This window comes from Lissotriton vulgaris, chromosome 6, assembly GCF_964263255.1.
Source record: "Lissotriton vulgaris chromosome 6, aLisVul1.2, whole genome shotgun sequence".
NCBI lineage: Eukaryota > Metazoa > Chordata > Amphibia > Caudata > Salamandridae > Lissotriton > Lissotriton vulgaris.
Genome location: NC_141694.1, coordinates 484,179,284 through 484,251,372, shown reverse-complemented (window position 1 = coordinate 484,251,372; position 72,089 = coordinate 484,179,284).

Below are 72,089 nucleotides of genomic sequence, written 5' to 3'. Positions count from 1 at the left end.
ATCTACAGATCTAAAGCAATGGGGTAAAGGAATCAATTTTAAAGTCCTCTTAGGGCAAGTCCATGAGCACCGGTAAAAAGGAATTAATGCAAAAATCAATGATTTCAGCAAAGAAGGATTCCAGGTCTACTGCATAAAGGCATCAGCATCAGCAAAGAGGCAGTCCAAGATCGGGAAATTTAGGGCGTTGCGATATAAGGATCAAATCAAAAGCTTGATAAGTTGTGTCCCATTGAAAGGAAAATTAACATTGCATTGCAATCCAGGTGTCCTTGCATTGAGAGGAAAAGAGAAATAATGACCTTGAGTGGATGTGTGTCCCAAAGAAAAATATTAGTTTTGCGTTGCCCCTCCTTTGGGGTTTCTTCTTTTCTAGACCTTATGACACCTTAATGACGTGGTGTCACTCAACTAGTCAGTCCATCGTGTGATTAGTTTATGGATGTAGTCACAAAATAAATTTAGTTACTCCTATATTCTTTCCCAAGTGCTTCATGTGAACAACTTGGCTTTCCGGGTCCCAGAGGTTTGTCAACTTTAAGAAATATACAATGTAACAGACTATGGCATCAGGTTGAAGGTGACTTTCTCACTGAGCCATCCCACAGTGAACTTTGAAACAATGTATTTTGTATGTAAATGAAATATGCACAGAACAAACAATGCAACACTTGCAAAAATGCCAATTAATTATTTTACTTGCTAAGGGAACACAGCAGGCCAAGAAGGAACACATGTGAAGCTTAAAATGCATACATCAGATTTAAATGAGTTAAACTTAATTAGAATCAAATACATTGCATCAAATCATCATTTCATAATAAGAGAATAATAATAAATGTTTGCCAATATAGATGTGATGGGAGCACGGCACCGTCAGCGCGGATATCACATCTCCCCTCCCGATCGCCACCACAATCCCCTGTTGCCCGGACTACCAAAACAACCCGGACTCCACCCCTTTCTCTTTCCCTGCAGGAACCAGTACCAACGCGGGACACAGCGGAAGTGCATCCCCGTGACCCCGGAAGTCCCTCCCCCTTTCCGGAGGCGGACCACAGAAAAGCCGGAAGAACCAACAACACAGCGTTCAAGCAGGAAGACTCGTGGCAGGAGACGGCGTGCGAAGAACCCCCGGAGAAGAGTGACGATCCGGAACCAGGAGACGAGGTCTGGACGGAGGACTGGTGGAGTCCAGAGGAGGACGCTGGAGAGCGGCCGCAACTCAAGGACGGAGTTGCGGCGGGCCAAGTGAGTACCAGTTCCGTGTGTGTGTGTAGATATTAGGCGTTACGAGAGTCTGTAAATAAGTAGGCTGTAAATACCTCCGTGTACAAAAATAGACCCCTCCTCACGATTCACCGTGCACTGTGAATAGACTGTATATACGTGTGAGAGTGGCACCATCACGATTGTAGATAAATACCCCCACACATCCTGACACCAACGTCACCCTATTCCCTGTCCGCGCTATCTCTTCACCTCTCTTACCTTCCCCTACCTTTCCTCACAGTCGTTCTAGCCCCAACACTCCGGTGAAGGCACAGGATCTTATCTTCGGATCCACCGACAGAGCTAACAGCCCTATTTTCTCTCTCCTTTCCCCCCCTCCGAGGAACCACCGTCCGGGAGCTGAGCCTACTGATACCTCAAGGATCGGCCCCGACTACAGTCAAGACCAACAGCTGTCCCTGGAAGATCAACCCCGGAAGACTCCTCACCTCGGACCCGGAACCCGCAATCCTTTGGAACTCTCTATTCCCTTGTATCAAACCATTGAAACATTGTACAGTAATAAACACCGGCTACGAGATAGCCCACTACATACGGCCTCCACGCTTGTTATTCCGGTCTGCTTCCCCCACAAGCCCACAAGTGGTGTCAGAAGTGGGATTAACCGGAAGCATGGAGGCCGCAGTGCAAAAGTTAGCTGATTCCCAAGAACAACTCGGAAAAATGATGGAGCTGTTCTTGAAGGCGGCCGAAGAAGACCGTGGGCAGCTGCACGATGTCTTGAAGGGTCAGGGAACCGCTCAGGACCAGGCTTTGGGGAAGCTCACTGACGTCTTAGGCCAACAGCGACCCACCACATCTCTTCCTTCGGTGGTTCTCCAGAAATATGTACCGGGAGAAGACCCGGATTTCTTTTTTACTAATTTTGAACGGTTGGCCCAAGCCGCTGCCTGGCCTCCCGACCGCTGGGGTCATTATTTGGGTCCTTTACTGACTGGTGAGTTACAGGCAGCCTTTCAACAGGCTAATGTACAGGGACTGACCCCCTATGCGGATATCAAGACCTGTATCCTTGAAAGATTAGGTATCGATGATGAGACCTATCGGGTGCGGCTCCGCCAAGCAAAGGAGGGACCACAGGAGACACCAAGAGCCCTCTCCTTCAGGATTAAAGATCTGGCTGACCGGTGGTTGAAGTCCGCGACCGCCACTAAAGAAGAAATACTTTCTAAAATTTATTTGGAGCAGTTTCTGGCTTCACTCCACCCTGCCACTCAAAAGTGGGTCCGGCAGCACGCACGTCTAACACTAGACAATGCAATTGAAATTGCCAGCGCGTACAGTCGCGCCCAGGACTTGCAGAAGCCCAAGGAAGATCATGGTCACCGAGCACAGGCCCATGGCCAAGCCCGAGGCCCCTGTCCTTTCCTGACCGAGAAACCTGATCCTCCCCCGTTGTTCCCTTACCCGGTGATGTCCAGACCCCCACCGCCTGGTCCCCAGTGCTACCATTGTGGAGGTTACGGGCACATTGCCCGGGTTTGTCCACAAAAAGAAGAGCCGATGGAGGTGGGAATGGCCCGAAACTATGTGTGTCTATCCTCTGGGCCGTCTCCTCCCGCTTTTCATCGCCCTGTACAAATAGATGGACATCGGGTATCGGCCCTTGCAGACACGGGATGTAGACAGAGTGTGCTCAGACCCCAAGAGATACCCCACCCGATAGGACCAATAACCGGTACAGTGGCCATTCAGTGTGTGCACGGAGACACAAAGGTTTACCCGACGGCCGAGGTGCAAGTACAACACTCCCTGGATCCTGGAAGTACCCTGAATGTCGGGCTTGTTCCTTCCCTGCCTGAACAAGTTATCTTGGGCAGCGATTATCCTGGTCTTCCTCGCCTTCTCCAGGACACCACCACCAGCTTAGAGAAGTGGTGGTCTGAAGCTCCTTTTTCCGACAGCTCCCCAGTAGTCGGAACATCCCCCACTCGGATAACCAAGACAAAAACCCAAAAGAAAAAGGAAAAAAGGAACTATACTACAGCCTTCCCAGCAAGAGTAGAAGAACATCCCTGGGAAGTCGACCAGGAATTCCGGGCTGCTCAGCAGGAAGACCCCATTCTGCAGGAAGCCTGGGGAAGGGCCCTGGACCACGAAGATCCATTGCATGTAGGTCCCCACTTTTATAAAAAGAATGGGCTATTGTACAGAAAAGGGGGACCCCAACAACCGTCCCAGTTAATAATCCCCGGACCCTTCCGCGGCAAAGTATTGTTTCTTGCTCACAGCCATCTACTCGGGGGCCACTTCAGTGACGAAAAGACAAGTCAGGCCATCCTAGAAAAATTCTATTGGCCAGGCATCCACCAGCAAGTCAAACAGTACTGTCGGGCCTGCCCCATTTGCCAGAAGAACAGTCGGTATCGACCTCCTAGAGTCCCTCTTCAACCCCTTCCTCTGATAGACATCCCCTTCAGTAGGGTAGGGATGGATATTATAGGTCCCATGCTCCCATCCCGAAGCGGTTGTCGGTACGCGTTAGTTCTAGTGGACTACGCCACCCGCTTCCCTGAAGCCATACCTCTCCGCCAGCCTACCAGTCAGAATATTGCTAAAGCTTTAATATCCATCTTTTCTCGGGTAGGCTTTCCTAGAGAAATACTGACTGACCAGGGAACCCCCTTTGTCTCCTCCCTCATGAAGCAGGTATGCTCCCAATTAGGCGTGAAACAAATCAGAACTTCCGCTTATCACCCCCAAACGGACGGCCTTGTAGAGCGGTATAACGCCACCCTAAAAACCACCTTAAAAAAACTCCTGGCCTTGGAGAGCAAGAGATGGGAGGAAATGCTACCCCTAGCCCTCTTTGCCATCCGCTGCAAGGTCCAAAGCAGCACCGGGTTTTCCCCTTATGAACTTCTGTATGGCAGACCCCCTCGGACCCTACTGGATATGGCCAAAGAGGCCTGGGAGGCGGAACCCGACCGTACCCGACCTCTGCCTGAGTACGTACAAAATCTCAGAACACACCTGGGGCAAATAAGAGACATTGTACGCCAGAACCTGGTAGCAGCCCAAGCCAAACAAAAGCAACAATATGATAAGGGTACGAAACCTCGTTCCTTTCTTCCTGGTCAATTGGTCCTCCTCTTAATGCCCTCTTCCGACCACAAACTGCTAGGGCAGTGGCAAGGTCCCTTTTCGGTCCTGAGACAGGTCACTCCCGTGACCTATGTAATCGAGCTCGACCCTGTCCGTCGAACCACACAAATCTCCCATGTAAATCTACTGAAGGAGTGGGTGGGACCCCGTCCTGTCCTCCTGAACAACTGTCCAGAACAGGAACTCCCCTATGAGGTCTGCATAGACTCAGAACTCGGGGTTCAACAGAAACAGGAACTTCGGTCCACCCTTCACCCCTTGCAGCAGGTATTCTCCTCCTCTCCTGGCCTCACGTCAGTAGTCGAGCATGCCATCATCACGGAACCCGGGAAAACGGTCCGTCAGCGGCCTTATCGGCTCCCTGAGGCTCGAAGACCCATTATCAGGGACGAGGTAGCCCAGATGCTCCACATGGGGATCATCGAGCCTTCCAGTAGCGATTGGAACTCGCCGATTGTATTAGTCCCCAAACCAGACGGATCGGTCCGTTTTTGTATCGATTTCAGAGAAGTCAACAAGATCTCCTCCTTCGATACATACCCTTTACCCCGGGTTGATGAAATGATTGAGCGTATCGGTAGGGCCAAATTCATCAGCACGTTAGACCTTTGTAAAGGTTATTGGCAGATTCCCTTACGACCTGAAGACAAGAAAAAGACGGCCTTCTCCACCCCCGAAGGCCTATATCAATTCACGGTGATGCCCTTTGGGCTTCACGGGGCCCCAGCTACCTTTCAGCGGGCCATGAATTTGGTGTTACGGCCACATGTTTCTTATGCCGGGGCTTATCTGGATGACATAATCATCTATAGTGATGATTGGGACCAGCACTTATGTCACCTGAGAAAAGTAATACACTCCCTGGGGTCCTATGGGTTCACAATCAACCCCTTGAAAACCACCTTGGCTGCACAGACCGTGAAGTATTTGGGTTACCTGTTGGGGGAAGGACTGATCCGCCCTCAAAACAACAAAATCGCCGCTATCCACTCCATCCCTTTTCCCCAGACCCAGAAAGAGCTACGAGCCTTCTTAGGCCTCTTAGGGTATTATAGACGCTTTATTCCCCGGTTTTCCCAGATAGCAGCTCCCCTCACAGATCTGTTAAAGAAAACCATAAAAACCGAAGAGGCCCTGAGACAACCACACCCCTCCCTGTTGGAAGCCTTCCACCAATTGAAAGACATCCTACTGTCCAGTCCCGTTCTCATCAGCCCCGACTACTCACAGCCATTTATACTCCAGACCGACGCTTCCGAGCAGGGGCTAGGAGCTGTCCTCTCTCAGAAAGATCTTAATGGAAACGAACGGCCCATCCTTTTCTTAAGTAGAAAACTGTTTCCCCGGGAGAGAAACTACGCCGTAGTGGAGAAGGAGGCCCTCGCAATCAAATGGGCGGTAGACAGCCTCCGCTACTATCTTGAAGGTAGAGAATTCATACTGTACACTGACCATGCCCCGCTGGAATGGATGGCCCGTAACAAGGGACACAACGAAAGAGTCCTTCGTTGGTTCCTTTCCCTGCAGCCCTTCAGGTTCAAGACTCTCCACAGGAAGGGCGCGGATCAAGCCAATACTGACTATCTTTCTCGATATCCTTGCCAGCCTACCCGATCAAGAAAGACAGCTAGGGGAAGGGGATGTGATGGGAGCACGGCACCGTCAGCACGGATATCACGTCTCCCCTCCCGATCGCCACCACAATCCCCTGTTGCCCGGACTACCAAAACAACCCGGACTCCACCCCTTTCTCTTTCCCTGCAGGAACCAGTACCAACGCGGGACACAGCGGAAGTGCATCCCCGTGACCCCGGAAGTCCCTCCCCCTTTCCGGAGGCGGAACACAGAAAAGCCGGAAGAACCAACAACACAGCGTTCAAGCAGGAAGACTCGTGGCAGGAGACGGCGTGCGAAGAACCCCCGGAGAAGAGAGACGATCCGGAACCAGGAGACGAGGTCTGGACGGAGGACTGGTGGAGTCCAGAGGAGGACGCTGGAGAGCGGCCGCAACTCAAGGACGGAGTTGCGGCGGGCCAAGTGAGTACCAGTTCCGTGTGTGTGTGTAGATATTAGGCGTTACGAGAGTCTGTAAATAAGTAGGCTGTAAATACCTCCGTGTACAAAAATAGACCCCTCCTCACGATTCACCGTGCACTGTGAATAGACTGTATATACGTGTGAGAGTGGCACCATCACGATTGTAGATAAATACCCCCACACGTCCTGACACCAACGTCACCCTATTCCCTGTCCGCGCTATCTCTTCACCTCTCTTACCTTCCCCTACCTTTCCTCACAGTCGTTCTAGCCCCAACACTCCGGTGAAGGCACAGGATCTTATCTTCGGATCCACCGACAGAGCTAACGGCCCTATTTTCTCTCTCCTTTCCCCCCTTCCGAGGAACCACCGTCCGGGAGCTGAGCCTACTGATACCTCAAGGATCGGCCCGACTACAGTCAAGACCAACAGCTGTCCCTGGAAGATCAACCCCGGAAGACTCCTCACCTCGGACCCGGAACCCGCAATCCTTTGGAACTCTCTATTCCCTTGTATCAAACCATTGAAACATTGTACAGTAATAAACACCGGCTACGAGATAGCCCACTACATACGGCCTCCACGCTTGTTATTCCGGTCTGCTTCCCCCACAAGCCCACAATATTATTACACAAAATTGATCAGTGTTAACTATGGCCTATTACCCTAAATTTTCAACATCCATACATGTAAATTATTCTTAAAAACCATTTCACAAACAATGTTTCCAACTTTTTTATAATCATTAAGGTCTCTACTATCACATCTGTAAGTTTCAGTTTCCTCACTAATTTTATCACATACTTACACCGCCATCTATTTATTATGTATTTGCAATGATGCAATGAAAGGCAATAAAGCAGTTAGCCCTCATCATTAGAATATTTAGTTTTCATCAGTACTTGAATTGTAAAACATAATTTTAGGAGAAATCTTATTTAAAAATCCATTAATAAACATTATAACTATTTAGAAATGCATTTCTCCTTTTGTAATCCTTTCAAGCATGCTTTTACGGTGCTGTTACTTAACTTGTCTCTATTGCTGTATCACTTCGTTCATCTTGTGCAATGTGCACAGTCAGGTTTTTGTGTCTAAATCTGTAAAAGTGTTTTTGAAATTTTAGCGCTATGAATACATTAATTAGGCATAACGTGGAATGTCAACTCCCTGGCTTGGCAGTAGCAACATTGTGCAAAAGTTTTAAATCTGACCATAGCTTGATGTGCCTCGGATTCCACTATCATACTTTAAGAGTGATTGAAGTTGGCAGTTTTGATCACTGTAGGGCCTTCACCATCTAAATGTAAGCTCAGGATGTCTGCGAGTGGGCAGATTAATTCAGGTGTTGTTTCCTTGAGAATTGAGGCTGGTCATAGACATTGGCAGGACTGGAGTTCTGAAATACATTACAGAATGTCTGTAACAGAGATGCAATATTGGATATCTGGGAAGATGCAATTTAAGTGAACAACAGAATACAAGAAGACTTTCAACGCTAGATCGGGACATGTGTTTTAGGTTAAAACTCTACACATTCTCTCTGACTCTAAAGTCTTTTTGCCTTCCCATGCAACAGAGACCCTTTCGCTTTTGCCCACTTTTTAAATTCTCTCAAGCACATACCATAGGTAGGATCCTGCATACTCTTCAAATTATCAGTGATCTGTCTCTTGGGTAATATTAGTGCTACACCTATGAAACTGGTAGTTACTTGCTTCATCTTAGGCCCTTGTCCGGTGCCCCTTTCTACTGTGTTTCCCAGACAGAACCTGGCCAGTTCTTGCCTGAGCTGTTAGGTTTGTGTAGAGTAATCAGGCCCATACTTGATGACCAAATACACCTATCACAAATTTAATTTCCACCTTCACAAATCTGCTTTTATAACAAGCATTGGCAAATCCAGGAGGTCCTGCCTATGAGAGCTATTGACTTTGGCAATGTTTTCTAGCCATGATGTACAGCAGCCCTGTTGCTTTGCAGTGTGGCTAAAACAAATTTTAAAAAGTGATATGTGGCAGCTATTGGTAATGCAATTTTGTTTTTAAAATGCATTAGCGCTGATGCATGAATCATAGTGCTTTTTGTCTACATTGTTACATTTTGGCTATTTAGCATGGCCACAATGTATTGACTAAGTTGGCAAAGCCAGCAGTCTCAAGACTTATTGGCTTTGACAATGCTTGTTAGTCTCCACCCTGACACCCTTGTGATTCGGAGCAAATCAGTTAATCTCCCCATACATGACAAAAGAAATAAATACCTTTGGCAAAAAATCCTATCACATAAAGAAAGCTGTTACGTCCATGTCGTATTGAAAATACATTTCGAAGCATATAACATCTCTTGTCATAATACATGTAGATAACATCTGTTGTCACAATAAACATATATGTCAAAGGAGAAAAGGGCTTCTTTGGAATGCGCGTGGCATAGTAAAACATAGCTTCAAATGGCAAGATGTTCAACAAGGACAACAGAAAGACGAAAAATTAAAAGTAGCACCTCAATCACAGAGCGGTCAGCGGACGGACAGCAATCCAGCTGAAGTGATCCATATGTGGTCCATGCTCCAGCCGAAATAAAAGGTAGTGGAGTCAGCATTCACCGGCCAATTAAAAGACGGCAAATAAGAGTGACAATGAAGGCAAAGAATGTTAAGCAATGGGAGGGCTGTAAGCCCCTTGTTGTATACAATATCTCTTGCAAGCGAGAGCGCATGAGGCATATGCGCTGTCGCAGGCGAGACCTAAAAAGGTATTAGCAACAAGCAGAGCTTTACCACCAAGAATACATAATGGGGCCAGTAAAAAAGGTTTTGTGATCTGGTCCCATGTGTTAAATTAGCAATTCCAGTACTGACTTTAAGTGATACACCCCAACAGGCGTTCTTGGTGAGGAACCCATTGGGATGTGTATTGGTCTTGTTCACTTTCCTGGTATATTGAGAGAACTGCGTGCGTGTATCAAGAGGGAGAGAGAGGACCAGATAGCTAGTCCAGATCCCCGGTTTATATGTAAAGTTAATCAAAAAAGGACTAGCTGGGATGGGGCTGGTATGATATTATATTATAATCATAATAGTGACTCAGTATTGTTTTGTCAGAAGGAGATGGCACCTGTTGGGTGTCTCTAGAAAGCCCTCACCCACCAACCTAGTTGGTGGCATGCTTCATCATCGGGCCCACCCAGTGACACCTAGCGTGTCCCGGGTGTGCTACGACGCCTGACTACACCTGAACCGGTTCTGCGAAGGAGGCACAACAGGTCCCACGCCGGCTCTGACCAGAAATCCTGGTCAACCCCATGCCACTTCAATAACCTTGAAGCCATACCTACCTAAAACTAGCGTGATCTTGAGAAGGGAATCCCCCCTCTCACAGTTAGATACACTTTAGGGCATGTAGACACATAGCCTGCACTACACAACCCCTATTTTTACTACACACACTTTTTATCAGTCCTGAAGAAAGCCAGATTACAGATAAGGCACTGGCTGAAACATGTTGACACATCAAAGGACGTAGGAGGTCGTAACCCGCCTCTAACGTCCCACTGCCTTATTTTTAACCGCTGGCGGAGGCCCATTTAACAAAGTGTTCTTACCCTTTGGGTATTGGGACCCCCGCCAAGCCGTTTTAAACTCACTTTCTTAACACCCTTCACCGCACACACAGTGACATACCTGCTCCGCTGTAGTCAGGCGTCGTAGCACACCCGGGACACGCTAGGTGTCACTGGGTGGGCCCGATGATGAAGCATGCTACCAACTAGGTTGGTAGGTGAGGGCTTTCTAAAGACACCCAACAGGTGCCATCTCCTTCTGACAAAACAATACTGAGTCACTATTATGATTATAATATAATATCATACCAGCCCCATCCCAGCTAGTCCATATTGAGAGAACTTCCATAGATGTTAAATCAAGACGGGATTCTAACATGTCTTACAAATTATTGGATTCATGATATTCAGTGTTCTTCTCATCCATGTTTATAAGTAAGTTAGCTTGTTTCAGTAAGTTGCATTTTAAGCCCAACCACTGTAGTCTATGCCACAAAGTTAACAATACCTTCTTGAAGTGTGGGAAGTCTCACAAGGGGTAATCTTTGTGCTCTGTGGTTCTCTCCTTAGTGAGTTGGTCGCTAAACCTGTTGAACATGTCTGTTGATTACAGCATGTGTACTATCCACTGGATTGATCATTCCTGCTTTCTACTCATGATTGGCAAATCAGGGAAGCAAGGAATAAACCCGTATACTGTAAAATACTGCATGATTATTACTGGTCCTCTCTACAACTGCACCCAATAGGCCTCGTCTGTCACTTGAAGTGTGATATTTGAGCGAGTGAGCTGGGACCTTCCATTTATGGATAGATAGATAAACAGTGTTTTATTGCACAATTAATTAAAATCATTGCAATCATGCTTGATTAGGTACAAAATAAAGTGCATGAGTTCCAGCGTTAAAGGTAAAATGTAACAAAGTAACATCCTATTATTTAAAAATTTAGACTTCACATTAGCAAGGGTAAAAAGGATTGAGACAGATTACAGTGGGTTGAGCATTATGATTCAATAGATTTGTCAGAAGTCAAAATGACCTTATCAGCCATCAGAAATTTTATAAAACGTGCCGCCAGCTGTGCTGAATCGCCCTTCAAACATTCTACCATGGCATCCTGACATGTCAGAATATTTAAAATACCCTAAATGGGGCGAAGCCATTAAGTTCTCAAGGGGCGTATTGTCTCACAGATGCATAATACGTGAATTAGCGATTCCTCTTCCCCCCAACAAGCTCGGCACTGTGTAACTACCATTGCTTTGGCTGTACTTGTGTACCAATAGTGGGATCATGCTGAATCGTAGCCTCATTAGTTGACGCTTCCTTGTTGGCTTTAAGGGGGAGGACAGGTAGTGTGGTAAGCCCCTGCTGTTATATAATTTTGATGGTCCGCTTCCATGCTTTAACTTTTTCAAGCTTGTTATGTCATTGTCCTCTGACATTATTTTTGCTTCTTTTGTTAAACGTTTTGCTGCCGCCGGTATGGGTATAGGGGCAGACCATATTTCACAAGCTTCCAGTATTTCAGCAGAGTGAGTAAGAAAGTTATGCCAAGATGACCCAGGTTTATTTATCATTAGCCAGATGTACTTCTTTAACTAAATGGCCTGTGCTTGTTTGGCTTTTAGACAGTATGCTATAAATCTTGCTTTGAGTATCCACTTTTGAGATGCCAAGTTGAATTCCATGCAAATTTGCGCGTGGGAAGTGGAGGTTGGTAAGAAGAAAACTTTGCGAAAGCAGGCGGATTGAGCTCTGTAAAGCCATAGTGACATCTTGTCTTTAAAGGCTATTGTGCCATGGGACACTGACGGTAAGAATTTTGCCCCCATTGCTTGAATTATAGGAGTAAGATCGGTGGAACACATGTCTTTACTTGCCCCCAGATTCATCAAACCCAAATTCTGCGAATTCTAAATTGCGAGAATTACCGAATCGCAATTTAGAATTCGCAGAATGGGATTCATGAACAAATGCGATAAAAAAAAGCGAATCGCAATCGGCCGCAATTGCCAATTGCGATTTTACCAAATTCGCATAAAATTCGCAGAATCGGACGTTTTCCATGTTGAAATTGCGATCTCGCAATTACCGAAATCGCAAATTGCGATCTCGCTAATTGCGAGCTCGCAAAAACGGGAAGTCGTATTTTGAGCACAGTGATGACATCACAACCAGGAAGCAGGCAGTTGCCTCCCTCATTCTGCATACTGAGCCTGAAGTGGAAGCAGCACTGTCCAGAGCTCCACTCCAGACCACCTCCAGCTCAAATTCAGGAAACACCCCACAGCAGAAAATGTCCCAGGGAGCAGTTCCTCAGGAAGGAAACGAAAAATCAAAATCTCAGAGCAAGAATTGGAATACCTAATTGAGGGAGTGAGCAAAGACCATGACCGGCTCTTTGGGAAGGACTCCAGGAGGGTGCCTGAGGCGGACAAAAGACGCATTTGGATGCGCATCCGTGCCAAAGTAAATTCCGTGGGAGTGACCCAGCGCTCCATAGATGAATTGAAGAAGAGGTGGTATGACCTCAGAGGGCGTGCCAAGGAGAGGATTTCAGAGAGGCTGGGGGAGCGTGTCGCAACAGGAGGACGAGAGCCCACTCTACCACCCAACACCCCACTGGAGGACCTTGTGGAGGACACCCTGAATCCCGAGGCATGCGTGGGGGTAACCCGGCTGGACTCCTCCCGACCCACCCAAGAATCCCAAGGTAAGTGCCATGCGACTGCGACCCTGTTCCCTAACAATGGCCATGACCCCAGAGCTACCCATTAGAAACCCCAGTCATGCAGCCCATGCACACCAGAAAAGCCCTATTGCATTGAGGGACATGTAGTCTGACCATAATTTCCATCTAGCCCCATACAGCCACACCTGTCCAGTGAGAGTCAATCCTACAGCCAGTCAGGGAATGCTAGCCTGCATGCATGTAGCAACCTTCCATGTGCAAGATACATGTCATTAATCAACGTCCACTTTACATCACAGGTGGCGCTGAAGAACCCAGCACTGATAGTGAGGCCCTGCAAATAGATGACAATCCTGAGGACACCGAGGGAGACGTCCATCCTTACCCTCAACCAGGAGTGTCAAGGCAAGCACCAGCAGTAGTACCTCCACCTGGCCCTGTGGACAGGGCCACCTCAGCAACAACAGGCGTACCACAAACGCACCGTGTGACACCCATGCCAGTGGCACTGGCAACAACAGCTGCACTACGGAAACAAACACGGCGCACAGCCACAGTGAGAACACAGTCCAGCGGACTGGTGAGGGAGCCGCGCGACACAACAACACGCGCGGGCAGGGGGGTGAATATGCGGGTACCTGGCCTGTCAATTGAGCGCCGTATGCTCCGCATACACCAGAAGCAGGCACGTCATCTTGCAGCCATTCACCTGCAGCTGCACAAGACTGCAAGGAATATGGGACAGCTCTCTGACAGAATGGAGAGAATGACCGCTGCAGTGGAGGAAAACACCCAGGCCATGTTGACCCAGCGGGACGTCAACCGGCGCTGCCACCGCCAGCTGCTGACGCGCCTGTCTGCGTACACACGCTCGAACCACATCATAGGGAATGCCACCGCCCAACTCTCACGACGCTCGTTGGCCATGCAAATACAAGTGGTGCAATGCAGCCAGGATGTCGCTAGGGCACTGGAGCAAGTCACCACTGCAGTGCAGGGTCTGCAGGCGACTGGCCATGGCCAGGCAGGTGGGGGGGATGACGCAAGTGAGGGCAATTCAAGCCACAGCAGCCAATCGTTGCCACTGGTGACAGTACCCCGCCGCAGCACCAGGCCCACTGCTGCCTCATGGGCAAATGCTGAGGAACAGGTGGAAAGGCGACTGGGAGCGTCCACCCGGAGGCGCCATTGACAATTTATTTCGTACCATGCAGGGCCACGCTGATGAGACAAGCATGCCCTCCTCAAATACATGGGGATGTATGACTCAATACAGCTCTCATGTAACTGTAAGAAAAAATGCCACATTATTGTGAAAAAACAATAAGATATATTCAGTACCAGTTAATCTGACTCATGTCATTATTTCAATTGTCATGCATGAGTGAAGTGTTGGGTGGGGGGAGTGGGTGCACTAGAAACAGGTAATTGTGATTTGGTTGCAGCACCTGTGTCCTTCAGCAGGATTCTCCCCGCGTGCATGACGCCCATGTGCAGGTTGGCGGTTGTCCCCTTGCGACTCACTGCCAGAGATCTCTACAGGTATCCTGCGCTTGGTAGCAATGTTGTGGAGTATTGCACACACGGCCACGATGCGGCAGCAGACCTCAGGCTCGTATTTGAGGGCCCCACCAGTCTTGTGAAGTATGCGGAATCGGCTCTTCAGAAGGCCAAATGTCCTCTCAATGCAATTTCTTGTGCGTATGTGTGCAGCATTGTAACGCTGTTGCTGTGGTGTGGCAGGGTTGAGGTATGGGGTGAGGAGGTACTCACGGAGACCGTAGGCGCTGTCACCTGAATGAAAGGAGCAGAGGGTGAGTGCCTGTTATGCGCAGCTACATGGTCACAATGTACTATTTGGTGGCATGTGTACTTACCTAGTAGGTGTCCTTCGCCAAAGTCTCCCTTGGCCAGTCGTGTGTGCATGCCGCTGTGCCGAAATATGAAGGAGTCATGTGTGCTCCCCGGGTATTGTGCCACTATGTCCGTGATGATGGTCTTAGCGATGCACACCATCTGGATATTAAGGGAGTGGTAGGACTTGCGGTTCCGGTACATGTATTCTGTTTGTGCAGGTGGGCAGATGCGGATGTGGGTACAATCAATGCATCCTATTACATGTGGGAATTGCGCAATGTTGTAAAAATCAAGCTTGGTTTGATTCAAGTCCTGTTGGGTGGTCGGGAATGTGATGTAATGGTGTAGCTGGGTCAGCATTGCCTCTAGGAAACTCCTTAGGCAGCGGGACATGGTGCTCTGGGAGATCCCCCCTGCAACGGCAACTACCCCTGGAAGCTTCTGGAGGCCAGGAGGTGCAGGCTGCACAAGACCTGGACATGGGTGGGCACGGCATTGGTCCTCCTTGTTGGGTGCTGCATCACGGGGTCTAGGTCCCGGATCAGCTTAGTGATCATTGCCCCATTCAGGCGGTACTTGGAGTAGATTTGCTCCGCAGTTTGGCCCAGAAGGGTGATCCGCTGGCGGAATATTCGCTCCTGGATCCTGCATCTGTTCCTTGCTTAAACCTGGAGCCTTCGCCGCCTGACCACCATGTAGAGTCCTGGCATTGTGAGAGTCCTCATGCTCCTACTGTGTCTCTGTAAGTGTGTTTGGTCAGGCCTGCACCTGTGGCTAGTTTATTTTTTTTTCTTTTTTTTTCTTCATGGTTACCACCTGGTTTGGGTTCTCCCTAAATTGCCCGTCGCAAAAAAACGATTTTCTGATTTTTCGCAATTTGCGAGTTTTCCTCTATTGCGTGATCATTTAGCAAGTTCGCAAAATATTTTGCATAATCCATGGATTCTATCTAAATCCAATTTGCTATAGGGGTTCCTCCTAAATTCTGCGTATTATTTTGCGATTTCGCAAATCTTTTTGCGAATTCGCAATTTTGAACTTTTTCTAATCATGAATTGCTTTTCTTTTGATTGTGATCCCAATAGCTAATTCGCAGCTATTGCGATCGCAATTTTGGTTGATGAATCTGGCTGTTGGTCTGTAAAAGGCCCCCACCAAGGATTGGGCCAAGCTTTGCATTACTGTGATATGGGTGGACTGCCTTCCTTTATGATCGATCCATTTTCTAAGATACTTGTAAGCTGTAACTGTCTCAATGGGTTTACCATCAACTTGCCATAAGCCTCTTCTCTTTGTTTGTCTAGAGATTATCATCACCTTTGTTTTTGTCGTGTTTATTTTCAGGTTATTTGCTTTGTAATATAACAACAATACAGGTACGAGCCGTTGTAGACCGACCGGAGTTTGATCGAGGAAAATCATCTGCATATTCGAGTGATTGGATTTTAGTTCCAGCGAGTTTGGGAGGGAAGGCTCGGGCCTCTGCCAAAAAGTCTGGTTGCTCAGCCAAGAACAGGTCGAAAAGCATTGGGGGCCAGTATGCATCCTTGCTTTAATCCTTTATTAGTTTTTATTTTAGATGTTGTCAACCAGTCAGCAGACACTCTGATCTTGACCCAGGTTTCAGAGTATAGGGCTACTAGAGCATTTAATAGTGAGATATCAATGCCCCAGTTTTTTTATTTTGTCCACAGTATCGAACGTGCAACACTATCAAAGGCTGTTTGGAAATCAATATATGCTAGATAGTATGCCCTCCCTTTCCTATCAAGTGTTGTTTCTATCAGGTGGGACATAGAGATCAAGTTGTCTTTGATGTTAGATCCATTTCGGAAGCCAGTTTGCGTATACGGGATCAAGTTAAGTGCTTCAGCCCAAGCTGTCAGTTCTTTTAGTAGCAAACTGGCGTGGCACTTCCCATCTACATCTAAAAGGGTGATCAAACAGTATTTTCTGGGTTCGATTGCCCTGCCTTTTTTGTGTATTTGGACTAAAAGGGAGACCCTCCATGATACAGGGATATGTCTTCCTGACCTGTACTCTCTAAATAGCGTCACCACGATTGTAGCCCATTTGCGAGCCATCCCTTTATATACTATAGGCAGAATGCCATTTGAGCCGGGTGCTCCTCCGGGTCGCATTTGTCTATGATGCGCAGAACCATATCAGATGTTTCTTTTGGGTTGCGTGATCTGGACTGAGGCTTGATTCAACATGGTATATTGATGATGGCCTTCAATTTGGGGTTTATGTTGTTATCATTAGGTGACTCCACATAGAGAGCTTCTATGTGGGTTTCCCATGCTTGGGGCGAGATGTTTATGGTAGTGGGTTGCCGATTTGATTTAAAACTGTTGTTTATCCACTTCCAGAATCTTTTCTGATCTTGTGACTTTAATATTTCATGGGCTTTGTTCCAGTGCATTTCTTCAATCATTCTCCTGTGGGAGAATCATGCTTTCCTGTATCTCTGACGAATCAGTGCACCCTTTTCCTGGCTAATCTATGCTCTTGTTTAATTTGCGTTTTATTGCTTGTAGTAATTCTATTTGTTTTGTGAGACAATCTTCTTTTAAGTGTTTTACATGATCTTAACTTCGTCCCTGTGAGTTTTTCCCTTCCCTGTGAGTTTTTCCCTTATCTCCTTCAAAAGATGTTCACAAGATTTTATCAAGATTAGATTATCATTGTCTTGAGTTTCTCTGATCAGGATTGATTCTACTTCTTCCTCGATTTTTTCTTTGTGTTCTTCTCGACAACTTTTAATTTCTTATTGGTTCCAGAGTTTCCTCCTCACCGATTAGTTTGATTTTGCACTGATGGCATTGCGATGATAGTATGTGACAAGTGATAATTGCATGGTCACTTGCCACTGAGGGAATTACAACAAAGTTTTGTGCGGCATGGAAATGAGGGATTGAGATTATAGGACTTGGTCTTTATGGCTAAAGTTCCTTAAAACTTTTTGCTTTCCCCCTAGACCATTTTCCTGACATAGAGTTGCCAATTTAGATGCTTTGGGTGCTTTGCCACTGCTGATCAGTGTCAAAGTACAAGTGTTCCCTGTGTAAAGTGTAATGGTGATTGGTTGGCCATGATTGGTATGTTTGCCTTACTAGTAAAGTCCCTAGTGACGTGCACTGTGGGTGCAGGGGCTAGAAATACAAAGGTGCGTGGAGAAGGGAACTCAGGCCTACAGTGTAGGGCCTGCACACAGTTTGCTAAGTTAGCATGTTGTCCTGTCAAGTGCAACCACTTGTCAGGCCTTACTTTCCCTTTTAAGTACACAGTGGGCACCCCTGTGGTAGGTTCCCGGTAACCCCTGGGTGGGGTGCAGTGTAAGTAAAAGGCAGGACATCTACTAAGGTGTGTGTTATGTCCTGACAGTGAAACACAGTCCATTTCATTTTTCACTGCTGAAAGGCCATCCTGCCAATAGGACAGAATGCGGGAGGCTGGGTGTTGTGTTTGTTAGCCTAGTTTCCTATACTATTCCTGACTCAATACAGCTCTCATGTAACTGTAAGAAAAAATGCCACATTATTGTGAAAAAAACCAATAAGATATATTCAGTACCAGTTAATCTGACTCATGTCATTATTTCAATTGTCATGCATGAGTGAAGTGTTGGGTGAGGGGAGTGGGTGCACTAGAAACAGGTAATTGTGATTTGGTTGCGGCACCTGTGTCCTTCAGCAGGATTCTCCCCGCGTGCATGACGCCCATGTGCAGGTTGGCGGTTGTCCCCTTGCGACTCACTGCCAGAGATCTCTACAGGTATCCTGCGCTTGGTAGCAATGTTGTGGAGTATTGCACACACGGCCACGATGCGGCAGCAGACCTCAGGCTCGTATTTGAGGGCCCCACCAGTCTTGTGAAGTATGCGGAATCGGCTCTTCAAAAGCCCAAATGTCCTCTCAATGCAATTTCTTGTGCGTATGTGTGCAGCATTGTAACGCTGTTGCTGTGGTGTGGCAGGGTTGAGGTATGGGGTGAGGAGGTACTCACGGAGACCGTAGGCGCTGTCACCTGAATGAAAGGAGCAGAGGGTGAGTGCCTGTTATGCGCAGCTACATGGTCACAATGTACTATTTGGTGGCATGTGTACTTACCTAGTAGGTGTCCTTCGCCAAAGTCTCCCCTGGCCAGTCCTGTGTGCATGCCGCTGTGCCGGAATATGAAGGAGTCATGTGTGCTCCCCGGGTATTGTGCCACTATGTCCGTGATGATGGTCTTAGCGATGCACACCATCTGGATATTAAGGGAGTGGTAGGACTTGCGGTTCCGGTACATGTATTCTGTTTGTGCAGGTGGGCAGATGTGGATGTGGGTACAATCAATGCATCCTATTACATGTGGGAATTGCGCAATGTTGTAAAAATCAAGCTTGGTTTGATTCAAGTCCTGTTGGGTGGTCGGGAATGTGATGTAATGGTGTAGCTGGGTCAGCATTGCCTCTAGGAAACTCCTTAGGCAGCGGGACATGGTGCTCTGGGAGATCCCCCCTGCAACGGCAACTACCCCTGGAAGCTTCTGGAGGCCAGGAGGTGCAGGCTGCACAAGACCTGGACATGGGTGGGCACTGCATTGGTCCTCCTTGTTGGGTGCTGCATCACGGGGTCTAGGTCCCGGATCAGCTTAGTGATCATTGCCCCATTCAGGCGGTACTTGGAGTAGATTTGCTCCGCAGTTTGGCCCAGAAGGGTGATCCGCTGGCGGAATATTCGCTCCTGGATCCTGCGTCTGTTCCTTGCTTAAACCTGGAGCCTTCGCCGCCTGACCACCATGTAGAGTCCTGGCATTGTGAGAGTCCTCATGCTCCTACTGTGTCTCTGTAAGTGTGTTTGGTCAGGCCTGCACCTGTGGCTAGTTTATTTATTTTTATTTTTTTTTCTTCATGGTTACCACCTGGTTTGGGTTCTCCCTAAATTGCCCGTCGCAAAAAAACGATTTTCTGATTTTTCGCAATTTGCGAGTTTTCCTCTATTGCGTGATCATTTAGCAAGTTCGCAAAATATTTTGCATAATCCATGGATTCTATCTAAATCCAATTTGCTATAGGGGTTCCTCCTAAATTCTGCGTATTATTTTGCGATTTCGCAAATCTTTTTGCGAATTCGCAATTTTGAACTTTTTCTAATCATGAATTGCTTTTCTTTTGATTGTGATCCCAATAGCTAATTCGCAGCTATTGCGATCGCAATTTTGGTTGATGAATCTGGCTGTTGGTCTGTAAAAGGCCCCCACCAAGGATTGGGCCAAGCTTTGCATTACTGTGATATGGGTGGACTGCCTTCCTTTATGATCGATCCATTTTCTAAGATACTTGTAAGCTGTAACTGTCTCAATGGGTTTACCATCAACTTGCCATAAGCCTCTTCTCTTTGTTTGTCTAGAGATTATCATCACCTTTGTTTTTGTCGTGTTTATTTTCAGGTTATTTGCTTTGTAATATAACAACAATACAGGTACGAGCCGTTGTAGACCGACCGGAGTTTGATCGAGGAAAATCATCTGCATATTCGAGTGATTGGATTTTAGTTCCAGCGAGTTTGGGAGGGAAGGCTCGGGCCTCTGCCAAAAAGTCTGGTTGCTCAGCCAAGAACAGGTCGAAAAGCATTGGGGGCCAGTATGCATCCTTGCTTTAATCCTTTATTAGTTTTTATTTTAGATGTTGTCAACCAGTCAGCAGACACTCTGATCTTGACCCAGGTTTCAGAGTATAGGGCTACTAGAGCATTTAATAGTGAGATATCAATGCCCCAGTTTTTTTATTTTGTCCACAGTATCGAACGTGCAACACTATCAAAGGCTGTTTGGAAATCAATATATGCTAGATAGTATGCCCTCCCTTTCCTATCAAGTGTTATTTCTATCAGGTGGGACATAGAGATCAAGTTGTCTTTGATGTTAGATCCATTTCGGAAGGCAGTTTGCGTATACGGGATCAAGTTAAGTGCTTCAGCCCAAGCTGTCAGTTCTTTTAGTAGCAAACTGGCGTGGCACTTCCCATCTACATCTAAAAGGGTGATCAAACAGTATTTTCTGGGTTCGATTGCCCTGCCTTTTTTGTGTATTTGGACTAAAAGGGAGACCCTCCATGATACAGGGATATGTCTTCCTGACCTGTACTCTCTAAATAGCGTCACCACGATTGTAGCCCATTTGCGAGCCATCCCTTTATATACTATAGGCAGAATGCCATTTGAGCCAGGTGCCCCTCCGGGTCGCATTTGTCTATGATGCGCAGAACCATATCAGATGTTTCTTTTGGGTTGCGTGATCTGGACTGAGGCTTGATGCAACATGGTATATTGATGATGGCCTTCAATTTGGGGTTTATGCTGTTATCATTAGGGGACTCCACATAGAGAGCTTCTATGTGGGTATCCCATGCTTGGGGCGAGATGTTTATGGTAGTGGGTTGCAGATTTGATTTAAAACTGTTGTTTATCCACTTCCAGAATCTTTTCTGATCTTGTGACTTTATTATTTCATGGGCTTTGTTCCAGTGCATTTCTTCAATCATTCTCCTGTGGGAGAATCACGCTTTCCTGTATCTCCGACGAATCAGTGCACCCTTTTCCTGGCTAATCTATGCTCTTGTTTAATTTGCGTTTTATTGCTTGTAGTAATTCTATTTGTTTTGTGAGACAATCTTCTTTTAAGTGTTTTACATGATCTTAACTTCGTCCTTGTGAGTTTTTCCCTTATCTCTTTCAAAAGATGTTCACAAGATTTTATTAAGATTAGATTATCATTGTCTTGAGTTTCTCTGATCAGGATTGATTCTACTTCTTCCTCGATTTTTTCTTTGTGTTCTTCTCGACAACTTTTAATTTCTTTATTGGTTCCAGAGTTTCTTCCTCACCGATTAGTTTGATTTTTGACTGATGGCATTGCGATGATAGTATGTGACAAGTGATAATTGCATGGTCACTTGCCACTGAGGGAATTACAACAAAGTTTTGTGCGGCATGGAAATGAGCGATTGAGATTATAGGACTTGGTCTTTATGGCTAAAGTTCCCTAAAACTTTTTGCTTTCCCCCTAGACCATTTTCCTGACATAGAGTTGCCAATTTAGATGCTTTGGGTGCTTTGCCACTGCTGGTCAGTGTCAAAGTACAAGTGTTCCCTGTGTAAAGTGTAATGGTGATTGGTTGGCCATGATTGGTATGTTTGCCTTACTAGTAAAGTCCCTAGTGACGTGCACTGTGGGTGCAGGGGCTAGTAATACAAAGGTGCGTGGAGAAGGGAACTCAGGCCTACAGTGTAGGGCCTGCACACAGTTTGCTAAGTTAGCATGTTGTCCTGCCAAGGGCAACCACTTGTCAGGCCTTACTTTCCCTTTTAAGTACACAGTGGGCACCCCTGTGGTAGGTTCCCGGTAACCCCTGGGTGGGGTGCAGTGTAAGTAAAAGGCAGGACATCTACTAAGGTGTGTGTTATGTCCTGACAGTGAAACACACTCCATTTCATTTTTCACTGCTGAAAGGCCATCCTGCCAATAGGACAGAATGGGGGAGGCTTGGTGTTGTGTTTGTTAGCCTAGTTTCCTATAAGTTTAAAATGGAGAGGTGACGTTTAGTATGTATGAACTCGCAGTGTCATAACACATCTTTCTATGAAAGTGGTTTTGTCACTCTGTGTTCAGAAACCACTCTTTTGGAAAATGGCTGAGTTTTGTGCTTTAAGCATTTCTGTGTGTCTCTGCTGAATGTGGATTGACTGTCTGGATCTGAGAGGTGAGAGGATCTTGGGAGAGGTCTTGACCCAGGGAGGGGTTGAGATGGCACCAGGCTGCCCTGCATCTGGAGAGTAGGGGGAGGAGAAGCCCGGGAGGTGAAAAGACCTGGGCTGTTGCCATAAACCAATTGACCCATCTCCTGCTGAGTGATTAAGGATCCAGAACCCCAGTATCAAAGGAAGAAAGGTGACGCTGGGAGGGAGACACCCAGAACTGATTTAGACAGGGGTCAGGGACCCCTGAGCACCACAAACTTCAAAGACATTTAGGGGTATAACTATGAGAGCTGAGGCCCCTGAACGTTGGAATAGAAATGGATTGAGACTGAAAAGGCTTAGACCCATTTTGTGGGCAAGAGGAACCTCCGCTAAGGAAGGAACAACTGAAAAGACTGCTGGGAAGGACCAACCCTTGCTTCGTGATCTGGGGCTGGTCGGCAGTTTGCTGTTTTAACCAAGGAACAGGCGGTTGGGACTGAGCTGTGTGCGCTAGGTCCTCTTGCTTGAAGAAGACTGTGCTTTGTGCTGTGTCTTGTAACTAAGCATGGGCGAATTTTGCGAATCTGGCGTGCACGAATTTTGCGGATTTGCGAACCCGCAATCCGCAAAATCCGCGAATTCTCACGAATTTGCGGATTTTCTTTTGTGTTTGCAAGGATTTTTGCCAGTTCGCGAGGATTTTGTACCAGTTCGCAATTGCGAACTTACATGTCGGCTCGCAACGGTCGCGATTATGTTATTTCTACATCTGGTTCATCATCACAGGTTCCCAGCACCCTCTGTTTCACCCCTGCCACCCGCTGTTTCACCCATGCCACCCTCTGGTACATCAATGCCACCCTCTGGTTCATCATCACTGTAGATTATGGGGGGGGGGGAAAGCAAGCACACCTGCCCTGCTTCAACTGACATGAATAGATTTGGGGTTGATTTATTAATGTGTCACTGTTTTAAAATTCCAGTCTGGCACCTGCTTCCTTCTCTGTAATTTGCTTTCTGTTGCAGTGCAATTTTTTTCCCCAGGACCTTTGTGGCCTACTTGTAGCTATTCTGTGAGCCTGCTGTGAGGGTCAGAACAGGGTCATACAATTGTTGCAACTAGCAACTGAACTGGGAATTTGCGGATTTTTTTTGTGTGTTCGCAAGGATTTCTGCCAGTTCGCGAGGGTTTTGTACCCGTTCGCAATTGCGAACTTACATGTCGGCTCGCAACGGTCGCGATTATGTTGTTTCTACATCTGGTTCATCATCACAGGTTCCCAGCACCCTCTGTTTCACCCCTGCCACCCTCTGTTTCACCCATGCCACCCTCTAGTACATCAATGCCACCCTCTGGTTCATCATCACTGTAGATTATGGGGGGAAAAAGCAAGCACACCTGCCCTGCTTCAACTGACATGAATTAATTTGGGGTTGATTTATTAATGTGTCACTGTTTTAAAATTCCAGTCTGGCACCTGCTTCCTTATCTGTAATTTGCTTTCTGTTGCAGTGCAATTTTTTTTTCCAGGACCGTTGTGGCCTACTTGTAGCAATTCTATGAGCCTGCTGTGAGGGTCAGAGCAGGGTGATACAATTGTTGCAACTAGCAACTGAACTCTGGAGGGGCCCCAATCAGGAAGCACTACAGGGAATGGTTACTAATGATGAGTTTGAACTTTTGCACCTGCTGAATGCTTTCACTTTTGTAAAACTCGTTTTTCTGCAGAACAGCATTACAGCAACTGTAATGCCCCAAACAAGCTTACTTGTGAAAGTTGATTTCTAATCCAAAAGTGATCCAAAGAAAGTCAAAAGGCCTCAAATCCAAAAAAGTGCAGGCAAATGTCAACCTGAGGAGTTATTCTGATAAAAATCATCATTTTCAGAAGGTCTATGCTGCTTGCTAGTGGATTTCTTGTGCAGAATTGCAATTTTTGTAATTTCGCGAGTGCGAGATTGTTGCTGCCCGCCGCACCTACATGTTCGCAATTGCGAACTTACACCGCACGCCGCAAAATTGTATCACCAAGAAAAAGAAATCCGCTGCGTGCGAATTTGCGGATTTTCGGTAAATTCGCGAGCGTTCGCAAATTGCGAATTTACTGAAAATCCGCGAGCGTAACGGATTTTCCGCCCATGCTTCCTTGTAACCCCAAGGGCCCGAGGTGAGCTGGCGGCCTGTTTGGAAACACAAGAGCATAAAAGTTTCCGGAGAAGTTTCAAGCGGACGCGCAGGGTGCGTATCGTGGTGCACCGCAGGCGTTGGTGAGGAGCACCTGGTCGGCGTGTGCATCATAGGTGAAGTGAGACTCGGACGCACAGGGTGCGTGTCGTGGTGCACCACAGGCGAGGTGAGGAGCGTCTGTTTGGCGTGTGCATCAGAGGTGAAGTGAGACTCGGACGCGCAGGGTGCGTGCCGTGGTGCATGGGAGACGTTGGTGAGGAACGCCTGGTCAACGTGTACATCGAAGGTGAAGCGAGACTCGGAGGTGCGGTATACGTGTCGTGGGGCACCGGAGGTGCTGGTGAAGAGTGCCTGGTTGTCGAGTGCACCGGAGAAGTGAGGCTCGGACACAGTGAGCGTGTCAAGGTGCTGCCGAAGGTGTTGATGGAGAGCGCCGGAATATCGGAGCACAGGAGTTGGAGTAAGTCTTAGTGAAGCAGTGTGCGTGCTTTGGTTTAACCTGGGACTGTGGAGTTGATTGGCTGATCATCATGTGCACTGGAAGAAAGTGAGTCTCTGCAGTGCAGTTTGCATGTCTTTGTGCCAACTGAGACTGCAGGAAGGAGTGCTGTGAACGTGCACTCCGAGTCGGCGTAAAGACTCATCATCGTTGTGTGTGTGGCTTCGTGCCAGAAGAGACCCTGAGGGTGCTGTGGTGAACGAGCACCCGGAGTAACGTAATCTTAGGGGCATGGTGTATGTGTGCCCTGCGGCCGCCTGAGAGCTTCCCAACAGTCGCAGCCCGGACTGGCAGCCCCGGAGGAGCTGAGCAGCCAGGCCGAGCCACTGAGGCCCATTGAGGAAGTTCTGCACGGAAGGCTCAGTCCATTGAAGGAGGAGAAGAGAGTGGGGTCGCACCCCCAGGTATCTTGGACTACTGCCTGGGCGGGTGCGGGTTCAGAGGGACACTCTCTCGGCCTCTCAGTCCTTCTGGCAATGTGAGCCTTTGCTTCGGCTCAGAGTGAGGCCTGTACTGACCAAAGGAGTGACAGTACTGGGGCCAGAGTGAGAAGCTGTGTTTTATGACATTGTTGATCCGTGGGGGGGCAAATGTTATCGAAGAGTCTGGCTGTCGTAATACACATTGCCAATATTGCTGCTAACAAACTGCCGGACTGTATTATGATGCCTGACAGTATTTCTGCATAACAAAGTACACGATTGTAGAGCTATGCATTGCATTATTTCTACCTTGCACAGTACAGGATTGAAGCGGCCCGCATTGCATTATTTCTCCATTGCAAAGAACATGATTATAGCTATGCATTGCATTATTCCTTATTTGCAAAGTACATGATTGTAGGGTGCGCATTGCATTACTTCTCCCTTGCAAAGTACATGATTGGGGTGTGACATATTGCCTTATTCCTTCATTGTGCAGTACATGATTGTAGCGGTACGCATTTTATGATTTCTCCCATTGCAAGGTACTGGGGTGTATCGCTATGCATTGTATTATTTCTCCTTTGCCCAGCACAGGCTTGTATCGCTTCGCAACGCACTATTGTTTGTTCATTGCAACGTGGGGGATTCTAGCATTGCAACCAGCATAGCATTGTGAAAGCGGTGGCTGGGATTTGAACCTACCAGCTAGCCGTAACGAATATTACCCTTTATTATATGTTGGCTTTTGTATCGTGTGGTCTGATCGTATATCTTTTGATATAAATGTTATACTTGTTTTATCAAACTCGTGTGGAGTCCATTTGTGTTGTCACCAGTGGGTTGCTGTGGGTGTGGTTGCACATACTGTACACTCGTGCCTTGGAGATAGGCCTGGCTGCTCGTGCCAAGCTACCAAGGGGGTGAGCAGGGCTATCTCAAACGGTGTCCTTACTTGGCCTAATGTTGAGTGACAGTAGTTCGGGACTGGGACTCCGGCTTCCAAAAAAGATCCAAATGTAGTCCACTGTAGCCAGCCTGGAGAGAGAGAAGTGGGTGTTAGCTGCTGGTGAGTCTGTGGTTGATCCTTTGTTTAGGATTCAGAGGCCCAGGTGGTTAAAGTAGGCTGACAATTTAAAACCAAGGTTGTCTTTTCGTTGATACTGGGTGCTTATTTCTGGGATGGACCAGGTAGAGTTGTCAAAACCTACCAGGGAGGAGTTTAGGTCTGATTCCATTAGTTTTATATTGAAGTCTCCTATTATTATCCATAGGTTTGCTAGGGTGTTCAGCATGAAAATCACTAATTATCAGTAACATTCTACTGAACGTTTTTTCTCCTTAGGCTTAGATGGATGAAGGTAAATGCAGACTAGGATCATGGAATGCTGATCCTGGCTGAGTATATCAGAATTTTAGAGCCTTGTCTTAAGAAGTATATAATCACCGATTCCCTCTCATAGCAGGGATGCGTGGACTGTCAAGTTATTCTTGATATAAATTGCCACTCCTCCCAAAGCATGGCCCCTGGATTGTGAAGGTATTGTGAATGATTCATAGGCAGTATAGTCCAGCCCTGGGATTGAGCTCAGAGCCCAGGTTTCTTGCACTGCTATGATATCATATTGATTCAGTAATTGTAGTGTGTCAGTTTTCTCTTCGTTATCAGTTAGACTCTGAGTGTTCCAGTGGCAGTTTTTAACTTGGAGGCAGGATTGTTCTTGTTAAAAGTGGGCCTCAGTTTTTTATGAGCAAGAGTTTAAGGCACGCGGTACCCAGGACCAGTCTTTGGAGTTCTACCCCTTACCCAAACATGTACGTTTTCCCTCATCTGGATCCATTGTAGTTTGTATTTGGCTTTCGCTCCGTATTCTAGTTCTCAAACTGACTTTGATGCTATGCAAAATGGAGCCAGTTATAGGATTTATCACATTCTTACTATTCCCCCTGCTTTGTGATTTTCGTTCTTGTTTTGAGAGCTGTGCTCCTTTTTTCATGATCGCCGGGTATTTCGTTTTTACTGGGTTTCTGACCTGGTTCCCCAGTCACCCAGACGATTTTTATTTTCCCTAAGGGCTCTTACTCTTAGTTAATCTCTATTGCCTCATGTATATTGATGGAGCGAGGGGGCAAACGCAAAATTTTGTGTACCCCTCTTGAAGTCAATGTCCCATAACAATAATGTTTACTAATTGCACGTTTTGTGAAAATAATCACCCATAGAGTAAGATGCACACATTATTTTATTTTTACACACGGGAATACTAATTTTGCTTGCATGTTGCAATAAACCTAGCTAATATGTAATGTTATTGTGTGGTGAACTAATGTGCTGTTTAGTTATAAACAAAACTCTATTTAAATGTGCTTTTTGTACTCGTATTGTGAAAAGAGAAGGTCGATTATGGAAGTATAAAACGCATTTGTGTGGCTTATTTGCTAGGTAACAACTAATGGGAAACATTAGTATGGTGGAGGTAAACATAATGGGTTTCAATTCAATAACTAACATGAATTTGTGTTTGTTTCTATTATAGTTCCAAAAAGTGGCCTCTGAGGCCTAAACAAAATGGACGTGTGGGTAAACTGTGAGCAAGAGCTGAAAAGCGCACGCGCACCAAAATCTGCAAGTCAGAGTGAACTGCTTGTGTCCGAGAAAGTTCAAGGCTAATGTGGCCCGGAACCTAGGATGGGTGCCAAGCATGGACAATGTAATGCTCAAGAGCCTGGGAAAGATGCAGCCTGGGAAAGATGATCGATTTAACTACTCGAGGAAGCGCCCAGGCCGCAAACTGACTTTAACAAAGACCCTTTATTTTTCTGCTGACACGTTGTGAAAATGATGTTGTAATGGTGAGATGATGCTCACCCACCCCAAAACTGTCCAATGAGAACTTGAATGAGGACTGACAAGTTACTTTTAGATAGATTAAGTTAGGAGAATTAAGCTATAAAAACCCCTGGATTTGACTAGTCGCGTTTTCAATTTCTATCGGAGATGCTGCCTGTTTGCTGACCGATTCCTGGATGTAAGACTCTAACTATTTTACCTTGTTTTCTTTGCAGGACTTAAGGATAAGATGAGGGTGTTAGACAGGGATGTTAGGAGAGAATGAAGTTGGAACTATCTGTCTCTTGTTAAACTTTACTGAAATCTAAACTAAAGCGATTTTTCTTGAGCTCTGAATAAAATGATCATTATTGAAATAAAGTTTAAGATTTTACTAAATAAAGATTTGACTAATGCATAAATGTCAGACATAATAAAGTTTTACTTTTAATAAAATTGGGAAATGGAATCTTAAAAGCTGGTCTTGTGATTTTCCTATGCCTAATTTTCTTTCTAGCAGATCCATTGCCATTATGGTGGTGTGTCTGAATAATCAAATGTTCAATAAACTGTGGTAAATTGTTTTTAAAAATTGCAGATGTAAATAATAAATAGTTAAATAGGTTTGGACGCTCCACCAAATGTTACAGCATTTCTCCATTGCGATTCACCAAAAGCCTTGAAGCCGAGTGTCAGTGAGCAGAGTAAATGCGCAGTGTTATGGGCCCCACTGGTGCATGTTTTGTGTGTTTAAAGGTTTCAGGGAAATGTTGAGTGATGATTAGAAATAATTTCTGGAGCCGCGCTTTAGCAGTTATATCTTGGTAGCAGAGTAGTGGTTGCTAAGGAAATTAGCTAGAGTTATGTATAAAGTACTATATACAATTTGATGCATAGATTTATGACTAACATCTGTTGAGTTTGTATTATGTTATATGTAGTTTGAAAAAGGCTTCCAAGTGTTGCACGAAGCCAGTGCCGCTGTCAGCAGACGGAGGAAGTGTGGCAAGGTAAAGTCGCAGAGTGAATTAGTCTGTTTAAAAAACGGAGTATTGTCATAAACTGCGGTGGTATTGTCGTATATCGCTGTTTAGGGACCTTAGGTGTGAATGGATAAATGTATAGTGAGGACAGTCTATGAAATTTCAGCCTTCAAGCACAGGGATCATTGCGTATCCTGATTAAAACTTACTGCTGGTAGAGTAGTAGGACTCAACCCGAGCTTGAAAGAAGGGTAAAAGGAGTGACGTCTCTTTTTGCTAATATGAGAGGAATTCTGTGGTGGGTTAGATGGAAGCGCTGCCTACTGGTAAAACAGAGTTCATGTATATATGAATAGGGTTTTCCGTATGGATGTGCGTACATGATATTGCAATACGCGTTCAAGTGAAACTCTGGGATTGTCTCTAAGGAGATGAAAAAGATCTCTGTATGTGCTTTCCTAGAGAAACGAGATCGTTATTGCCTGACAGAAGGGTAAAGTCAGTAGTGTTGCTTTATCAACGAGTCTAAAAATTCTAAGGAGATAAGCGTCGTCTACTCCGGTTACAGAATACTTGTGTAGTTGAAAAATCTATCCCTTTATTAGCGAAACAGATTAGTAGAATTGTTTTATGTAAGTTACTAACTGGTTTTGAAAATATCTTGTAAATACAGCTTTCTGAAAAAGCTGCAGAAGCCGGAGCGCTGGTGATGTCAAAAGTGTCGCACTGGGATTGGTCCGCGTGACCAAGACAGAGTAGGAGCTGATTGGTTCATCACAGAAAGCAGCAGAAGTTATTGGTTAAGCACGATAGTTACGCATCGTGTTCTTACTGGTGCATTAGTGCGAACCGCGCTGTGATAGGTTGGTGTTACGGAATCAGCAACAGAATAGTACGCGATCTTTTGAGAGAAGGGAACGTTTACCGAAAATGTCATATTACTATTATGATGATGACAAGAAGAAACCTTCATGGTTTAAAAGACTGAAAAACATGTTTGTGAAAGATAAGGAGGTAGTTACAAGAGAGAGAAAAATACTTCCTTCGCCGAAAACACCTGCTTCTTACATGTTGACGAAATATGGTTATCATACGTGTGTTTGGTTGGATAATTGGATACAGTATACCAAAGATGTTGGTGTGTTAGCCTTTCCAGAAGGAGGATCATTTGATGTGGCAATTTTGAGAAATTTGAGAGACAAAATGATGAAACTTGAACCGAGACCTAGACCAACTCAGTTTGAAGCACTGGTTGAATGGGAAGATGAAATGCATCAAATGGAAAGTGAGAGGTTGAGCAGGCATCTTAGACCAAGAGGAAGAGGTAGAGATGTGTGGGGAGAGACACATGAGACTAGAATGCGAAGATGGAGAAATAGTAGCATGTGCGATGGCATGTATCCGGTCAGATTGGTAGAAGAATATGAGGGACGGAAAAGTACAGAGAAGAAGAATATTGAATTAGGAAATCAAAGCTATGGTGAAAGTAAATCAGAGGATGCTGTGTTAGAAGAAATATTAAATAGAAGACCGCCACCATATCAACCAAGTTCTTTATGGACTACCCCGAATGCCCCAACGACAGAAGAAAAAGTTAATGAAACGTCAGGACAGCCATCAAATTTCAGAGATTTCCCTGAAAGAATAGAAACAAGATATGCCCCGAGTACACCAATAGGAGAAGCTAGAATTACGGGTACTCCTGTACAAAGTAATGATTTACACAGGATTGTTTTAAGCCCGAAAAGACGAAACAATGAGCAGCCAAGTATGTCTGAATATGAGCGTTCTGCACATGATTTGATTCAGAATCTTACTAAAAATATGGAAGCTGTAACTGTCCCAGTAAAGATAGGACCTATAATACCAGTATTTGATGATCAGAAAATAATAGAGCCGAGATTAACAATTCCATTACAACAAAGCCTGCAGAGAGCAAGAGAAAGTACTTATCCAGATTTATCAGAAATAAGGCAGAATACAAGTCTAAATCCACCAGAATTAACTTTTAATAAAACTTTGACATGCAGATTCCCGACAGGAGCAGAATCTGACTCTGCAACTCCAGAGAGAAGTACAGAAAAATCTACTTAACGCAAACGCCTAGGGATCCATCAGATAGGGAATTGAGTGAATGGATTAAAACGCTGAAATTAAAAGAGCAGGAATCAAAAGTGCTGGATGTGGCCAAATTAAAAGTAGATATGGAAGAATTAATAATTGGAACGATTGGGACCGATAGGTTAAAAACTTACCAGGATGATGAGCTCGTGTTTTTGTGTAAAAGCATAACATGGAGAGCTAAGACAATGTATGATCAGTTGGAAGAAGTGGCAAGTGAATATGGAATAGAGTTTGCAAAAATAAAATCATTGCAGAAAACATATCGAGTGGATTTTGCAGAAAGGGACATTGAGAACATGAATACTGCTGGAAGATTACTTCAGATAAAAGATGTAATTGTGTTGTTGCGAAGATGGGGTGATGTAGGTAAATGGCGAGTCAAGTGGGCAAAGAAGAAAGAGGAGAATAGTGATAAATCAACATTAGCTTTTCCAGTTGGAGAAAAAGAAACAGTGGTAACCGAATTCCCTATGAGAGAAGTTCCTGGAGGAGGATATGTACATGTTCCTTGGAGCAGACAAGATATATTGTCATTTACAAATGATTTCCCCAGATTAAGAGAAAAAACAGTAGAATGGTATCAACAAGTTGACAGATTTGTAAAGGTGTCAAAGGTGTTGTGGATTGATTTGGAAGGATTATTTGACATAGTGGTGCCAGCAGATTTATGGACAGAATGTAAAATATCTGTCGATTGGCCAAGGGAAGAGTATCCCAGAGATGCGAAAACAGGAGCTCCATCACCGGATGTGATGAGAAAATATGAACAAGTGATAGTGTGGTTGAAAAACAAAATACCTCCAAAAGAAACTGATTGGGAAAAGATAAATAGGACTACCCAGGAGCCAAAATAAACTGTGCATTCTTTTTATGAAAGGTTGCTGTTAGTTTTCAAACAGTATAGTGGTTATGAGGAATTAAGTGAGAAAGACATGAGCCATTTTGTATATAGATTTATATATGGATTAAGACCAGAAATTTCAGATATGATTAGACATAGCATGATGGATTGGCAATCGAGCTCAGTAGATAAGTTATTGAGATAAGCAAAATATTGTAGTGAGGAAATTGATGCAAAACAAAAGAAATTAAAAGAGAAAGCCATGTGGGCACAAGTGAAAGTTGCAGAACAACAAGTAGCGCAGATGGAGAACAAGAATGTAGGGGATCAAAGTGGGTTTAAAGGTAAACCTAAAATGGTAGGGAACATTGATGAATTGAAAAAGAAAATGCCATGTTTCAATTGCGGCAAGTTAGGGCATTGGAAACGAGAGTGTAAATGTCCGCCTAGAGTTAATGGGGAACATACATCATTGAATCCACAGGTGCAGTTTGAGGTAAATCAGCAGCAGTCACAGCAACAGCAGATAGCAAATCAGCAAAGTCAGGTGCCACAACCGTCACTGCCAAATAGTGGAAATCAGCAGAAATACAGTGCAGAGACTGGATTCAGCGGAGGTGAGCAGATAAAAAGACCGCAAAGAGTAAATACGTGTCCTCAATATTGGTTGCAAGAAGAGAATGGCAGTGAGCCGGATGAAAGTTTCTGACGGTGCCTGAGGGAGGAAGAAGAGTGTATGCTTGGAATCACTCTTGAGGTAGATCAGTCAGGTCCATTTGTGAGCGGAAAGGTGAATGATGTGGAAATAACTTTCCTTGTGGACACTGGTGCTACCCGTTCTACTGTTAGATCAGTGGAAATTCAAAATCTTCCTCTCTCTGGTGAGACAATCCAGGTTGTAGGTGTAGCTAATAGACAAATAAATACTCCTTTGACAAAACCGGTTGAAATAGAGATAGGGAAATACAAAGATATGCATCGGTTTGTGGTGTGCGACAGTAGTCCTGTTAATTTACTAGGCAGGGATATATTGTGTAAGATGAACTGTGCCATATACTGTTCACCAGATGGCATAGAATTGCAGACTCCAGATGAAGATAGCTTGTATAAATTGACAATGCTCATGATTGAGGCAGAACAAGATAAACTGTTTCCTGTTTTTGATAAATAGAAAATTCCTGTTGAACTGAAAGAGGCAGTGAAAGAAAGTGTGTGGGATTTCACTGGAAAAGATATAGGTTTAATGAAAGGGGTTGATCCTGTGAAAGTGACCATAAAAGAAGGTGTAAGTTATCCGAATATACCTCAATATAAAATGACTGCAGAAGTATTTGAAGGAAATACTCCAGTAATTGACAAATTGATTGAGCAAGGAAGTTTAAGAAAAATTGAGAGTAGTCCTTGTAATTCACCAATTATGGGACTGAAAAAAGCCAAACGGAGCATTTAGAATTGTGCAGGATCTGGGAAAAGTTAATAAGAATGTTGTCCCATGTTGTCCGATTGTTCAGAATCCAGCAGTGATTTTGTACCAGATACCTCATGATGCAGAATGGTATACCGTGATTGATCTATGCAATGCGTACTTTACTGTTCCATTGCATCCAGAGAGCAAACCAATTTTTGCGCTCTGTTTCCAAAATCGTATCCTAGGATGGTGTAGAATTCCACAAGGGTACACTGAAAGTCCATCGATTTTTAATCAGCTGCTAAAGAAATCACTAGAAAATTTGAGCATGCCTGGAGAGTCTGTGTTAGTGCAGTATATTGATGACCTACTGTTCGCATCAAATACAAAGGATGCTTGTGTAACTGATACAGTGGCATTGTTGAATCATTTGGCTGAAGAGGGACATAAAGTGTCTCCATCAAATTTAAAGTTCTGTCAGAAAGAAGTACAATATTTAGGTCACAAGATTGCTAAAGGAATCAGACAGGTTACCATTGAAAGAATTAAAATGATACAAGGAATGCAGCCACCTAAAACACAAAGACAGGTAAGAATGTTCCTGGGAATGGTAGGTTATTGCAGGCAGTGGATAAGTGGATTTTCATTGATTGCAAAACCATTGCAGAGATTGACAAAGGCAGATATCAGAGACCCTATTGTTCTGACCAAAACAGAGATGGAAGCATTTGAACAGCTACAAACTAAGTTGTGCGAAGCACCAGCTTTGGGAATGCATGATTATGAAAAGGAATTTGAATTGCACTGCAGTGAGCGAGAAGGATGTGCTTTTTTGGTATTGATCCAAAGACATGGAAAAATGAGAAAACCAATTGCGTATTTCTCCGCTGTTTTGGACCCTGTTGCAAAAGCTTTGCCAGGATGTCTGAAAGCAGTAGCAGCAACAAGTGTAAGTCTGGAACAAAGTGAAGGAATTGTGAAGGGATTTCCTGTGAGGGTGTATGTACCTTATCCAGTGGAGAGTCTCCTCACAAGAGCAAAAACACAGTACATGACTAACAGCAGATTGACCCATTATGAGAAAGTAATTCTGGGAGCTGAAAATGTGACAATTGCGAGATGTGTGAATGTCAACCCATCTACATTGTTACCTGAGACCGTTGAAGCAGAAGTGAAAGGTGAGCTTGACCACAAGTGTTTGGATGTTTTGGAGTATTGTACAAAACCTCGTCCGGACATCAAAGATGAGCCTTTGCTTGAATCAGATTTTGTAATGTTTGTGGATGGATCATGTCTAAGAACAGAGAGTGGTGTTCTAAGTGCTGCATATGCTGTATGTACAGTGGCAGAAGTGTTGGAAGCATCTTGTCTGAAAGGAATTCATTCTGCTCAGATAGCGGAGTTGATTGCTTTGATGCGAGCATGTGAGTTGGGAAAAGAGGTAAAAGTAACCATAGTGACAGATAGATAGTCAATATGGTTATGGAGTTGTTCATGATTATGGACAGCTTTGGTCCCAAAGAGGTTATTTGACCTCTGCAGGAACACCTATTCAGAATGCTAAGTTTGTGAAGACATTGATAGATGTGATACTGTTACCTGAAAAATTGGTTGTGGTAAAATGTTCTGCTCATAAAAAGGGTGAGGATTACATCACTCGAGGTAACAATTATGTGGACTCAATTGGCAAGCATTGTGCAAGGAATCAAATTTCAATCAATCGAGAGAAAACTGAAGAACATGTTCCAAGTCCTTTAATGCTAACCACTGTAGTTGAGACCTGGCAGGAAGTGAAGCAAATGCAGGAAGAGGCAACAACAGAGGAAAAAGATATCTGGTTAAAATCAGGATGCAGGCAAAGGGAGGAAGATGAAATTTGGGTTTACAAAGATGAAAGACCAGTAATGCCGATAGCATGATTTCAGATATGGCCCGAATGTACCATAGTCAAGCCCACATTGGAAGAGACGCTATGATTCATCTCTTTAGACAGACTTGGTATAACCCTAAATTTTGAATGATTGCCGAAAGTCTGTGTCAAAGATGCTTAGTCTGTCAGCAATTCAATCGAAACAGAAGAACTGTTGTAAGCTTGGGAACCATAGGACGGGAGGGTGGCCCATTCACAAGAGTTCAGATGGATTTTATTGAGCTACCTCCATGCAACAGACTTAGATATGTTCTTGTGATAATCTGCTTGTTCTCTCGATGGGTGGAAGCTTTCCCAACGCGAAGAAATGATGGAATAACTGTTGCTAAATTGTTCTTGCGTGAGATAATACCACGCTTCGGGTTTCCGGTGACGATTGAATCGGATAGAGGCCCGCATTTCCAAAATGAACTTCTGCAAATGATCTGCGAAGCTCTGGACATTCGCCAGAAGCTGCACTGTGCATATAGACCTGAGGCTTCAGGGGTAGTTGAGCAGGTAAATGGAACAATTAAAAATAGAATTGCAAAAAATGTGTTTGGCAACAGGTATGAAGTGGGCTGATGTTTTTCCACTTGTTTTGATGACACTGAGAAGCATACCTGACAGAAAAACTGGATCAAGTCCACATGAGATTTTGATGGGCAGGGTGATGAGACAAGCTTATGTACCAGTTGACAAGTTATTAACCATTAATGATGACATCATACTGGATTACTGCAAAAATCTGTCTGATGTGGTAACTTCTGTGCTCCACCAGGTGGAAACTGAATCAAATTCCAACGAGAAAAATCCAGCTCATGATTTAGTCCCTGGGGACTGGGTAAGAGTGAAAGTTCATCGCAGAAGGAATTGTTTGGTGCCAAGGTGGCAAAGACCACGTCAAGTTATCTTGGTTAGTACTACTGCAGTTAAGTGTGCTGGATTGAAAAGGTGTGTTCATGCTAGTCACACCATCCGTGTGCCTGAACCTGAATACCCATACGACAGTGAAAGTACAACTGACTCTGATTCTGAAGGTGAACCAGAGAAGGATTAAGATATTGAAGATCGACGAGAATGTCGACATCTGGAAGTATCAGAAGCCAGTTCTGCGTCTGAAGGTGAAGGTGAAAGGGAGATTGTTGAAATACCAGATTCAGAAGATCAATTTGAAGATCGAGAATCGGTAGAAACAAGCACCAGTAAAGACGCAAAAGAAAGTGAAGGGAAAACTGTTGAAAAGAAGAAAACTGAAACGCAAACTGAAAACTCTGAAAGCAGGAATGAAAATCCTGAAACTAGGGAAGAGGAAGTGACTCATGATAAGGATGAGATTCCAAGTACCAGTTATGAAGGTGTTCCTAACAGAGTAACAGTAGAGAAAACTAAATCTGATGAAGACAAAGATATTGTGAAGATCATAATCAATGATACAGCAGAAGACACTGAAAGTGAAACTGATGACAGTGCAGACGAGACTCCATTAAGAAAAAGCACAAGAAAAAGAGCTTGGAGAGTGGAGCATAATACAATAGAGCCGAAGACTAAGAAAGTCTGCAAAGGAGACAACTGGCCTAAAGGAGCTGGAGGATTGAAATTCAAAATAGTGAATACAACAAAAGAACAAGAAGATCAAGTGAACGAGATTACCAGTCAAAAAGAAACACTGGGAAAGAAAATAGAGACTATTCAAAGGCCAAAGAGAATGAGACGTCCAAATCAGAAGTACAAATCACCTGAATGGACATATATTGTTCTACCACCAATTATTGAAGTAAATAGCAGTCAAGAAAATCTGTACGACCCAAAGCCAATTGGGAAAAGTGAGTAAAGAAGTTGATTAAGAAATGAAAAGTTAGGTGCTCAAAGTATATGATATAAAAGTAAAAAGTCTGAAGTCCTGTGAGACGGTTTTTGTAAATATAGAAGAGGTCAGAGTTGACACAAGGACGAAAAAAACTTGTTAGAAAACTTAAACTTAGCATAATTTAGAATAGAAATTGACGCAAGGTCGAAGAAAAATTGTTAGAGTGCTGAGTGGTGTGAAATTTATAGGTAACATAAGGTCGAAGAAACAGTGTTAGGAAAAATGGCAATGAATAACCATAGAACGAAATGCTCTATTTTTTGAAAATGGTGTAGATGCTTTAAAATTTGTATGGGAATATTAGTGGTATTATGGATAATTTTAGCTATTGTGATTCCTTTTCAAACAAATTTAACAAAATTAAAAACGAATATGAGTTCAAGTAAGCAAGTTGAGAAAGAAAAAGTACCTAAAACTCATGTATATAAGCCAGAATTGCATCAAGATAAGCCTATAAGCGATTTTACTAAGAACCCCTTTTCGAAATTACTGCTTGAGTACATTAAAACAATGAATGTTGATGACTGCTATGTTTGTGTAAAATTGCCAGCATCAGTGTCAGAAGGGGTGACTTATCACCATCTTCCTCTTACATATGGAATAACTTGTAGTGTAATTGCAAGTTTGTTTTATAAAACTGGGAAACTGGAAAATCAATATTCTAATGTGGATGAAATATTTGCAAAATTGAAGATTGACAGTACATTGAATAAAGGAAAGCATGCAGAGGTAATGGGAGAATACTTCCTAGAAGTAGATGAATTAACACGCGAATACTCTTTTACTCACAATTTGACATGTAAAATGAGAGTTGAGGAGAAAACCTTTTTAAATATGGTTGAGGAAAGAAGAATTGCTTACAAACAAAAGGAGATAATAAATCATGAAAAGTCAAAATATTACACATTTGATGATGAGAATATTGAGGATAAAAATGTGAATGTGGCAATAAGTATAGATGCACCAATGATGGGAAAATTCTGTATTAGAAAAGACAACACATTGTATGATAATTATTTTGTGGGTGCAAGTCAATGTGAAGATACCTATAGAATCTTAGGGGGTTAGGGATTTATGTTTAAAGTATTTTATTAAGTACAGTGGTACAACAGTGAAGGCATAAGTGTAAAGGCAATAAAAAACAATCATTGGCGAAATGAATCAACTCCTCCTCCAGGGCCTGCCTCTACCTGTAAAGTTCAACAGTCCCAGCTTTGCAAAGCCGCCCCGGGTGGTCTGCTCATGTCATGTGCCCAAGCGTTGGACCGCATGCGAGTAACAACCCCGCTGTACCTCTATTTCAACGAAACAAACCATCCCAACAACCCCCCGCCCACCCGTCTCCCCGTCCCACCCTCCCTCTGTCCGGTGCTGCACCAAGTAGAACGCCGACACTCGCTACTCTCATCCGCCTGCTCTCCCATTTCCGGTGTGCGGTTCTGAACCCTTCCCCCAACCTCTCACTGTATGGGAGGAGTGAGTCTCAGTAGCCTCAGGTATCTCGGGCAGGTAAGCTCCTTGAATTCGGCTGCCAGTAGCGTATGGAAGGGCAGCCACAGCTCTTGGAATTGATCTACGTCCCCAGCCAGTGTAAGTGATATTTTTTCCATTCCAAGAACATGCCACAGCCTATGCAGCCAACCCGTGATAGAGGGGACAGTGGGTGTACGCCAGTGTATCAAAATGTTCTGTATCGCCGAGCCTAGCGCAATAGCAATGTGTCTCCCCCTCCGAGATTTCAGTGGATACATTAAGTCATTGGGGAGACCCAGCAGGATATAAGCCGGGAAACGGGGCAACTCTATACCGAAACACGCATCTATCTCATTGATCACCTCCTTCCAATAATCCTGTAGCAGTGGGCAGTCCCATAATATGTGTGTCAGTGTGCCAACGTGCCCGCAATTACGCCAACATGCAGTGTCTAGGAGTCGGTTCATTTCATGGAGGCGCTCCGGAGTGTGGTACCAATACGTAGAGACCTTGGTGAAGGTTTCCGTGAGCCCTACATGATACGCGGAGTGTCGTGCCCTGTACGAGATTTGCTCCCACTCCTTGTGGCTGAGTGTTCTCCCCAGTTCCCTGTTCCACCTTTCTCTACCGGGGTTATACGAATGAGAAGGCGGTGGTTGCAGCATTTTATACAGATCAGATATCAGTTTGGCGTCCGCCGTGCGCGTCGCTAGCCACCTCTCATAGGGCAACAGGTTCCTGTCTGCTGATTCCCGCACTTGCGGTTGCAAGGCCCAGTGTCGAACTTGCCAGTACCTCATCCTGTCTGCCTCTGTCAGCTGGTAAGTTTCTTTGAGAGCCTCGAAGGGGAGGACCCCGTCTTCACCATATATATGAAAGAGTGCTCTACAACCCTTCCCCCGTCAGTGTGTATAGGCTCCCGGTTCCGTCCCCGGCATAAAGTCCGGGTTGTCTACTATGGGCGTGAATGGAGAAGGGAACGTGGTGAGGCCAAAAGGTGTGTTAGTGGCGTCCCAAATTCGCAGCGGCACTTTCGTGATATAGGAAGCGTAAAGGTTCGGAGGACGGTGCGTCCTGCGCAGGAACGGTATTTCCTGCAGGGGTCGGCCCCCCACCGCCTGATCCTGGAAGAGCCAGTGCTTGTCTGACTCCCATCTGCTCCATTCCACCAGGTATCTTAGCTGTGACGCCTGAAAATATTTTTGAAGATCAGGGACCCCCAGTCCACCCACTTCCGGCGCTAGAGTCGTCAAAGCCCTTCTCATTCGGGGCATGCGGCCCTGCCAAACAAATCGGGACAGGTCAGTCTGCATCTGTCGAATCCAGCCCCGAGGGGGCTGCAGCGGAAGCGCACGAAACAAGTACAGAATCTGGGGTAGGACCGTCATCTTGATCGCCGCTATTCGACCTAGCCAGGAAATCGTCCCCTTGCCCCATCTTCCCAGCTCCTCTTTGACTTTCTTGCCCAGCCCCTCATAATTAGCCACCACCATCGCCTGTAACGTGGGAGCTAGCAGATTACCTAGGTATGGCACGTGGCTCTGCGACCATTGAAGCGGGAAACGCCTCTGCAGGTCCTGTCTCATCTCGGGCGTCAGGGAGATGTCCAATGCTATAGATTTCCCTACATTCATTCGGAACCCAGCTGCTCCCGCGAAGGCATCGAGCTCCCCCATACATGCGGGTAAGGCCCGTCCCGGGTCCTCTAGCGTGAATATGACATCGTCCGCATATAGGCTGACCGTGTGAGTGTACCCTCCCATCCGTACCCCGATCGCGTCTGGGTTCTGCCGTACTCTCTGGGCAAAGGGCTCCATGTAGAGAGCAAAAAGAAGAGGAGATAATGGGCACCCCTGCCTTGTGCCACGTCCAATATTAAAGTGCCGCGAACCGCAGCCATTGACACGTACCATAGCCGATGGGTATTTATAACAGTTAAACACCATGGTCCTGAATTTCTCCCCTATGCCCATCCGTGCCATCACCTGCTCCAGATACGGCCAGTGCACCCGGTCGAACGCCTTTTCGGCGTCAACCGAAAGCAACATCCTCTCCCCCGGGATCCGTGAGGCTTTCTCCAGTACATGCACCAACCTTTTAGTATTATCCACCGTTTGTCTGCCAGGCACAAAGCCGGATTGGTCCGATTCAATCAGCCCAGGTAGATACTGCGCTAATCTCGCTGCCAGGATCCCCGTATATATTTTAAGATCGACATTTAGAAGGGAGATTGGTCTATACGAGCTACATTGAGTCCTATCCTTCCCCGGTTTAGGTATAACTGATACAGTCGCCTGCAGGAGATCCGGCGGGATGGCTCCAGGGCAAGCAAAGGAATTAAACAGCTTAGTCAATACGGGCGCCAGGATCGTGCAGAACGTCTTTTAGAAAAGGGAGGTGTAGCTGTCCGGGCCTGGGGCTTTCCCGAGTTTCAGCCTAGAAATTGCCGTGACAACCTCCTCAATTCGAATCTCCCGTTCCAGGTATTCGGTCTGCACCGGAGCCAGGGACTGAAGAGCCACCGAGTCCAGATACTCATCGGGCTCACCTATGCCCGGGTCATCCCCCGCGTAAAGCTCAGAGTAGAACTCGCGAAAGCGCTCGGCTATGTCGGTGTCTTCGGTGACTGATCGCCCTCCTGCCTCCGCTATTTCCTTTACCCTACGGTTTTGGTGCGCCACTCTGAGCTTAGCTGCCAGTAACCGGCCACAGCGATCTCCCCCTGTATAGTAGGCGTGTTTCAGCCGCAGTGCTGCGTACTCAGCTCTGTCTAAATCCAGAGCTGAAAGGAGTTTCCTCGCCGCTTTCAGTTGCTTCCATATTCTGGGAGCCCCAGTGCGACGATGTACCTGCTCCAGTTCCCTAACCTTCTGCGTGAGCTCTTCTCGCTTGACCCTTCTCTCTTTGTTTTCGGCCGACGAAATTGCTATGAAGTCACCCCGCAAGACCGCCTTGAGAGCTCCCCATTGGGTCGCTAATGCGGTGTCGGGGTTGGAGTTATGCAGTTGAAATTCCCGCACGGACTCCGTTATGCGCTGCACCACAACCTTTTTGTGCAGGAGGGTATCCCGATGTCGCCAGACCCCACGTCGCGCCGAGACCGACGGGGGGAGGAAAGTCCCCGAGACCGGCGCGTGATCCGATAGAGAGATGACCCCCACCTCAGAGGCAGTGGCCATGTCTCGAACCGGGCCAGAAACCAGCAGATAGTCCAACCGAGCGTATGTTTTGTGGGCGTGGGAGTAGTAAGAATAGTCCCTATCGAAAGGATGAAACCCCCGCCAGAGGTCATGTAAATCCGAATCAGCCAATTGTGTTTTCACAGCGTTCGACAATTCCCTCGTCTGTGGGTACCACTGCGCTGACCTATCCAGAGAGGAATCGAACACCAAGTTCAGGTCTCCCCCTAAAATGATGTGCCTGTCAGGTGACGCCGTGATATCAATTAAAGCAGTGTGGAGGAATCGGTCCTGTTGTTCGTTGGGGCTGTAAATTGATCCTATGGTAAACTGCAGGGGGCCCAATTTAAACCTATAAGCCAGCAGCCTCCCCTTCTGTTCTACGAGTTTGTGTATGACTTCCCCTCTAAAGGACTTAGACACTAGGATAGCCACCCCAGCTGTTTTCGTGGTGTTGGAGGAGAAAAACTGCGTGGGGAAGGAGCGGGACCGCAATCTATGGCAGTCACCGGCTAGCAGGTGCGTTTCCTGAAGCAAACAAATGTCAGCCTGAGAGCCCTCTAACAAGGAGAGAATCGCTCTACGTTTCGTGGGGTTGTTCAATCCCTTCACATTCAGGGTCACTACTTTCAATCCCGCCATACCAAATCAGAGTCACCTTGCCCCAGCAGCCGGACTTCAACCGGAAGCATCAAACCATCAATCGAACATGCCTGCGAGCTCTGGCATTGCGGAATGTACTCAACTAAAGCACCGGACAGATCCATCCCCAACTCCCCCCTCCCAGTTCCCCAGTCCCCCAACCCCCAACTCCCCAACACTTCCCCCCCTTTCCCCAACTCGAACCCCAAACTCCCCCCACTCACCCACCTCCCACCGCCCTCCCATGACCTCCAGTCCTGATAGTCCCAGTCCTGCCCTTACCGGACAAGCCTGTGGTGAATTACCTTCGTGGGCGACCTGCCACAAGCATACCTCCTCCGCCCCCACCTCTCCACCCCCCCCGAGCCTGCTCCAACAGTAATGCGTAGTCAATCTCCCCCCGGAGCCAGGTTATGCGGTCAGTGCAACTTCTTCCTCAACCGCCGAGGTCCTGGAGACAGTTTGGATGGCATCCGCCATTTCTGCCCTAATGATGGGCGAGCCAGGTCTCCGTGAAGCGGCCGAGAACCTGCGCCGCGAAACTCTCCGCCAGCCATCGGCGGCAGGATCCCCCCTCCTAGGAGTGGAGGAGTCTTCCTCCTCCGCTGTGATCCCCAGCACTTCACACACATCCAGGAGGGACCGTAGTTGATGCAATTCTCCATTCCATCGGAAGATGAGGCGAAAAGGGTGCCCCCATGAGTAGGGCGTGTCATGTTGCCTCAGGAAATCCGTCGCAATCTTAAACGCCCTCCGCTTCTGGAGAGTGGTCGCAGACAGGTCCTGGTACAACGCCACAGGATGGCCTCGGAAAACAATCGACTGCTTCCTCCTCGCCTCAGCCATGATCCGCTCCTTCAGTGGATAGTCTGGTAGGAAAGCAAGAATGTCCGGGGGGGGGCCCTGTCGCCCGCCGCCGCGGCCCCACTCGATGGGCTCTATCTATCCTGATGGGGAAGTCCTCAGATTCGCCCAGGATGTCACGGAATAACTCCTGCAGGTAGTCCATTATGCCAGTGTTCTCCTCTGTGGATGGCACTCCCCGGACCCTTACGTTGTTCCGCCGGGATCTGTTCTCTAAGTCTTCATTATGCAGCTGTAGGTCTATGTGCTGGTCCCTGAGGCGGAGCACTTCCTGCTGCAAGTGCGTGATCTCCTCATCCTGCCTCTGTGTTGAGCTTTCGACTGTGGCCACCCTCTCACCGAGGCCATCCACCTCCCTACGTATCTCGCGCACCTCGCCAGCCACCTCCTGTTTTAACGCCTGAAAGTCCTCCCTCAACGTCCCAAAAAGGGACTCCAGAAATGATCTGGTGACTGGGGGTTCTCCACCGCCCCCCACTTGTGAACCGCTAGCACCTCCCGGCGGCGTTGAGTTCCTGTCCCCTTTACCTTGGGATTTGCCAAGCATCTCCGGGAGTGTGCGGCTACTCCCTTTGCCGCCCCTCTGTCCGGCCATCTGTCCTGTGTTCTCTCAGCACGCACGTTATGAATCGTGACACCAGTCAAACCAATGCCAGGCCTGGAGTACCAGAGCTCTTCCCCACAAGCCTCCGCTGTCTCTGATCGCTTCAGATGCGTGCAGTAGCAAGGCCCGGGCCTACAAGTCGCCTGGCCGGACAGCGAGGCAGTTGCACCACCGTACCAGCAGCCGCCACTGCCTCACCCCGCTCCGCGAGCGCCTCCACTCCTCAGGTTAGGCGGTCTACCACTGCAGCCGGTGCCGCGAGTCCGCAGCTGCCCAGGACCAGCTCGCTATAGTCCCAATGTCCACTGCGCCATCCGGAGGAACCCACCTCTCCTCCAATGTCCGCCCACTCAAGGGGAGCCTTTCTCCGCACAGTCCTTGCTCCCAGGGGCCACTTCTCCTTCCCGGCTGTGCACCAAGGGCCAGGCGCCGCTGCGTCTTTAAATCTACCCCGGTGCGATGCGCTGCAGACTCTCGCTCTCCACGGGGTTAATCTGCAACACCCCTGGGCGCTCCGCACGTCACACGCTCTCCCAACCCGCTCCTCACCTCCTCTGCCGAAGTCGGGGGGGGGGGGGGGATCCGCGTCCAGGGCCCAGCTCCGTCGCAGTCCGTCCTCGACACTCCGGCCTGCACCACACCAGCCTCTAAGCGCTATCCGCAGGGCGCCAGGGATCCTCCTCTCCGGGACTCACTACGTCTCCAGTGCTGCCTCTCCGGCGTTCTTTGGCCTCAGGTCACCTCCAGTTAGGCCGCAGCCGCGGCCTCAGGTAGTCTCTGGGGCGGGACCGGGGCACCTCTCGCCTCCGGAGGACTGGTCAGTGCTCCCCAGGTCCAGGCTCACCGTTCCGCTGGGTCGCCGACGTGCCACTGCTCCCCTCAGGACCTCTCGCCGGGACCTGCCACTCCGCTAGCTCCGCCTCGCCAGTGCTCTGGGCCTCCGCTCTCTCCCGTCCAGGCCGCAGCCGCGGCCTCGAGTAGTCTCGGGGGCGGGTCCGGGGCTCACCGCGCCGCCAAGTGTCTGGCCAGCCCACCTCGATCTCGGGCAGTCGGCTTCGCTAAGCAGCCGATGTGCAGCTACACCTTGCAGGACCCCTTTCCCTGCTTCCTGGGGCTGCGCCACCTCCATCGGGCTCTCGATACGGCCCGCTCCGCTACTGCTGCCCGGGGCTCCAGCGGCCGGGTTCACCGCTCCGGATGCCGTGGTCGGCGGGGGAACCGGAGCTACACGCAGCCGCGTTTAGAGGCTCTCCCGACCGCGCCCGATCTTCCGGGCTGGCAAGGGGGGAGAAAAGCAATGCTTCAGGGCTCAGGGCCTAGGCGGGTGCGGGAGCTCGGGAGGAACACGTCCGTTCACTCCGCCATCTTGGCCACGCCCCGGGGGTTAGGGATTTAAAGGAGGAAATGATCCTGTTTTTTCTGGAATTTATTTTATTTGTGGGAACAGAGCTTATTATAGATTACCGGACCATTGGTATGGAACATGTTATGTGGCATTGGTCTTTCCTTAAATTTTCGATGTAGCTGGAGTTACGAATGGAAAGCATGAGATAGGAAAAGTTCTAAGTCGAAAAAGAAGAAAAACTGTGTTAGAAATTATAGGTGATGTATTTGGAGCACTGATACCAGCAGTGGGAATTTTGTTCTATGCAAATAGAATTAGAAAATTGTCCACAATTGTTGATCGATTATCAACAGATACAGCAGGAGGATTCCTGATGGTAAATACTGAGATGATTGATATGAGAACTATGGTTATGCAAAATCGACTTGCCCTTGATATAATTTTAGCAAAAGAGGGAGGAGTCTGTGGGATTTTGGAAGTGCAACATTGTTGTACTTATATCCCAGATACAAGTCAGAATATTGAAAAGTACATTATAAACATTACAGATTTGCATGGAGAAATTGAACCACTGGAGGTTGAGGGTGTCCTTGAAAGGCTGGGTAAAAGTTTCTCAGCAATTAAGCATTGGATTCAAGAAAGAGGTTGTTCAATTATAGGTAAAATACTAATTCCAATAACAATTCTAGTAATAGTAGCTTTTATGATAAGATTATGCTGTATATACAAAGGTAGAAGAGATTTTAGAAAGTCAATAAGGAAAAGAAATGAAGCACAGCAGGCAAGAATGAGAGAAAAGAACAAAATAGAAATGGAAGAAATCAAGGAAAATTTTTTCAAAGATTCAAAAGAGAAAGAGACAAAAGTATGGATGAAGTTAACAGAAAGGAAAAAATTGAAACATGTTCTACTAAATTTTCAAATTTTTTTAGAGATATTTGGTGATAAAATCACCAGATGAGGGAACTGATGGAGCGAGGTGGCAAACGCAAAATTTTGTGTACCCCTCTTGAAGTCAATGTCCCATAACAATAATGTTTACTAATTGCATGTTTTGTGAAAACAATCAACCATAGAGTAAGATGCACACATTATTTTATTTTTACACACAGGAATACTAATTTTGCTTGCATGTTGCAATAAACCTAGCTAATATGTTATGTTATTGTGTTGTGAACTAATGTGCTGTTTAGTTATAAACAAAACGCTATTTAAATGTGCTTTTTGTACACGTATTGTGAAAAGAGAAGGTCGATAATGTAAGTATAAAACGCATTTGTGTGGCTTATTTGCTAGGTAACAACTAATGGGAAACATTAGTATGGTGGAGGTAAACAGAATGGGTTTCAATTCAATAACTAACATGAATTTGTGTTTGTTTCTATGATAGTTCCAAAAAGTGGCCTCTGAGGCCTAAACAAAATGGACGTGTGGGTAAACTGTGAGCAAGAGCTGAAAAGCGCACGCACGCCAAAATCTGCAAGTCAGAGTGAACTGCTTGTGTCCGAGAAAGTTCAAGGCTAATGTGGCCCAGAACCTAGGATGGGTGCCAAGCATGGACGATGTAATGCTCAAGAGCCTGGGAAAGATGGTCGATGTAACTACTTGAGGAAGCGCCCAGGCCGCAAACTGACTTTAACAAAGACCCTTTATTTTTCTGCTGACACGTTGTGAAAATTATGTTGTAATGGTGAGATGATGCTCACCCACCCCGAAACTGTCCAATGAGAACTTGAATGAGGACTGACAAGTTACTTTTAGATAGATTAAGTTAGGAGAATTAAGGTATAAAAACCCCTGGATTTGACTAGAAGGGGTCGCTTTTTTAATTTCTATCGGAGATGCTGCCCATTTGCTACCCGATTCCTGGATGTAAGACTCTAACTATTTTACCTTGTTTGCTTTGCAGGACTTAAGGATAAGATGAGGGTGTTAGACAGGGATGTTAGGAGAGAAATAAGTTGGAACTATCTGTCTCTTGTTAAACTTTACTGAAATCTAAACTAAAGCGATTTTTCTTGAGCTCTGAATAAAATGATCATTATTGAAAAAAAGTTTTAGATTTTACTAAATAAAGATTTGACTAATGCATAAATGTCAGACATAATAAAGTTTTGCTTTTAATAAAATTGGGAAATGGAATCTTAAAAGCTGGTCTTGTGATTTTCCTACGCCTAATTTTCTTTCTAGCAGATCCATTGCCATTATGGTGGTGTGTCTCAATAATCAAATGTTCAATAAACTGTGGTAAATTGTTTTTAAAAATTGCAGATGTAAATAAGAAATAGTTAAATAGGTTTGGACGCTCCACCAAATGTTACAGCATTTCTCCATTGCGATTCACCAAAAGCCTTGAAGCCAAGTGTAAGTGAGCAGAGTAAATGCGCGTTAAACAGCTTACCTCATGCGGAGTGCCACAGGGTTCTTCCTTGTCACCTCACCTCTTCAATATATATATACTCCCCCTGATACAAACGTTGAGGGACAAACAGGTGAGAGTTTTTAACTACGCAGATGATCTGCAATTACTCTTCACCATTGATAACTCTGGAAAATCCGTCAGTCACTTCCAGTCAACCATGAGGTTCATTAAATCCTGGATGGACCAAAATCAATTGAAATTGAACCCGGGGAAAACAGAACTGGTATTGACTGGGGACAGCACTAAGCACTGGGGCCCTCAATACTGGCCCTTAGACCTGGGTCAAGCTCCACAACCATCACCATCGGCTAAAACGCTGGGAGTTATCGTGGACAGTGACCTTTCATTAAAGGCACAAGTGGGCCAGGTGGTTTCCAAGTGTTTCTATCAGCTTAAAAAAATCAGGAAGGTTCGGCGACTATTAACGCTAGAGGCCACTACCCAGGTTGTGATCGCCACTGTTATGTCCCATCTGGATTATGCGAACGCCATCTATTTGGATCTCCCAGTCTTTCTACTCAAGCGTCTCCAGATGGTACAGAACTATGCTGCCAGGATGATACTGAAGCAACCAAGGTGGCAAGCAGCGACCCCCCTTCTTACTAAACTGCACTGGCTTCCGATCACACAACGCTGTGCTTTCAAGGCAGGCTGCATGATTTTTAAATCACTGCATGGCAAAAGCCCCAAGTTCATTAATCAAATAATCACCAGATATGTTCCCCCCCGCAACCTTCGCTCACTCCATCTGGGCCTTCTTCAGATCCCCCCGTTCAAGCTCAAACGTTCTGGTGGACGTAGGTTTGCAGCACTTGCCCCCCCCGCCTATGGAATACCTTGCCACTAGAAATTCGGCTCTGTCAAGATCTTCTACCTTTTCGGAAAGCACTGAAGACTTGGCTTTTCAGACAAGCTTTTTAAATCCTATTTTTTTTACCTCTGTTGTGTTACTGTCAAACTCAGCGCCAAGAAACTAATCAGTGTTAGTGCGCTTAATAAATAATTTAATAACATAACATAACATAACAGTGTTATGGGCCCCACTGGTGCATGTATTGTGTGTTTAAAGGTTTCAGGGAAATGGTGAGTGATGATTAGAAATAATTTCTGGAGCCGCGCTGTAGCAATATCACCGGGCTCTAGTGCGAGAAATGCCACACTGTCAATATCTATGGTTTTTATATCCTGTAAGCCTCTCATGGTTGAACAGAGCCTCAGGATACTTCCTGTATTGAGAATATCCCACTTCCCTTGTGAGGTATAGCTAGGAAACAGCCTCAGCTGTAGATTTTGTGGGGAGTCAAGTTGGCCTGTGAGGGCTTACATCCAAGTCGTCCTGGACCACTGTTGCAGTTGGGGTTATGTTCCTCCTGCTGTTCAGTTTGTCCCAAGGTTGGATTTTCTGTGGTACCTGTGCCAGATCATCACTCCTTATTCTGTGATGCGGGGGTGGAGAGACATCACTACTTATTCTGCATGCTTTTGTTTCCTTGTCATCTGAGTTCGAGGCCCTCGGTTGGGACTCTTTGAATTGTTTGGGTAGACATTTCTTTGGCATCTGATTTTGGTTTATAGTTGTATCCTTTTATGGAGCAGAATGTGGTATTTCCTTAGGGGGTGTTGTTGTTGTTTGAATTACCCGCTTAGATCCCTGTTTGCCAGTGATGCGAGTTAGCCAGGTCGCCTTTTAACATTTCAAGACATTTCTAATTTAGGAGTTTTTTCTTCGAATACCCTAATTTGCAGGTGATTGTCTATGTTCGATTCAGGGGGTTCTTTTGTCTTGTGCCATTAACCTCCAACTGATAGTACTTGTATGTGCTCCTGTGTTGTTGGGCGTAACTCTTGTTCATTTGTGTCTTGCTTCGAGGCCGAGTATCTTGAGCTTTGCTTAGGGTTATGCGCACTTATTGTGTCACTTATTGTTCTACCCCTTTGCCCTGTCCCCTGAACTCTATGAATTTGATTTGTGGGGGAAGCAGCATGCCCAATGTTTACCTTAATGTCGCTCTGGAGCCACTGCATTAAAAGCCCCACCTTGGTGAGTTTGTCCTTGTTGGATTTATTTAGTATTCTTTTATTTTTTTCTGGAGAAGTACTAGAATTCTGTTGGGCTGGCTTTCCTTTCTAAGGTTGATGTTTGATGGGGGAAAGTTCCTTGTTCGGACTTTGTATCATTTTTGGAATCTGAAACAGTATTTTTTACTATCAATTTGTCACTCTCCTCATACTGGTCAGTTTCCTTGAGTCTCCCCAGCCCATCTCGGTTACCGTTAACCATTATCACTGGGTTTATATGAGATGTCTGGTTTTCTATTCCTCTAGGACTGTTTATGTATTCTCCTGTTTACCCAAAGGGCTCTGTGTCCCTGTTAAATGAGCTAGACGGTGAAAAAAGATTTGAATTCAGAATTATATCTTTTTTATCTTGCTTGAGAAAAAAATATGTTCTTTGCGGCTGTCTAGCTGCCTCTGTTTTGAGGTCGGTGACTAGGGAACTCATGATTTCGTAGAGCTTTTCCAATTTCTGTAATATGAATTTGCATCCGCATGTTTTCTGTTTGATGCTTAGCTCTGCGCTTCTGTGGGCCCTGTTAATCAGAGTGTTCAGTAGTTCGAGCTTGGTGTCAAAACGCAATATTAGACCAGCTACTGACTATAGTATGTTTATTTGAGAGTCAAGCTTGTCCACACGATTGAGGGCTGCATTTGCCTTTGAGATCAGTTCACTATTAATTGATGTGATTTAAACATTTTGGAAACAGTGCGGAAAAAACCTCTGTATTTGGTGAAGATCCAGGTTTGAAGGACTCTTTATCCTGGGTGAAGAAACAGGAATTTAAAAGGTTTGAACTTGATGGAGAACATTGAGTCCAATGGGGAACGTTGTTTTTCTTGCTCAGTAGCAAGTACATCTGGTTGGGACTCTGTGAGATTGAAATGTACTCCAGAGAAATTTTGTCCTGTGTTGTTTGCTGGCAATCTCAGAGCATCGTCTCTTATCATGGGTGTTATAATGCCAGCTTGTTGGTTTGACTTATCTGTCTCCTTGTAATTTCTGATTAAGTTGTTGATGGTGACTAATTGGTTATGGCCAGGGTTAAGAGATGCGCTGGAAAGTTGTTCATTCTGGACTCATAATGCGGACTGAGATTCTCTAAGGCATCATTTTTTGAATTTATAGCCCTTGCTACCTTTTTGTTGGTCAACAGACACAGAACTATAGCTGTCGTCTTTAAGGGACTCTTTTACTTCATCAGGGAGACCCTGGTGGGGGTTAATTGAGTTAACTGTTGATGTAATTGATGACACCACCAGTCTGGGGCTATCGGGGAAGCCAAGAGTTGCAACTTCTGGTCTGTTTTACTACCTGTTTCCTCCTTAGTTGGAGAGCTACTCTCCTCTTCAGGTCGAGCTGCCTTTACTGAGACAGTGGGGCGATTGTCAAGTTCATTGACTTTCTAGGGGTCTTGGTTGGCCATAGGTGCATTCATTATTTTTTCTATGACGATTATTTCTGGAGATATTGGAATTTTTAAGAGAGTTCTATCTTGTGGTTCGTCAACTTTACTATCAGAACTGTCCTCTCTGTCCACCCAGTCCCCACCGGGTATGTTTGCATTTTTTCCATTCTTGGTTTTAGGATGCAGCTAGGCTCCTATCTCCCTACTGCTGTTAGCATTTTGATTCCTATTTGCGGTTGACAATTATATATCTTGCTGCTCTTCCGCAAGGGGTGACTTCTGTTTCCCTACCCTCCCTCATTGAGGGTATAGCATTTTTTTTGCCTCTTTGCTGTTTTATGGGGCGGTAATGAATTTGCTGCTGTGATTGGATGTAGTTTCTTGTCCGCATTATTTTCTACAGTCGACTATCTAGATTTATTACTTGGTTATTAGTTATATTATAAGAGTGAATTTACCAGATGTGGCTCTAATGCTGCTATTGTTGGTTTTGTTGATCCAAGCCACTGAACTCTGGGCACTGACGCTGAGATTCTGAAAGAGTATAACTTAATTGTTTTGTTTAATTTCTTTTAGTAATTTTATTTTTGTAATTTCAGCCTAAGGGAGGGTGCAAAGAGAGGGTAAGAAAAACTCACAAGGGCCTCCAAATATCTAAAGTCTGTTTGTATGAGTGGGTACACCAAGCCGCTATAGCTTTTTTGCTTTGGCAAGTGCTGTAGGACTCCCTATAACTGTTAGCAGATTTCTTGGTAAATGACAGCGAGCGTAACCACTAAAGCCCAGAAAAACACTGAGAGCTAAGGCAGTTTTAGAACAGCAAGGGGGCCAAAGTGCGCTTTCCCGCTTTTTTTGCAGCTGCACGTACCCGATTTTTGACAGCAAATAACCCCAGTCAAGAGTGATGGAAGCTGATAAGGGCAAGCTGATAGACTACTTTAGGCGCTCGTCATTCCCAGAGGGTTGGTATATTAATGTCAAAATTAGATGTGCTGTAGGGGGTAGACCCGCCCGTGAGCTCCTTATCTTTTTCCGCCTTTCCACTTTTCCACCCTTTGCCCCCTCACAACCAGGGGACCGGGATCAGGGGTGCACTGAGATTGATGAGTGAGGCTGGAGGGGCGAGCGGGACCCACTAGGTGACCCCAAACTGCACCCAGAACTAACCGCCCACCTCCACGGACCACTTGTGGTGCACTCTTGGCAGTCATCAGCTACCACACTCACTAGGAATGAAAGACAGGCCTCTTGCAAGTCTGGATCCTCCACAGGTCCCTGTCTCCCGCCTCAGGTCCGCTCCAGGTCCACCCGGGTCCGTCTCGGGTCCAGGTCACGAAAAATGGGATAGGGAGGAGTAATGGAGTTGCAGTGCTCCTTTGCGCAGCTGCTACTTGCGACTCGCGTCTTGCGTTCCGGACCTGGTCATGGAAATTGGCTCAGCCCAAGAGAGTGGAGGAGCTCCTTTCCATAGCGGTTGCTGCTTCCTTGCACATCACGGCTCCCGTCTCGGCGTCGGCGTCTGAACCTGCTCTGTTTGAACTCAGTCTCACAGCCTGATCTGATATGCAACTGAAGGGGTCAGGAAAGGTGAATGAGCATTAATACACTCCTTTTCTCCAGCGCTGAAAATAAGGAAATATCCAAACCGCAAGACAGCACGCAAACCCAGTGCCAAAGAAAGCTATGGGATAAACCCAATCTTAACTTGTATTTGAAAGCTGTATGGGACAGACTGTCCACCTCTAGTGGCATCCATATTCTCCAATCATGCCATATGGACCTACTTAATGACATCGCAATATCTATTCTTTATCCAATCATAGTCACAGCCCTGTCCACAGCCAATATGTGTGCCTTATAACACTGAAGACAACAATATTTTGCTGTCTTTGACGAATGTTTAACAGAAGTGCATTGTATAGCCCATTGTGAAAGAATCATATAAATTGTCAATGACAAAACAGAAACTTTTGAACAGGTGTGGGTTCTACTCCTAGAAGAATCAACCCATAAATAATTGATTCTAGGCTGTCTTTATTTCCTTTATATATATATTATTGCCATTAATCTGAAAGTTACCTTAGTCCCATCATGGTCATCAGACTTTTCATTATTACAGACATGTCCCTTTCTTCTTCTCTTTTCATAGTGCAAATATAATGATGCAGAACTGCAACCTACTTGACCAGCCATGCAGTGTAATAATCAACCCCAAGTGGCACCCTGGTTTCTAATATATATTCAAGAATTATATTTACCATTGTGTGACACTGGTTTATGTTTTGGAAAACATCTATTACTTTATTACTAATACTGTATATCTTGGTCACCAATTTGTTGTTATTAAATTGAACTGATTTATATAGGTCTGATTTCATCTATTCTCCCTGAGACACTGTGCAACATCAGACTTTGTGTAGAGTGATGCCCACACAGCAGGGTAGTCTCTGTTCTAGAGCACTAACAAGAAAGTCACGACGAGTTGAGGTTTCTGTGCCTGGATACCATCAGTCTGACTGAAAGTGTGATCAAGGAAGATAAAAGACTCAGCCTCACCTTAAGAGCCTCCTTCACCTTGCACAACATAATCTGCAATCCCAACCCTGCTCGCTCCTGCCATCTGCTATAGGGTCATTTTTCACAAAGTCTAATCAGCCATTCCTTGCTAACAAAGTCTTTATTGAAATTCTAAATGGAGCCTAGTCACCTTCTGCTATACTTCTGTGTCTGGCTATGCACCCTACAGCCATAGAAATGCACTCAATACACTTCTCCTATCTAGAGAAGCTGTCCTCACGCATCGCCTCTCTCCACCTTGTGCCATGCCAAACCAGAGGTATGTTATGTTATGTTAATGATACTTATATAGCGCACAAATACCACTAGTCTCCTGGCGCTTACCTTAGGCCTATTATATTGTGTTCCTGCCAAGCTTTTTTAAATAAAAAAGCAGCAAGTACATTGCACTGAGGAACGGAGTCTCATCAAGTATAACTCACTGGAATGATGAGAAACACATAGGAGAGGAGAGGATATAGTTTTATTGTCCTGAAGAAGGTGGTCTTCATTCGTCCTAACCCACCAAAACACATCGACGCTTTTACTGTGTTGTTAAATTTGTATAGTACAGAACCACTCCTTGACAAAGAAACTGTCATTTTTGTTGGGTGCGGTTTTTATGTATGTTTATGAATTAACATCTTGATGGCAAATGTGATTGTCTTTTTCAAAAGTCTTTTCCATCCTTGCTATTTTTACCTTGGTTTGATTCATGTTTTTATAAAAATAATTATGTTATAACATGTGGCATATTTGTTTGAATGTTTTATTAAACTGACTTAATAAGTGATCAGGTATCCTGCGTATCTGTGCTCCTGCCTTTATGCAAGTGAATGAATGTGGCATGATTTACGCATCATAAGGGAATCGTTTTTCTGACAAATAAAAGTCTTCAGCATTTTTCTCATACTCTCTAGCAATCCATTCCAAGTCTGAAGGATAAAGTCTGATAATGCTCGACCACCCAAGGTAGCTTTACTAAATCACGGGCAGGTCAACAAATTTGCCTCAGATAAAGCTAGAGAATTTGTCCGACTTGTCCGAATAGCTGATTTGTCACTGACCCAACGCACTCTATAGGTGACTGATACAGAGAGCTGCGGAACACTCTGTCCGTATTTTCCACAGACCCAGTCGGGGTTTTGGGGAACCTTAAGTGCTGGCGAAGCACTTTGCTGGGAGATTCGAGAACCCAATCGGGTTACATGAATACAAGCAAGTCGCTAGATGTGCGAAACCTTGCTCCATCAATTGTAGATGGCGATCGGGCATATAGTGCCTCAGGCACTCATTGATGTAGATTGGTACAGTACCATACAGTGTCTTATGTGCAATACATAGGCTTTTAAACAAAGCCCTCTGCTTAATTGGCAATCAATGAAGTTGTTGCAACAATGGGGTGGCATGCTCCCATCTTGGCAGTTAAAGCAGCAAATTTGCTGCATTATTCATTGTCACCTGGCGTTTGCCCACCAATGTATTAGGGAGACAGATGTACAAGGAATTCCCGTAGTCCAGACATGACAATATCATTGCTGCTACCACTGTCTGCATATTTGAGAATAAGATAACTGGGACCAGTTTCCGTTGTTGTCTAAGAAAAGCTGAACAGCGCCCACATACTGTCACCACTTGTTTGGACATTGACAGGCTACTGTCTAGTTTAATGTCAAGAATTGTTTCTACTGGCACGGAACACGGGGAAGGCCAAGCTCCAGTGGCAAAAAATTGCCCTGCCAGGGATTCCCCTTTGTGGTGATTGCCTTCACTACTGTCTCCTATGGATTGATATTCAGAGAGTTCACTGTCATCCAGCTAACAGTGAACCACAAGACATTCTGCACAATTAACTGTGACTGCGAAGAGCTCTCAATCCGCACGACCAACTGAGTGTCATCCAAATAATAAAACATTTGGCAATCAATCTGTGCCAGAGTTGCAATCAAAGGCTGTATATATATGATAAACAGCCAAATGGATCCCGCTTTGCTTTTGGAATTCATATATTGTGAGCCAAACTTGAAGATGAACTCCACAAAACATCCACTCCAGCATTTTTAATGTTTGCATTTGTTGCCAGTGTGCTTTCCTACATTGCTGTGGTCTTGAGATTACTGTGTCCTATGAGTGCAGTCTAAATCTCTTGTACCTGCACCCAGCAATTCATGTTTGCTAACAACCACCGAGCTGGTCAGCTGACCTGATTATAGTGCATATCAGAAATACCTAATATGACATTATCTCACATGTTTTATTTTCTTTCTTTAAAACTTAATTTCGCAGTTCAGATAATTGCATAAAAGTACACATGTTAAACACGATTGCATTATAAAAAAGTTAAAATATACTTAATTCTTTAAAAGTTAATACAGTGCAGGTAGTCACAAATGTTCATTAAACAAAGTATTTAGGCTGGTAGCGCAAACATAATCATTTAAGGAAAAAAGAAACACAATCTGTGACGTCAGCAGCAAAAACAAAAGTGCTATAGATAAAGTGCAACAGGTCTTACGGGTTCTCAGAGCAGCTAGTAGAAAGGAAGCTAATGCAAAGCAAACCAGTGGGATATATAAAGAATAAAATAACGTGAGGGCTGCTGTTACTGTTCGAATAGAGAATTTCCTTAAAGGGAAATTATAAAAGTTTTCCTTTCTTTTCCGTTATGGGTGCAAAAACGAAGAGTATTTGATATTGCTTGGACTGACTTGTTTTGACAAGTGCAAGAGGATACATTCTTAAGGGCAAATTGATTGTTTGGATATCTCACAGGCACATAGTACTGATTCCTTCTGCAGTTTTGCATCATCATATTGCATGTTATCTCAGAAAGCGTACTCCAAAAATTCTGCCTGAAACACTCACCTTTACCCAAAACTTCTGAATGTTGCCTCTTCTTTCTTCCTTCAAATTACTCTCTTCTTTCCTTCCATCTTCTGCATGCCTGCTCTCTGGGCACAACCGGCTTGCTCTAAGACACATGCATGTTTGCCCTGATCTCTATTATCGTATTTCTGCAAATTACCTACAGCTCATTTCAAAGAGTTCTCCTTCTTCTTTGAAAGTCATTCTACTACCCGACAATACCTAATCTCTTCTATCTCATCTATTAACTGCAGTAACCATCTGCATGAACTCGCATACACCACTCCCAAACTAATAATCACAATGAACTCCAATTAATTGATCCTATCACAAAGAAATCGGAGGAAGTGCATGGAATGGTTTGCTTGAGCTAGCAAGATTAAAACCAATGAACAATAATAAAAATGACACTGGACTAACCGTTAATCTTGGCTTCCGGAGCGGCGTGCTTCATCAGGTATAGTAACTGCTATAAAATGCAATTACAATATAATGCACAGAATCATATGTTTTTATATAGTGGTTACTACCCCTGATGCGGCACTGAAGCGCTTTGTGGTCAGGTAGCATGTTACTATGTGGGAATTAAGTGATAGAGATTAGGTCAAAATCAATGATGTACTGAAAACAACAGTTTTCTTAAATTTTATTCACTGCTGAGGGTTATTTAATGTTTTAGACTGGACTCAGTATGCAAGCCAGAACTATTGGCTTTGCCAATATTTGTTACATTTTCCAAAGCAGAAAGCCTCCGCTCGGATCAACTAAACCCAAGTGTTCCTGATACCCAGGGCTCATGCTTCAGTATAACAAGTTGCCTATTTATTGGTGGCTATCCCATTACCACCTACCTCTAAATAAAGTTCTTAGAAAAAATTCTACCACTTTCAAAGGTGTGCTGCAGTTTCTTTTAGATTTACACTTTTTGGATAACTTGGCCTGGCCTTTCGTTGTCTATCCTGTAGTGGACTTGCTCCTTCGCAGCGCAGCTCCTTCTTGTAGCTACTGTGGTCTCCGTCATCTGCTGATGACCCAGATGTCTGGAGTTCGAGGCTCTCCTCCACCCGCGGGCTCATGGCAGTGCCTCATACCTGGTGGTCTAGTAGCAGAGCGTCACTGCTCTGTTGCTAGGGCTGCCCTTCTGTTTCTCTACCTGCTTTTTCAGTCTAGCTTTCTGTTTTTCTTTCTTTTTTCTGCTTCTGCCTTTCCTCTTTTCTATTTCTCGCAGTTTTTCCCCCTTCCTCGCCCCTGCTGATGCAATCCCCTGTGGCCTTGCTCCCCTCTAGTGTTCCTTCCCGCTCCTACGTTTTCCCACCTCCCAACCGTCCAGCCACCCCACATCACTACTTAATGGTGGCTGCTGCGCGATGAAGGTGCAGTCCACTATCCTGTAGTGGACTTGCTCGTTCGCAGCGCAGCACAGTCTTGTAGCTGCAGCTGTCCCTGTCATCTGCTGCTGACCCAGAGCTGACCCAGAGGTCAGGAGTTTGAGGCCCACCTCCACCCGCAGGCTCTTACCTGTGCCTCTTCCCTGGTGGTCTAGTGGCAGAACTTAACTGCACTGTTACTAGGGCTATCCTCTGTCTCTCTACCTGCCTTTTCTGTCCCTCTTTCTGCCTTTTCTGTCTCTCTTTCAGCTTTTCTTTCTTCTTTTTCCTTTGTCTGCCTCTGCCTTTCCTCTTTTCAATTTTCCACCTTTTTCCCCCTTCGTTGCCCCTGCTGCTGTAATCCCCCATGGCCCTGACCCCTCCAGTGTCCCTTCTCACGCTTTCCCATTTCCCAGCTGTCCAGCCCCCAGCAGCACCACTTAAAGGTGGCCACTCTGCAGCTGCACCAGCGGCTGCCAAAGGCAAGCCTGTCTGCGCCCGCTCGCACCTGGTCCTCACCCAGTTCCAGGGACCCTGGTTCACGAACCTTCCACCGCTACGACGCCAGCACCATCTTCGGCCTCAACCGCGGAAGCCACACCACCTGCTATATAGCTTCACCGAAGAAGACCCAGGGACCCTTCACCTGCCAGAACTGCAACAGCGCTTTCACACACAACAACATGCCCAGTTCTCTCGCCACCCAGCCGACTACCAACGCACCCAACCGGCTCAACTGCATCCTCCAGAAAGAGTGATCCCTCCACAAAAACTCCACAGACCTCCTCGACACCACCTCCCCTGACATTGTGTTCCTCACGGAAACCTGGTCTAACGCCTGCTCCGGACCATGCATCGCCATCGCTGTCCCAGGCGGCTACAAATTCACCAGCAAGGAACGCCTGACTGCCCAGGAGGTGGCATCACCATCGTCCACAAGAACACCCTCTAACCAATCACATACTCTAATGACCCTACGACAATCATAGAACACTCCACATCCACTTCCAGTTCCAAACCAACCCTAACACCACCCTGCACAATACTGTCATCTAAATGCCCCTCGGATCCCAACCGCCGTTCACCAATGCCATCATACACCTCATTGCACCCTTGGCTCTTGCATCCACTGACTACACCCTACTCAGAGGCCTCAGCTTCCACATGGACAAGCCCAGCGACCAGAACACCACTTTCCCACTGGAGAACCTCACCAACATTGGACTCAGGCAGCTAGTCACTGCACCGACCTGCACAGCCGAACACACACTCGACCTGTCTTCTCCGTCATCAGGAACATCACCTACAGCCACACCACCGAATTCCTCTGGATCCACCACCGCTGCGTGCACTTCACCTTCGTCACTCCCACCGTACACCCCCAACCTACCGCCCCATCACAACTGAACCAAGGCCTACGAAGAACTTCTCAATGGCTCCCTCAGTACAACCTCTCCGACAATGCCAACAGATGCCATCACCATAACATGCAACCTCCACTGATGGATCTCCAACTGCACCGACACTCTGGCACCCGTCAAGGAAAGACCAGGCAACCAACAGTCCAAGAAAGCCATCTGGTTCACTCCTGCTCTCCATGAGTCCAGACGCACCTACAGACGACTTGAGAAGAGATGAAGCCACAAAGAAAACGGCCCTCCAAGACAGACTCAGAGACAGTGCACACAATAGCAAAGAGCTCTTACCCATTGTCAACGAGTTCGCCAGGCCCAACAGCAAGGTAACAAATGTCTCTCCCTACTAAGACCTCTGAAACAAGCTCAGCGACTTCTTCCACCACAAAATCAGACAGATCTACAACTGCTTCGACACCCTAGACCTTGCCACTATGCCTGCCACCACCACACGCAACCACGTCTCACCCCAATAGACCATGCTCTAATTTACCCTGCTCACAACAGAGGATACACTCCAGACCATAAAGAGCATACACTCCGGAGCCCTGTTGGATCCTTGCCCGTACCACATCTTCCACAGAGCAGCCGCCGCCAGCTTCGCTGCACCATCAACTGCTCCATTGAAACTGCCACCTTCCCCGATGACTGGAAACACGCCGAGATCAACCCCCTGCTGAAGAAGTTATCCTCAGGCCCGGCGGACCTCAAAAACTTCAAACCGATCTCCATTCTCCCCTTCTCAGACAAGGTCAACACCCAACTCTCCACCTTCATAGAAGTGAACAACGTCCTTAACACCTCTCAATCCGGCTTCCTCAGTAACCACTGCATGGAGATAGCACTCATCACTGAAACCATCAACATCCGCTACCTCCTTGATCGAGGGTGACCACAGCCCTCATCCTACTGAACCTATCGGCCACCTTTGACACCGTCTCCCACTGCACCCTAATAAAGAGACTCCACGATGCCTGCATCCGCGACAAGCCACTGGACTGGATCCAGTTCTTCCACACCGGCCAGCCTCAGCGAGTCTGACTACCCCCGTTCCTCTCAGACCCTACAGAGATCAGCTGCGGGGTGCCTCAGGTCTCCTCCATGAATCCCACCCTCTTCAAAGTCTACGAGGCACCTCTCGCAGCAATAGTCAGAAGCCACAGTTTCAACATTGTCTCCTACGCAGATGGCACCCAGTTGATCCTCTCCCTCACTAACAAACCCACAACCACCAGAACTAATTATCACCACGGGATGAAGGCCGTTGCCAACTGGATGAAAGACAGCTGCCTCAAGCTCAACTCAGAAAAGACCGAAGTACTCATCCTGGGTTCAGCCCCCTCAGCCTAGGATTCCCTCCCAACCCGACAGACCACGCTCGGAGCCTCAGCATCATTCTAGACTCATTGCTCTCAATGAACCAATATATGTGTTACATTTTTAGAAGTTACATTTTTTTTTAGTACATTTTGCGTTTTAGTTCCATAGCGGGTTGTGGGTGGATAGGCGAATAGGGTTGGAAGTAACTTCATTATTATAAATGTAATAATCATTTTTAGGAATTATTAATTTAAAAAAAAAAGTGTTTTTTTACCATAGCAGGTTTTGGGTTTATAGTGGAATAGGGCAGGAAGTAATTTAATTATAATTGGGGGGGCGGAGCTAGCCAGCAAGCGCGATGGCCGCCTGAATCCGCGGCTCCACCGTGCACGACACAATAATCCTACAAATATGTAAATGTTGTTATGTTAATGTTTTTGTACTTGTATAGCGCACAGCTACCCGCTGTGGGTTTCCCGGCGCTTGTACGAATACCGCAAGGGAACCCTTCCTGGCTTTCCCTGTGAAGTGTCCACTCCTGGGCACCCCCATGGTGCAGACCAGGCATCCCTCGCGTTGTGGGGGCCGTTGTGGAGACTAAGCAAGCTATTGCCCAGAGTTGCAGCGTGGGACCCATGATCAGAATAGGCACTGAGGCGAGAATATCCGGTCAGGGGAATTAATGAGCCCGAGACCCGCCGGGGCAGGAATCGAACCCTGGCCCCTGCCCCCTGGCCCGAGCTCTGCATCGAGGTCTGCCTGCTCTAACCATTGAGCCACAGGAGAAGCGTTTGAAGCCTGACTCCTGCTTCCCCGGACCACCCGAGGGGTACCCGACAATCGACAACAACAGCGGCAGTAAGGAGTGACACACAGGAGGGTGCGGAGACTGGACGGCGTCCCCGCACTGCAGGCCGAGAAGCCGCGGTCTTGCGTGCGCACAGGTCCGCACGACGTCACACGGTGTGTGGCCGCGGAGGGGAATGCGGGCCGGTCCTCCGCCACGAGCCTGAAGCAGAGTATGACGACTGCCGCGATAGCGCTTACTGAAAGGACGGTCCCCCCTCACCACGATCCTCCGGTCCGGACCCCCTAAGGCTGTTTTCCACTCCCGCCCAGCGATAAAAACAAGCTGGGAGTGTCTCGGAGGTTAGAGCGGGCATCGGACTGGCGGTCCCCGTGTTCTGCCTAGGCGACGGCCCGAAGCAGAAGCGTTCTACACCCTCTCCAGACGTGGCCGGGTAAATCTGCTCACTACAACATCCACTGAGCCACGCAGCCTCTTCTATCCCCATGGCAGGCGACGTGGAGATGCATTACGCTCCCTGAGCAGAGAGAGGGGCCACGGTAATACAGAGACTAACGGGGGGTGTTCACCCCTCTGTACCTCAGGTGCTGATTCTACGCGGTCCGGGCTGCTGCCACGGGAGGCCTCCTTGGACACGTTACGAGGCGATTCTGGAGAAGGGCCGCAAGCAGTGGATGAGCCGATCTGGAGCTTAGGCCGAGATTAGAGGAACGACGAAGTTGGTGGAGGTAGGGGTCGTCCCCCTCTGACACTCTAGGGTCCAATGGGGTGAAGTGCAGCAACGAACTCCGCAGTGCGGGGGGCAACCACTGCAGACACGACCGGGCACCAACCGGCACGTAAGCCTTCCCCACTCAACGAGCGTGCTGTTGGCCACAAGATGGGAAAGGGCGACAGAACCCAAAGCAAACTGCCATTCTCACAGAAACGGCTACTGCAGCAGAGCCCGCAGATAGAGGAGGGGGCAGCGTCACGCACTGAGGAGGCCCAGGATGCTAATTCCGATATCAAGACCATGATACTCTCTATGGAGCAAAGCCTACAGTCCAGCATCTCCGCACTAGGCACTAAAATGGACGCAATGTCATACAGAATGGACCGCATGGCAGAGCGATTTGATAAACATGCGGAGCGACACGACATGGCAGAAAGGAGGATGACCGAAGTAGAGGAGGCGCAGACGGAGCTTGATACGACGAATAAAAAAATGGAAAGAATGATGCAAATACTACAGGACAAAACCGAGGATTTGGAGGCGCGGTCACGACGGTGCAACCTGCGCATCACAGGCCTTCCGGAGAGTACACAGACGAGCCCGATGGAATGATTCGTGGAGAAATTACTTACAACGCTTCTGGGGGAGGGAGTGTTCTCTGCCAAGTTCACGGAGGAGAGGGCACACAGAACACTGGCTCCAAGCCCAAAACCAGGGGCGCCTCCTCGCCCCATAATAGCAAAACTGCTTAACTATCGGGACAGATACACTGCGCTCAGAATGGCGAGGTCCAAACAACAACTGCAATATGAAGGCTCCGCCAGATCGCTGTACCCGGATTTCACAGCGAAGGTACAGGAAGAGCGCAAACAATTCATTCCACACAAAAAGCGCCTCAGAGAAATGGGTTTAGACTACGCTCTGCTATATCCGGCCAAGCTGCGGGTCAACAGACGTGGTCATTCGCATATATTCACAGACCCTAAGGCGCTGCAGCAAGCTATGAAGGCCTTGTCAAGGTAACAGGACACAGCTAGCGAAGAGACTCTGGGAGCTGAGGAGGGCTGTAGTCGCCTGGATGACCAAGACTGACTGCCATGCCTGCAAAGGAACTGACTGCGCATCAGCACTAAGACAATCTGGGAAGTTCTTTGAGGGCTCTACACTGAGATGAATTCAAGGAGGTTGGCCCTGCCTGCGAGGAAGACAGTCTGAACAGATGAGTGGTTCGGGGAGAGGAAGGGGGGTGATGAAGCTTGTTTAATTTGATGCTTAAAAATGTCCATGCAAGTTCGCGATTTTCCCTACATGCTACTCATGTGATCTAATTTAGCATATTGAACGCAACCTCACATTACACAGGGATCATTGATTAGGTAATGATTCGCGTTGGGGATAAAGCGACTAAGGGAGCACAAGTCAAAATAATGGTTGGGAAAACGTTTCTCTATTCACAGACACAGTGCATGGCGGGGGCGGGTGGTAGGCCACTCAATGGTTCTGAGACTTAGGTAGAGACTATGACCCCGGGCTACCTGTGCCCCCAAGCGTTAAGCACACTGGTGATGTTGGTGATCAAAGTTGGGGTATTGAAGCTGGGGAGCGGGGTGGGCGATGGACTTCTGTCGGACCAGGTTAGGGTGGGTCTGCTGTGGGAGGGGGGATGGTGGAATGGGCAAATGGTGCTCATGTTTGTAGTTTTGATGCTGGTTCCTCAAGATGTACATAAGAGTGCATAATGCGCTGTGATGACTCTCTACTATAGTCCTTCCCAATGGCACAGATGACTAGTTCCGCTGGAGTGCTTACTGATAACCCAACAGACACCCTTAGGGCTTTAACCTGGAATGTCAGAGGTTTGAACGATTACAGGAAATTACGGAAGATTTTACATTATTTACATGCGGAGCGACACGACATGGCAGAAAGGAGGATGACCGAAGTAGAGGAGGCGCAGACGGAGCTTGATACGATGAATAAAAAAATAGAAAGAATGATGCAAATACTACAGGACAAAACCGAGGATTTGGAGGCGCAGTCACGACGGTGCAACCTGCGCATCACAGGCCTTCCGGAGAGTACACAGACGGGCCCGATGGAATGATTCGTGGAGAAATTACTTACAACGCTTCTGGGGGAGGGAGTGTTCTCTGCCAAGTTCACGGAGGAGAGGGCACACAGAACACTGGCTCCGAGCCCAAAACCAGGGGCGCCTCCTCGCCCCATAATAGCGAAACTGCTTAACTATCGGGACAGATACACTGCGCTCAGAATGGCGAGGTCCAAACAACAACTGCAATATGAAGGCTCCGCCAGATCGCTGTACCCGGATTTCACAGCGAAGGTCCAGGAAGAGCGCAAACAATTCATTCCACACAAAAAGCGCCTCAGAGAAATGGGTTTAGACTACGCTCTGCTATATCCGGCCAAGCTGCGGGTCAACAGACGTGGTCATTCGCATATATTCACAGACCCTAAGGCGCTGCAGCAAGCTATGAAGGCCTGGTCAAGGGAACAGGACACAGCTAGCGAAGAGACTCTGGGAGCTGAGGAGGGCGGTAGTCGCCTGGATGACCAAGACTGACTGCCATGCCTGCAAAGGAACTGACTGCGCATCAGCACTAAGACAATCTGGGAAGTTCTTTGAGGGCTCTACACTGAGACGAATTCAAGGAGGTTGGCCCTGCCTGCGAGGAAGACAGTCTGAACAGATGAGTGGTTCGGGGAGAGGGAGGGGGGTGATGAAGCTTGTTTAATTTGATGCTTAAAAATGTCCATGCAAGTTCGCGATTTTCCCTACATGCTACTCATGTGCTCTAATTTAGCATATTGAACGCAACCTCACATTACACAGGGATCATTGATTAGGTAATGATTCGCGTTGGGGATAAAGCGACTAAGGGAGCACAAGTCAAAATAATGGTTGGGAAAACGTTTCTCTATTCACAGACACAGTGCATGGCGGGGGCGGGTGGTAGGCCACTCAATGGTTCTGAGACTTAGGTAGAGACTATGACCCCGGGCTACCTGTGCCCCCAAGCGTTAAGCACACTGGTGATGTTGGTGATCAAAGTTGGGGTATTGAAGCTGGGGAGCAGGGTGGGCGATGGACTTCTGTCGGACCAGGTTAGGGTGGGTCTGCTGTGGGAGGGGGGATGGTGGAATGGGCAAATGGTGTTCATGTTTGTAGTTTTGATGCTGGTTCCTCAAGATGTACATAAGAGTGCATAATGCGCTGTGATGACTCTCTACTATAGTCCTTCCCAATGGCACAGATGACTAGTTCCGCTGGAGTGCTTACTGATAACCCAACAGACACCCTTATGGCTTTAACCTGGAATGTCAGAGGTTTGAACGATTACAGGAAATTGCGAAAGGTTTTACATTATTTACAAAGACATCATATAGACTTGGCCCTTATCCAGGAAACACATCTCCCTCTCACCAGTAAAATGTTACAACACAGGGGGCTATCAGGTAACACCACGGTGGCCGGGTTTACTACACACTCCAGGGGAGTCCTGACTTGGGTTAATCCGAGATCGAACCTAGACTTGAGGCTGGTACAAGCTGACTCAGAGGGTAGGTACCTCATCTCTAGAAGCTCGGGGAAGGGACACGAGCTTCTAGTGGTTAATGTGTATGGGCCAAACTACGACTCTCCGGAGTTCTACGAAAAGCTAGCAAGATGTTGTCGAGCATTCCCCAACTCTCAGATGCTCTGGGGCAGGGACTTCAATCTGGTGATGGATCCGGAATTAGATAGGTCCTCGGTCCACGACACGGCCCTTCTGCGGCTGCAGTCGCCCCACAGGCTGAATTACTGACATTAGATTTAGTTGATGTATGGAGAGGGAGACACCCCGCTAGCGGAGGCTACACACATTACTCAGCATTCCACGACATTCACACCAGGATTGATTATTGGCTGGCTTCCTATTCTACCTCTAGACACATACTGTCCTGCACGGTTCTTGCACGCACTCTCTCTGACCACTCGCCTATACTGCTGGTCTTGGAGACTCTGATTCGTAAGATCCCCCTTTTACATGGCGCTTTCCCCCGCACTCACTGCTAGACGACAACTTCAGGGGAGAATTGGCAACAGAAATAGATCTTTTTTTTGAGAAAAATATTGGCTCAGTTGATAGTTTTCAGCTAGTGTGGGAGGCGTTTAAGGTGTTCATCCGAGGAGTAGCCATGGCCAAACACTCCAGCGTTCTCAAGGCAATTCGTCTACGCCTGAAATATCTGGAGTTGCAACTGATAGAACTGGAAAAAAAACAACTGTCTGACTCGGACGCCGCAATAGCGACCCAGATCAAGTCCCTTGTCTCAGATTTCAATGAAGAGGCTGACAGGGAGGTTTACCATATGGGTAAATACGCGACAGCAAGAACCTATGGAGAGAGTGAGCGTCCTAGTTCTCTATTAGCTAGCATAATACGCACTAGCAAAAGAGCCCCAAAATTGTCTGAGTTGGTAATGGCCGCAGGGGAGGTGATCACGTCAGACGATGAGATCTTGAGTGAGTTCAGAGATTACTACTCGGAGTTGTACACTTCTAGGACAGAAAATCTGGAGGCAGACATGGACGAATACCTAGACCACATACCAATGCCGTTTCTCACACATTCGGACAGGGAGTTCTTAATGTCCCCTATACAGAAAGACGAGATATTGGAAGCCCTGACCAGCATGCCCGAGCACAGTGCCCCGGGGGCGGATGGGTTGACCGTGGGGTTTTATAAGGCGTTTAAAGATAAATTAATTCTGCATCTCTCCTCTCTTTTTGATGAGATATGCGAGGAGGGCTCCATGCCTCAATCTATGAGAGAGGCCTTAATAGTTACCATTTTTAAACCTGGAAAACCACACACCGCCTGCGGTTCGTACAGACCATTATCTTTATTGAATGTTGATGCAAAGTTGTACGCTAAGGTTCTTGCCACATGACTTGCTTTAATAGCACCGGAAATAGTGGCTCCGGAGCAGTCCGGATTTATTCCAGGGAGGAACCTGAACTACAACATCCGAACGGTATTGGGGACCATTCAACACGTTAGGCAGGACTCAAAAGCCGTTGCCATCTTCTTAGACATGGAGAAGGCCTTTGACTCTGTGGAGTGGCCATTCATCCTGCGGGTTCTGCGACGGTTGAGTCTCGGGGAACCGTTCTTGCAAATGATAGGTGCTTTGTACTGGAAGCCGCTGGCCAGACTGCGCTTAGGAGATCGAGTGTCTGACCCCTTTGAAATCAGTAGGGGCACCAGACAGGGCTGTCCTCTTTCACCATTGTTGTACGCGCTGGTCGCAGAACCTCTGGCTTGTGCGCTACGGGAATATCATTGGCACCGAGGAGTTAGCTTCCCGTCATATAAGATTGTTATCTCAACTTATGCTGATGATACGCTTTTATATGTCCGTAACCCTGAAGCAAACCTGACTTCGGTTTTATGAGAGGTGGTCCGCTTTGGAGCCCTTTCCGGTCTCAAAATTAACTGGAACAAGTCGGTAGTATTCCCACTGACTCCGGTGACGACCCACTTCGATTTGGAATATCCGCTGCAGTGGTCTACTGACCCGGTGCGATATCTAGGAATAATGATACACTCAGACTCAGAGGTGCTGTTCCGTGAGAACTATGGTGTGGCCTTTAGCAAATGCGAAGACAACGTGGAAAGGTGGTGCAGACTCCCATTATCATTGATGGGGCGTATCGCCATCATGAAGATGGTGGTGTTGCCCCGATTCCTCTTCCTCTTTAATACTTTACCTATCATACTGTCGAGAGCTTTCTTCAAAAACCTGATGAAACTTATGGTGCGCTTAGCCTGGGGCGGGAAACAGCCAAGAGTGCAATGGAACACGCTTACGCTCCCATACGAGCTGGGGGGCCTGGGAGCTCCAGACCTGGAGAGCTACTACAGAGTCGCGCAGGCTACCCATTTACATACGTGGCTGCATGGAGAAGAAACCATCCCACATGTAAGGATGGAGAGATTATTTGCGGACCCCCTTCCGCTGCCGGCCACGATATGCACTCCCATGGACCGCAGGGTTGGAGTGCTAGACTCCATCACCGCCACGAAACACGCGTGGTATGCGCTACTGAAGGCCAGAGGAGGTAACTTGATTTACTCCCCCCTAATGGCTGTGGAATGGATGAGGTGGCTACCGCCGGTAGAAGAGAGAGGCGTAGTTCTAGCATTGCATGAGCTGGGAGTCGTGACTGAAGGGGAACTGTTTGTGGATGGCAGAGTAAAGACTTGGGAGCAGGTTACCCAGGTAGCAGATAGCACATCTCTCATACAGAAGTTTCAGTTTCACAGAGTTCGTAGTGCTCTGAGAGACATACTGGGTCCAGATATGGAGGAACCTCCTGAGCTCCCGGAACTTTCCCATGTTATTACCTCGGAGCAATCACGGAAAATGACAACGCACTTATACAAAGCGATTATTCCCCACAGAGCCCAAGAACCATCGAAAGCTAGGCTTGCTTGGCAAAGTGATCTACAGATCACTATAGACGATGCTATGTGGAAATACTGCTGTACGAACACCAGAAAGCTCTCCTTAAATGGAAGGCACCGGCTGATCCACTTTAAATTTCTGCAGAGGGTTTATTACACTCCAGAACGTTTATACAGGTACGGTCTCAGACACTCCCCAGAGTGTGAGAGATGTCATGCCCTTTCAGCAGACTTCCTCCACTTGGCATGGGGTTGTCCCAGAATACTCGGATTCTGGGAGTCAGTCATAGCGGAATTGGGAGAAATACTTGATTTTGAACTGCCGGTCGATCCGGCCCTCGCGCTACTAGGCCACTCCAGGACCCTGCCGGTGACGCTGAGACGACTGGCGGACATGGGCTTATTGCTGGCCCGGCGTGCGGTGGCACAATGCTGGATGAGGGGTCCCCTCCCGACGAAGAAACGGTGGGCTAGGGACATGCTATATTGCTGCACTCAGTCCGAACATTACAGTGAATTACTCCCCCCCACGAGCCCCCCGAAGAACTTCTGGGGACTATATAATACCTTCAGAAACACCAGAGAGGGCCCTCCTGACACCCAACCAGACGGTCAAGAGGAGACACAATTGGGCTGGTAAGATTCATGCTCACATGAAGCCCCACGGTTGACGCACCCTGCCGTCTTGGTTCGGGGGTCGGTCAGGCACCCTGCGAGGCGTGCAAGTCGCTCCTCAGCAGAGTCACGCACACACCGTGAGACCTGTGGCGTTTCGCTCATTCCTGATGCCAGTGGCCAGGTATGGGACAGTACACTTACGACATTCTGGGAGGACCGTACAAGGGGAGATACATCACACTAACAGACGTATCACGTAGAGAGCTAACTAGACAACACACAGACTTGGGAACTAGGTTAGGAATCAGGGGATGGGGAGTTACAGGGAGTTGGTATTTTAAGGGTGGAGGGGGTTGTACTTAGGGGCCTTTCAGTTAGCGAGGGTTGTCTTATTCCAGAAAATACACCTCTGTTACCAGCTGTTAATATAAGCCCTACCTAGTACTTACATATGGCTGTTGAGATACCCTGCGACCGGCTTTTGCATAGACAGTCCGATTCTCAGAAATATAATCGTCACATAGGACGCTGCACGCCGCCGGACCCCAGGGTTGTCGGCACAAAGGCTGTGTATCCGCAAATTGTTGAAAGCTTGATCATTGTGAATTTTGCGCTGCCAGCCCTGGAGGTTGTAGGCTGTTAGCCGTGTATGTATCTAAGTACGCTAATAAAGGTGTAAAAAAGAAAAAAAAAAGTTATTTAATTATAATTACTTAATTAATACTTTTTATTAATTAGTATTTAGGTACTTAATATTTTATACTATTAATTATGTTAATTAATTATTAATTAGTTATTAATTGGTTGTTAATTGTTAATAAATATTTGGTAAATATCTTAATTGTGTTATGTTGTTTAGGAGTGGGTTGTGGATTTATAGGGGAATAGGGTGGGAAGTAATTTAATTATAATTAATTCAAGAATTTTTTTATTAATTCATATTTAGGTATTTAATATATTATATAATTAAATGTGTTAATTGATTCATTATTAATTTGTTATTAATTGTCTGTTATTTATTTAAAAATATTTGGTAAAAATCTTAAATGTGCTATGTTTTTTAGGAGTGGGTTGGGGATTTATAGGGGAATAGAGTGGGAATTTAATTATAATTATTTCAATAATTTTTTTGTTAATTACTATTTAAGTATTTAAGATTTTATATTGTTAATTGTGGTAATTAATTAGTTATTAATTGGTTGATAATTATTATTAATTACTTGATATATATGTTAATTGTGTCATTTTTTGGGGAGCGGGTTGTGGGTTTAAAGGGGAGCGGGGTGGGAAGTATTTTAATAATTAATTAATTTATATTTTAATATTATTTAGTATTTATATATTTAACATTTTATATTGTTAATTGTGGCAAATAATGTATTCTTAATTTCGTAATAATTGGTTATTAATAACTAATAATTATGTGGTATTTGTGTTTTTTTTATAAGGACCGGGCTGTGAGTTGATAGGGGAGTAGGCAGGGAAGTAATTTAATTTTTATATATTTTTCAAAATTATTTATATGAAATTAATTTTCAGTTGTTTTTAGTGTTATTTGTATGAATTAAGTTATTATTGATTGTTTGTTAATTATAAAAAAATTAATGAATTGTTAATTAATTATGTTAATTGTGTTATGTTTTACAATATTGGTGGTGTCATTTATAGGGGAATATGGTGGGAGGTAAATATTTTTAATTAGTTAATTGTTTGTTAATTAATGTTTCTTATTTTGCTGGAGCGGAAATAGTAAATTATTCCCCTCTGCTATCCAACACTTTCCCTACTGTTGCACTTGCTGGAGTGGGAATACTAAATTATTCACCTTCGCTATCCAACACTTTCCCTACTGTTGCACTCACTGGATTGGGAATGGTACATTTTCCCCCTATGCTTTCCAACACTTCCCTACTGTTGCATTAGCTGAAGTGGGAATATTAATTATATACCTTCCGCTAGCCAACACTTTCCCTACTGTTGCACTCTCTGGAGTGCGAATAGTAATTGTTACCCCTACGCTATCCAACACTTCCCCTACTGTTGCACTTGAGTGGGAATAGTAATTTTTATCCCTATGCTATCCAACACTTTCCTTACTGTTGCACTCCCTGGAGTGGGAATAGTAAATTATTTCCCTCTGCTATCCGACACTTTCCCTACAGTTGTACTCCCTGGAGTAGGAATAGTTATTTTTACCCATATGCTACCCAACACTTTCCTTACTGTTGCACTCCCTCAAGTGGAAATAGTAAATTATTCCCCTCCACTATATAACACTTTCCCTACTGTTGCACTTTCTGGAGTGGGAATAGTAAATTTAACCCCTACGCTAGCCAACACTTTCCCTACTGTTGAACTCCCTGGAGTGGGATTGGTTATTTTATCCCCTTCGCTATCCAACATTTTTATTACTGTTGCAGTTAATGTAGTGTCAAATGTAATTTTAAAAAATGCCAAATATTTTAATATTTTAATTTATTATACATATATATATAATTAATTTGTATTTTTATTTTGCTGGTATATATATATATATATATATATATATATATATATATATATATATATATATATATATATATATATATATATATATATATATAT